The sequence below is a fragment of the Rousettus aegyptiacus genome, unplaced genomic scaffold (genome assembly GCF_014176215.1).
Source record: "Rousettus aegyptiacus isolate mRouAeg1 unplaced genomic scaffold, mRouAeg1.p scaffold_m13_p_5, whole genome shotgun sequence".
NCBI classification, from domain to species: Eukaryota; Metazoa; Chordata; class Mammalia; order Chiroptera; family Pteropodidae; genus Rousettus; species Rousettus aegyptiacus.
In genome coordinates this window covers 11,953,932-12,023,843 of record NW_023416308.1, presented here as the reverse complement: position 1 = coordinate 12,023,843, position 69,912 = coordinate 11,953,932, and the positions used below count along the sequence as shown (strand labels likewise).

The 69,912-nt window shown below is 46.2% G+C and overlaps 4 protein-coding genes and 1 long non-coding RNA gene across 9 annotated transcripts; 4 read left to right on the top strand and 1 right to left on the bottom strand.

Moving 5' to 3' along the window:
• Positions 1-4,862: 4,862 nt before the first annotated feature.
• Positions 4,863-15,978, top strand: LOC107501264 (2'-5'-oligoadenylate synthase-like protein 2). The gene is given in 8 exon segments (XM_036221338.1): positions 4,863-5,213; positions 7,746-7,790; positions 9,236-9,248; positions 9,251-9,510; positions 10,294-10,485; positions 12,637-12,881; positions 13,364-13,505; positions 15,254-15,978. Coding segments are annotated over 8 exon segments (1,581 nt in total). The 5' UTR covers positions 4,863-5,015; the 3' UTR covers positions 15,740-15,978.
• Positions 15,979-24,041: 8,063 nt separating this feature from the next.
• On the top strand, positions 24,042-37,081 carry OASL (2'-5'-oligoadenylate synthetase like). The gene is made up of 6 exons (XM_016127222.2): positions 24,042-24,371; positions 27,475-27,757; positions 28,617-28,798; positions 31,672-31,913; positions 34,096-34,243; positions 35,863-37,081. The coding sequence occupies exons 1-6, from the start codon at positions 24,174-24,176 to the stop codon at positions 36,331-36,333; spliced, it is 1,524 nt and encodes a 507-aa protein (XP_015982708.2). The 5' UTR covers positions 24,042-24,173; the 3' UTR covers positions 36,334-37,081.
• A 1,315-nt stretch (positions 37,082-38,396) lies between these two features.
• CUNH12orf43 (chromosome unknown C12orf43 homolog) lies at positions 38,397-47,090 on the top strand. 2 transcript variants are annotated; one of them, XM_016127224.2, is made up of 6 exons: positions 38,397-38,568; positions 41,999-42,041; positions 42,224-42,322; positions 44,890-44,963; positions 45,545-45,635; positions 46,131-47,090. In XM_016127224.2, the coding sequence occupies exons 1-6, from the start codon at positions 38,427-38,429 to the stop codon at positions 46,477-46,479; spliced, it is 798 nt and encodes a 265-aa protein (XP_015982710.2). In that variant the 5' UTR covers positions 38,397-38,426; the 3' UTR covers positions 46,480-47,090. The 2 variants fall into 2 exon arrangements, with proteins under 2 accessions (XP_015982710.2, XP_015982709.2); XM_016127223.2 differs by having other exon boundaries at positions 38,398-38,568; positions 46,128-47,090.
• A 1,234-nt stretch (positions 47,091-48,324) lies between these two features.
• HNF1A (HNF1 homeobox A) lies at positions 48,325-63,891 on the bottom strand. 3 transcript variants are annotated; one of them, XM_016127218.2, is made up of 10 exons: positions 63,335-63,891; positions 56,419-56,618; positions 54,744-54,930; positions 54,105-54,346; positions 52,931-53,079; positions 52,607-52,808; positions 51,557-51,748; positions 50,442-50,563; positions 50,223-50,367; positions 48,703-48,891 (listed from the first exon to the last, which is right to left on the bottom strand). In XM_016127218.2, exons 1-10 carry the CDS (start codon positions 63,658-63,660, stop codon positions 48,764-48,766), a joined length of 1,893 nt encoding a protein of 630 aa, XP_015982704.1. In that variant the 5' UTR covers positions 63,661-63,891; the 3' UTR covers positions 48,703-48,763. The 3 variants fall into 3 exon arrangements, with proteins under 3 accessions (XP_036076553.1, XP_015982704.1, XP_036076554.1); XM_036220660.1 differs by having other exon boundaries at positions 48,325-48,891; positions 50,223-50,563; positions 54,117-54,346; positions 63,335-63,774; XM_036220661.1 differs by having other exon boundaries at positions 48,774-50,563.
• LOC118602820 lies at positions 60,589-68,162 on the top strand. Of its 2 annotated transcripts, none has more exons than XR_004950838.1 (2): positions 60,589-61,897; positions 63,114-68,162. It is a non-coding gene; the product is annotated as an uncharacterized LOC118602820 (long non-coding RNA). The 2 variants fall into 2 exon arrangements; XR_004950837.1 differs by having other exon boundaries at positions 60,589-62,925.
• Positions 68,163-69,912: the final 1,750 nt, after the last annotated feature.

Sequence of the window (69,912 nt, the reverse complement as noted above, 5' to 3'; positions counted from 1 at the left end):
TAGGTTCTGTTTTAGCTGGATTTTCTGACACTGCTCAAGGGGTAGGGGGTCCTGCCTCATGCTCACCAGGTGGGTGTGGACATCCAGGTTCCCCACTTGTGGCCATTAACCTCCAAGAGGTGCGGTTCTCTGTACTGCTAGAGGAGTAGTTGGTTTCCAGCTCCCCATCAAGGCTCCAGTGATACCTTGGGGTTAAGGACCGGTATGAGTGTCTCATTAGTGCTCCCATGTGACCTCCCTGACACCAAGGGTAGGGAAAGGGACTTTTTGCCACTGGGTGGTGGAGAATGTCTACCCTGACCCCCTCTCGTGGGAAGAGAGGGTTGACCTGTTCTATCCTGCTGGGTGAGGGGTGGTAGTCCAGGTTCTGCCCAAATTCTACTGTCACTGGGGAGTGGAGGACTGCCTTCCTTGGCATCCGGCAGGGATGAACATCCTGATTCCCTGCTCAGCCTTCTCTGGTATGTATCACACTACCCGCCTCACTGCCAGAAGTGGGTAGGGGTACCTCGTGACTGCCTGTAGAGGGTAGAGGTCACCTCTCTCCACTTGATCTTTGCAGGTGCGGGTAGGAGATTTATTGAAACAAATGCTCTCTGGTTTTTACTTGATGCCTAGCTCAACTACCCCGACCCTGTGATGCAGATGAGAAGCAGAGCATTCAGCTGGATTCTTTAAAATTAGACCGGACGGTGTCATTGCCTCAGTACAGCGAGAAGAATGGCCAGAAGGAAGAAAGAGGACTGGAAACCCCAAGTAAATATTCTATTAGTCCCTGTTACGGATGGAACTAAATATCATGCGCTATGAACATAAACTTTGGAATAAGATAGCGCTGAATGCGTGCTCTAGCTCTACCATTAATTGGTTGGTTGACCATGAAGTTATTTCACCTCTCTGAACCTCAGATATAAAAGTGAGAATCAAATAATTGTCTGCTATTATTTTCATTACCACTTAGATACTACTTAGTCACTTCTCCTTTGTTCTTACCAATTTCTCTGTAGGGGATACTGCGGCAGAATGCGAAAGATGGCCACAAACTATTCTCTTCCATCTAGCCATGCCCTATATTGTTGCCCTTTCATATTGACTCCAGCCTTGATCATGTGCCTTACCATGGACAAAGGGGCATTGACAAAAGTGACACATGCAGAGGATTAAAAAGTGCTCATATGTAGAGGTTGCTCTCTCTTGCTGCACTTGGAACCCAGCCACCATGTGAAGATGCCCAGGAAGAAGCTCGTCTGCTGGATGATGAGAGTCCTGTGACCCAGTAGTACCTCTTCACCTCAGCCAGCAGCTTCCAGCTACCAGACACGTGAGTGAGGATATCCTAGCCCACCCATCCATAAGCTGGCCTTCCAGCTGACCACAGATGCAGAGCAAACCCACAAACAAGTCAGCCCCCAAAGAGGCGAGCTAAATAATGTATGTTGTTTTAAGCCACAAACACCTTGGGCTGGTTTGTTACACCAGTAGGAAAATAATATACAGCCCTTGTCCTCCCCTTTTACAGACAAGGAAATTGAAGCTTGGAGAAGCTTGCCGGAAGCCATGGAGCCAAGGCTCAGTCTCCTTCCCCTACACCGGGTAGTGAGGCCCCCTCTGCCATTCCCAGTCCCCTGAAGCACGGCCATTTATTGATAGGACAGTTGGCAGGATGAAGGCTGTGTTCACTGCTTCAGCTCAGTGACTCTCTGGGAGACCTGGGCCATGCCTTTAACCTCTTTAGCCTGGTAGACCTGAAGTCTGCTACTCAAGATAGTTGTAGAACTATATCGAGCATGGAGCATGGGATGGAGACCCACACAGTGAGCCAGAGGACACAGGCTCTTTGAGAACTCCCCATTCACTGGAGGATCCTCAAATGTTCATCGGTCCCATTTTCCCTCTGTGACCTGGCCACCTGCTCTTTGTATGTGATGGCTAACACGGAGGGCCATGGACCTATGAAGTTTCTAAAATTTTTATGAATGAAAAACTACTTTCCTTGGACAAGATGGAGTAAGAATGGCAAAAAATAATCCACTCTATGCCTGACAGAGCACACGCACACTGTGTTGCAGACTCTGGGTTTGGCACTGTACTCACTTTACCTGATTTTATTCCTCCACAAAACCTAGCTTGGCCGTCACAGTCAGCCATCAGCTTATCCTACTCTGTCACCTCACCTTATCCATCCACATTTCCAAAAATGCAATCTCCTTCTCCCCATAGTCACAGGTTCCCCAAATGTGCTCAGTACATATCATCCCAATGAATGGCAAAATCTATTTCTGCCATTAACCAAGAGAAGAGGAAAATCTACCATTTTGTTGAGGGGGTCGGGATGAGAGCGGCTTTGAACTTGTAGCACTGAGTGCAGCTGTATTTTGTACGTCCTAGGGATGGGAGATGGAAACAGAAATTCTAAAGGATGTGGCTGCATATCAAAGGTGATTCAGGATTATCCATGCTTCCCTTGCATAAACCTGTACAAGACTCTAAAATAGGAGCCAGGAGGGAGAAAATGTTTCAGGCATTGGGGAGATGTGAACCACCCCAGTCCCCATCAGCAAGTGTGGTCAGAGAGCCAAGAAGTGCATGAGGCTTCCTGCTGCCCAAGAGCTCCTCCCTGAATTTTCCCAGTCCCCACAGTTATTCCCTGTAGAATCCCCAGCATCCAGTAGAATGCATGGCACATAGTAGGAATTGAATAAAATGTGTTTGTTGAACAAGACAATTTCACCATTTCAAATGTGATTCTGGTTTACAATGTCTTTTGGTCCTTAAGAGTTTTTACAGCAGAGATTATTAACTTGGGGTCCAGGAAACCCCTAAGATTGTATGTAATATAAAGGCATATATATGCTTTTCTGGGGAAGGAAGGGCCCATAGCGAATAGTCATCATATTTTCTAGAGTGTACAAGATTCCGAAAAATTGAAAAACACAGAGTAAATCAAAAAGCGAGCATGCTTAAAAAAAATAATCCTAAACCACCACCATTCCATCAGAATGACATCATTGCACAACCAGAGAGACATTTGGGATGGCCCAAAGATAGGAATCCTTGATGGATGTCTTGATAGAACAAGTAGGAGATCACAGGACAGCCCCTGTCCTCCACCTTTGGTCCCATTTATAGACTAAAAAGTAGCCACAAGACGAAAGTGCTTATTCTTGCTGTACAATCTGGTACGGTTCTCTTGTTTATTCAGCCAGCATTAACTTGGGCCCCACTGTGTGCCGCGCTCTGTGCTAGATGCTGTGTGCTCAGGGTTCCCAGTGGAGAGGACACATGACAGAGCACCCACTGAATGGGTCTATCTTACTCATCTCTGTATTCCTCAAGCCTCATCCAGTGCCCCGCACATAGTAGGAGCTCAATAATTAGCAACTGCTCTGGCCAGCAGTATAGCATGGTGGTCACATCTCTAGCAATTGGGATCCAGGAAACCTGAGTTGGAGTCACACAGCCTGTCTAGTTATGAGCTATGTGACTCTGGACAGGTCACGTCATCTCGCTGAGACTCAGTTTCCTCGTGTGTAGGATGGGACTTACATCACAGGGTCCTGTGTGGGTTTTAAGGTGTTAGTCTGCGAAAAGAGCCCGGCAGGCACTGAGTGCTCAATGGCTTATAGCTGTTGGGGTTAATATTGTCACCCTAACGTCAGCAAGGCCTGGTAAACACCCAGGTCTCCATTTACCTTCTGGAATAGGAGAGATTGACCATACAACTAACAGTTTTAGGTGAGAGTAGATCACCACCTAGTGAGGAGAAAGGGAAATTAGTCAAAATGTCGCAGTGACACTCAAACTGCTCAGTACAAGGTGACTTCCAATCTAAGTCAATTTTCTCCAATGGGCTAATAATAAATATCTCCCAGTGACAAATGGAGATCTGTTGGGGTTTTCCTACTTATATACACTTTGGGAAAATAAAATATGTGCTTATAATATGTATTCGTTTAGATACAACCATGTATTTTGAAATGTTGTACTGAGTAGTAGATAAGTATTACTCTTTTCCACTTTTACATTTCAAAAACTATTTTCTACTCCAACTATTCACAGGTATCTCCAGCATCAGTATTTTCCTCATCTCTGAGGCAGCTTTTGATTCTTCTAAGCCAGTTTTCCAGGACCCAGTATCTTCTCTTCCATCAAGCAGAATGGGAGACGGGCCTGTCTGATTATTGACGTTTTTGACAAACCACAGTGATACGCTCAGGTGGTGTCATGATATTTTTCCAATGCCTCCCGTAGGTGGATATTTGTGACCTTCACCATACTGACGGGCGATTCCACCCCAAAGAGCAAATGTCAGGTCCTCTTTCAGGAGTAAGTGCTCAGTTTGAGTTTAATTATCTGCCACTCGTTTTACCAATTTCATAGGGATGCCTTCTTAGGCCTCCAAACCTTGCCTTTCTTGAGATCTTTTAAGGCCATTACAGATTTCCCAAACGGTCCTTTGCTGTTCAAAATCAAGTATTTGAGAGAACCACCGGTGGAAACTTCTTAAAGACTTCCTCTTTCCCATAGGTTATTGGGGGTGAGGCAGAAGTTCAGCTGGGTAGAAGGAACAAGAGGGTGTGTTTGATTTTGCTCTTAGAGCTCAGTCCATCCCAGTTCCAGGACCCCTGAGGCTCCGCTCAAGCCTCCACCCCAGCAGTCAGGCAACAGCACCTCCTGGCCCAAGGGGCAAACACAATCGAGTTCCAAAGGAGGGTGGCCTCTTCTCTCAGTGCTGCATGAAATGGGACCTGTGGGGAGACTTGCTCCAGGACAGTCTGGGAAATGCTCAGACTGAGAGCCTGAAGGCAGGCGCGAGGGGGCGCTCATTCCCCTCTCCCAGCCATTTTTCCTGGCAGCTTTCAACAGAAAAGGAAAATCAGCTCTGCAAACTCAGTCTCAGATTCTAAACATTACGTGAGCAGGGAGGACCTATTCAGGAGAACTGGCTTCACAGCCTTGAAAGGGTTGGGCAGAAGTGGAGATTTATTCCAAGGGGGAGCCTAGTCCGCACCGAGATGGAGCCCTCCTGGGACCCGAATGAGACCCCTGCAGACAGGCTGGACACCTTTGTGTGTCAGAGCCTGCAGCCCCAGAAAGGATGGAAGGAGGAAGTGCAGGATGCCTGGGAGAGAACCTGGCGGGTTTTGAAGGATCAATGCTTCCGTGATGAGCTGATTGCGGACCAAGAAATCAGGGTGCTGAAGGTGGTGAAGGTGAGCGCACGGGGGCCCTGGGGGTTTGATTCCTAGCTCTGCTGCTTTGGGGCTGTGTGACCTTAGGAGAGGGATCACCTCTCCCAGGCTCAGTCTGCTCCTCTTTAACCCAAATTTGTTGTTATCAGGAATAAATGTGATAAAGTGTAGGAAAGTGTCTTCAAACAGTAAGGAATCCTACAAATCTGAAGGATGATGATGATAAACATAATTGAGCAGAGAAACATTCTGAGGTGTTCTAAATTAATTACAGAAGCTGAAGAGTAAGAAAAAGAGACAGGAAGAGTTAACCAGTTAATAGCTGTGGACCAATAACAAAAGACTGCTCACAATTCCTAAATGTATATCGAAGCTTTGAATCAACCTCCAAGTGTCTGTTAGCTGCCCACTAGACACTACACCTTGCATATGCAAGAACTTGCAGGACTGTTGCCTGTAACCATTCAAAAGTAATAAATATTTCTTCCTTAGACTGTGCTCATATCATATAAATGCCCCCTGCTTCACCTTTACCCTCTCCCGTTATCTGTAGCCAATTTAGATGCTTTCAAAACAAGTGACCTCTTTCTTCCCCAAGAGATAATGTATAAAAATGCTGGTTAACTCCAGAACTGGGAGCATGCTTCTTTTCTACCTGGCATTGCTGCTGGTGGTCTAGTCTTCGTGCCCTGGGACCTGGTCCTTTTCTGGCTAGCATATGACTCAAAAACTCTTTCTTTTACAAAGGCTTTCAGCCACGGGAGTTAAATTTTTTGTTTAATATAATCATTTTATTTTTATTTTATTGTTATTATTGCTACTACATCCGGCTCTCTGAGTGCCAGGGAGGCAGATGGAATATGGGCAACAGGTCTTTATAAAATTTATGCTTTTTTTTCTTATTTAGGAAAACCTACTTTACCCCCAAGACATAATCTCCTATATTTTTCTTCTAAAATAGCATTATATTATGTAGTTATATTAGAAACTACCTAGCAATTATGTAATGCCAGAGCGTACTTCTAGGAATTTTGGGGGGCTGACCATGAAATCTAACAACAATTTATAGCAAGGTTCCTCCTGAAAAGTACTAACTTGTAATTGAATTTCTAACTTATCACCCTAAATCAAAAGTGTCTTGAGCATAAGACTAAATTGTTCTCATTGTGCTAGCATGAAAGACATCTGACATTAACTTAAGTAAAGCAATCTCTACCCTTCCCCATATCTGAACTTCCAGGAGGAATCCTAACCTCTGCTTTCTGCTCTAGAGTTCCATCAGCATCTTTGCTTTCAGGAGGACCCAAAACCGAAACAAGGAAATACCCATCAGAATCAGACATGAGACGCATATTCTCCGAAGAATAGGTTTGAAAGGATTCAAATATTTTAACATATGTTCTAAAGAAAGCTCTTCTATGTGATTCAGGATGGAGTGAATACCCCGTCCCCATATCCCCCAGTGCAGACTGAAGTCCTACACCAAGAGAGGGAGGGTCTTTGGCTCTTTTCAGGAAAGAATTCAAGTGCACGCCAGTTCGAGACAAAGAAAAGTTCATTAGAGAAGAATAACACACCACAGACAGAGCACGCTCTCCTCTCAGAGTCAGAGAATGAGACTCCAAGTGTTTGAGGAATTCAGTTTACATCTGATTCTTAGTTACTATAACAATTCAAGCTTAAAGTCTGTTTTTCTGTGTTCCTTTCAAGGTATGGATATGCAGAGTTAAAGGTATGGCTACACAGTTGTTAGTAATCTCAACAGGAATCTTCCTTTGTTCTGTACTTTCTCTCAGGCTCTGGCCCTAGGAATGATCACACTGGTTCCCCTGTCTAGCAGCACATGAAGGCTCTGAATAAAACCTGGTTTAGTATTTAGTCAATTTATAGAGTTCTCATGTCTTTTCCCCATATCATGTGGATTCGAATATACTGTTTCCAGTAGAGACATGCCATATATGTTATTCCAAGGACTCACGTGTTGAAGCTCCCATTCTCACCTTTACAGGTAGAGACCGTTTGTGTAGACAAAAATTATTGTCCCTTTTCTCTTGTTCTCTCAGTGATCTCAGTTTCCAGAAGTTTAAACACCTCTGGAATAACTATCTCCAGCGATTTTGAGCGACATGGAAAATGCCTAGAGCAAAGTATTTATGGAGTTAAACACTCTATTTTGATAAGCAAACGCCCTATTTTGATAAGCGCTGCTAAGCAAGCAACAGCAAAAAGGGAATGTGTCTATTACATTTCTATTTCTGTAGTAGGAAGAAGGAAGGGGGTAATTGCACATGGCATACATTTCACATTGTCTCTCTGCCTTTCTCGACCTTGTTAAGCACTAGATTCTGACTTGCATCTTGTCTTCTTCGTTTCACCATCTAGGTGGTGGTGATAATGGTGTATTTTTCTAGAGTTAAATACTGACTTAATATGATTTCCTATGAAGAGTCCTCTGGGACCAGTAGTAGCTTTTTGAAAGTCATCTCTTGCTGCGCTTAATCGTTGCCACTCTGTGATACTCGTATTTGTCCTTTTTCTATTCTGTTTCCTCAGGTCAAGAGACCCAGTGCCAAAATTAAGGTTGCCTGGGAACCCGAGGTCAAAACTTCTTCATGATATTTTAAATTACATGAGTAATACATTTAATGACAAAAGTATTGGAAAATATGAAAAAATTATAAAATAAATAACCGACCGTACCATGTATAGATAACCACTACTGACATTTAGTATAATGATCATATTGTATGTGTTTACAAAAAACCAGAAAACATTTTATTTCATATGAATTTCTAAATATTATTTAAGAGATTGTAAACTTCTGGTGCTAGCCCAGGTAGAATAAGGCTCTTACAAACCTGTCACAAATTATGACTAAAATTCTGGAGAGACGGAAAAGAGAAAGTAGTTGAGAACTCCAAAAGTAAAAAAAGCAAGAGGATTAAGGACTGAAGTTAAAACTTCAAAGGCAACCTCTGACAACGGTTTTTATGGTGGGACAAACTATTCATACATGCAACAACATGGATGGTTATCAAAAGCATTGTGCTGAGTCAGAAAAAAAGAGCTAGTGTCAAAAAGTCACGTACCATATTGGTTCCATTGATACAATGCTCAAAATGACAATGTTGTAGAGATGGAAAACAGATAAATAGTTTCCAGGTTTTAGGGATGGTGAAAGGGAGGGAGGTAGCTGTGACTCTAAGAAGTAGAATGAGGAAGTAGAATGGAATAGTTCTTGGTTTCAGTGGTGATGACTGGAATCTACACATATGATAAAATGTCATTGAACTAAGCAGAAACATTGTCTCCATGTCCATTTCCTGGGTTTGGTAGTCTACTAATTTATGTAAGGTGTGGCCTTGGGGGTAGAAGTAGGTAAGGGATACTTAGAACTCTCGATATCATCTTTACAGCTTCTTGTGAATCTATTTCTTCAAAATAAAAGCTAAAAACATATATCTGTGTATACACAAACCCAAAATCTGTGTACAAAATATATACACAAAAATATGTTTGTCTATGCCAGAGCTGTCTAATAGAACTTTCTCCAATGATAGAAATGGTACATATATGCACTGTCCAATAGAGTTGGGTGGCTTCATTTCAAGTACTTGAAATGAAGCCAGTGTAACAGAAGAACTGAATTTTTTATTTCATTTCAACTAATTGAGATTTAAATAGCTACATGAGAGTCTTGGCTACCATGTTAAATAGCATAGGTTGGGGGATCAAACATTTATGAAATGGTATACAAAAAGCTGGTAACTGTGGTTGGCTTTGGAGAAAGAATTTAGGGTCTAGGCTGCAATGGAGTTTTATATTTCACTTATATCCTTTGAACTGTGTACCATGTACATAATTTTTCTAATCAATGAAAAGATGTGGTAATACCCACCAAGAAGGCCCCCATGTATGATGGAGACGAAGTGTTCCTTTTCGGACCAGTGTAAACAGCCCAACATGGGTGTCTCTGGATTCACCCCCACCTCAAAGCAACGGGGCTCAGAGGAGGTGAAACTCAACATTGATGTCCTCCCCAGGACGGCTCCTCTGGGAGGGGACAACGCTCAACCACAGCTCTGACGTGGATTTGGTGCTGTTCTTAAGCTGCTTCTCTGGCTTCCAAGACCAGGCATGTCTCCGTGAGGCCATCATCAGCATCATCGAGGAGAAACTGGATCACTGTAGCAGGAGCCTAGCCTTCAACATCACTGTAGCCCAGCACAGAGAAAGAAGCAGGGTCCCCTGCTCCCTTACCTTTGAGGTCCAGACCAGAAAGAACAGTGACGTCATTAGAGTGGACGTGCCCCCCGGCATTCAATGCTATGAGGAAAGACAGTGATGGGTTGAGTCCAGAGAAAGTAGTCAGGGGCCCTTCTCCACCAACCTGATCTTACAAGGGGGTCTGTAAAAGTGGAAAGCGATAGGGTGAGAGTGGAGTTTGCTCTTTTTCAGGCAGATGAACCTGGAGCTATACTTTGAAGATTAAGTCTTCCCTTAAATGCATGTGTTGTCATGTGCTGTTGGGGGGACGTCTCCCAAATAATGGATTCCTACCCACCCCAAGGAAGAGGTTCTTCTCTGACCCTCTGGGAGGCCCTGGAGCAAGCAAACACTTCAAGGTCTTTGGAACAATGTCTTCAAATTTTGGCTCCAAGACTTACTAATTGTGTGACTTTGGGCAAGCTATTTAAAACCTCCAAGAGTCAATGTACTAACCTGTGAAATGGGATCAAATATCAGGTTGAACCATAGGAAATAAACAATATTTGACCATTTTTGACCCCCACACACACACAAAAATAGCATGTGCTATGGTTCCACTTAATATTACCTACTTCGTGGAGCTGTTCTCAGGATTCCTTGAGCTTAGCCTAGTGCCTGACACAAGGTAAGTCTTTGGTCAGTGTCAGTTATTTAAAACTTACGTGACTTTTGGGTAGGCTACCAAACCCTCTAGGTCTCCACTTAGGAGTTGTGAAATGAGAAAAATAATGCTCTAGTGAAGATTGCATGAGAGAATGTCTGCATGCTCTATATGCTGTAGTTCTTTTTCCATCTTCCTCACCTTGAAGAATAGATTTTCCTGACCAGGTACATTTCTCTCCCAGGAAATTTTCCCCCAAACTCTAAACTACCACCAGAAATCTATGAAACGTTAAGAACTAGTGGCGGCTGCCCTGGGGAGTTCACCCCAAGCTTCACAGAGTTGCAGAGGCACTTTGTGAAAAGTCGCCCTGCTAAGCTAAAGAATCTCCTGAGGCTGGTGAAGCAGCACTGGCACCTGCAGGTGAGGAGCTGGGTCTCTGGTGGGAGGCTCAGGGGCAAGAGGGAGGGCAGGTGCATCCTAACATTGTTTTTTTTTGTTTGTTTGTTTTAATGAAAAGAAAAGCAAACTAACTATCTCAGAATAAGGAGCAGGTTAAATAGCATTCTGAAATAGTATAATTGGAAACTATTTTCAAGGTATAGAATGCTGAACAAAGTTTTGCATTATTGTTGTATGTGTTTGCTCTTGTTGCCACAGTCTTCTGAAGTGTGTCCTGGTGATTGCCTCCTGGTCCAGTGACCCATTCTTCAAGAGCTATTAAATGGTTTCTGATGTGCATAAACATGATTTTCAGTAGGCTTCACACCTCAGGCATTTCAGATAACCATAACAAAAACAACGATCATAAAGCTCTCATTTATTGAGCATTAATTATGTTCCGTGATCTATACTAAGTGCTCAGCAAATGTTTTCTCGTTTAATCTTTCCAACAGCTCTTCCATGTACTATTTATTAGCCCCATTTTGGAGATAAGAAAAACGAAGTTCAAACGCTGAAGTTGGGCTGAATTTGAACCCAAAAGTGTCTGACTCTAGAACCTGTGCTCTTAATCAACAACTCTAAATATTTTTCATAATATTAATTATTTTTATGACTATGTGAAAAATACATTGGGCTCATTATTAAAAAATCAAGTACTACAAAAAAAAAAGCAAAAAAAGAACATAAAAATTCACATGAAATCCCTGAGATAATACCAATAACTTTTTTTTTTATGGTGACATTGGTTAATGAAATCCACTAAGTTTCTGGTATATAATTCAATGGTATGATACTTTATTTAAAAAATTAAGTTTATTGAGGTAACATTGGTCAATACAATTATATAATTGTATATAATTGTAACATGTATACATTTTTGGTGACTATTTTTTCATACCTTTCTTTTTATCTGTATTCACGACAGTCATGCACAGATCTTACATAAGTGGAATCATATTATGCGAACTCTTTTCGTATTCTACCTTTAAAAAATATATTTGCTTACTGATTTTTAGACTTGAACTTTTGGGAGTTATCTATTAATGCATTTTGTACATTTTTCAATGGGGGTTTTTGTCTTTTATCAGTTGTAAGACCTCTGTAAATCGTAGATTTTTATCATTATTTTTCATGTGTTGCAGATATTTTTACAAATATATCACTTATCTAATCACGTTAATTATAGCATCTTTCACAACATAATTATTTCTAATTTTTATTATATACAAATGTCTCATATATACGTTTCTCATTTAACCTACAGTATATATGTAAATCCCTTATTTTTGCTTTTCAAATATTTAATATATACTTTAACTCCAGCTGTAATGTATTCTGATATTTGATGTGATAGTCTTTGTTTTCTTATGAATGGTTCACAAGTCGTGTCACTATCTTTTACTGATTATGCATCTTTTTTTCATTAAACTGAAGTTGTGTATTCTTTGAAACACTTTGTAGATTATTGATAGTCTAATCCATTATGAAATTATTACATCTACTGGAACTGAATTCTGGCCTACCTATTCTGTTACCCTTGTCTGCTGTTTATTCTAATGCCAAAAGCATACCATTTTGTTAAAACTACCTCTTATGCTATAGCTGAGAAGAAAAACATCAACCTTTCTATTTTTTTCTTTCATAACTTTCTTGGATTTCCAAGGCATTTATTCCTCCATCTGACTCTTAAGATCATTTTATCTAATTAAAAACATCACTGGGAATCTAAAATTGCAATAAATTTCTAAATTAATTTTTGAAGATTTAAAATTTCACACTATTCTTTCTCCATCTCTCACTTCATTCTGTTTTAGTTTTCTTCTGTTATATCCTATATTCACTCTATTACGTTGCCTTACCCATTCTTACTGAATAACAGGTTGATAAGGCCCAGAAGATGCCCAAGAAACCCCAACTTCCTTTTACTGAAATCTTGATGCCCATAGGACATAGTTCATCGAGAACCCAAGCTGCTGGGCTCATGGCAAATTTTATAGATGTGGTACATAATCTAGATATAAAATGAAGTTGAAGAAGTATTACTGGGAACTAGAAACAGAGTGACCTGGGAAGTCCAAAGTCCCAGGGTAACAAGCTCTCCTTCTCTCCCTCCCCGCTCTCCCACTCCAGTACTTGAAACATAAATATCAAAGGGTAGCATTGCCCCAGGAACATGCACTGGAGCTACTGACTGTCTATGCCTGGGATATCGGTACAGATGAAAGGGAGAACTCCAGCCTGGATGAAGGGTTTACAGCTGTGATGAAGCTCCTCACAGATCATAAAGACATCCACATATACTGCACCAAGTACTATGATTTCCAAAATGAGGATGTCAGAACCTCTATCAAATTACAGTTAAAGGAACCAGGTGAGTGTGTAGGTTGCATTACTTTCAGCTACAAGGAACAGAAAACCCAACTTAAAGAGTTTTTAAAATAAAGGTGATGTCTTCGCATTTGTACCTGAGAAATCCAAAGACAAAGGAAGCTTCAGGTATGGTGTGATCCAGAGGTTTGCTATGTAATCAGGGTCCCATCCATTAACTGCTCACTCTGCCCTTCCCAGGGTTCTACCTTTGAATTCAGGCTAATTCCTTCATGGCTACATCAGTTCCGGCCTTCTCATCTGGACTCATAACTTCTGGTACAAGAGAGAATGCTCCTTTGGCCTGGCGTTCGAAGCAGAATCCCCAAGATTCATTCTGATTGGGCCACCTTAGATTATACCTACCATCTTGAACCGAGAGTTTCAGCTTGCAGGAAAGTCTCTCCAGAGGCATGCACAATCCCACAGACTTGAGTGACAGAGGACAGTCCTGAGCATGATGGGAAATCACTCCCCTTCTCTCTCCCAGGCCTGTTATCCTGGACCCAGCTGATCCCACCAACAACCTGGGAAGGGAAAAGAGATGGGACCTGGTGGCCAAAGAGGCTGCTCATTGCCTGAGGCAGGCCTGCTGCAGGACCGAAGACCCCCACCAAGGCTGGCACGTACAGGTACCACCCTCATCCTCACCCCAGAGTCATGACTCAGTGATGACCTCACTGCAACCCCCTTTCAATCTATCTCCCCAACTCCTGCCACAGCACCTATAAGTCCCAGGACAGGCAATATCTCCCATGGTGCTGCCTCTGGGCTTCAGTTCTTTCGTCTATAAACTGTGCAAGCAATTTCTGCCTTGCTGTATGGCTATTTGATGGAGATGGTCCAAGCATTTACTCCATACATGCATCCTGTGGGGTAATAGTTCCCTCATTATGGGTTTTCAAAACCTCCACTTCTTACTATTAGAACAAGAGATTTAATAGAGATATATCCCAAAACCCTAACTGAGGAACATAGGAGTCCACTGCAGACAGCAAGCCAGCTGTGTGGCCCACCTGTGCATGGCTTGGAATCACAGCAGTCCTGGGTCTGAACACTGCATAGGAATCCAGGACTCAAAGACCAGAGCTCTTCTATGAGCTTAACTGAGAGATATAATTTCATCAACCTGACATTTCCAGAGAAATCTCATTGCCAGTCCTACATTTCATATCCTGTAGGTGAATTCTGAGCTTGGCCTCAAAGGCAAACCTGCAGCAACTGAAGCAAGGCAGATAACTAACGCATCGGAGGGACCCGCCACCCAGCCATGTCCCATTGCCTGGAATGTCCAACAGACCAGGGGACTCCTGGAAGAAAAGATTCATGGAATAGTCTTCCAAATCTTGCTAAGAATCCTCCCCATAATTATTATTTTTTTGTCGGGACGGTGGGAGGAGAAAGGAAAAGAGGTGATACATATTCATAGCAAAGAAAAGAAAAAGAAAAGCAAACTGTTTCAAAGGACACACAATTAAAGTAAGTCTGCCTCGCATCCTGATCCCCAGTCTCTCAATTCTGCCCTCTTCCCAACACGCACTTATCAATTTCTCGCATTTCTTCCATGTATGTGCCACCCACACACAAGCACATGCCTGTATCTAACTGTACATCCTATTTTGTGTGTGTGTTTTTACTTTTATTTACTTAAATTATTAGGTAATTTAGTTATTCTATTAAATTATCTAAGAGACAATTCTCTTAGATACAGATAGACCTAAAAAGTGTAACCACATTACAAATTCCAAACCAGGATACTTTTAAGCATGAAATGGGATGCAATTAATTGTGCAGGACAAGGAACATACACTAAGACTGCCCTAGACAAGTGGGGATATCAAGTCCTCCTGGGTCAACAGCTATATCATAATCTAATAAATGAAAGTATCTTAACTTACATAACCAGTGCCTTACTCTCAAATTTTTAGGATGCTATTCGACTTTTGCTATTACAATGAATATCCTTTAACATACATCCCAGCGCCTGCCATATGTTAAATTATTTAACCTACAGTAGCCTTATGTTTACATATGGAGTAGATTCTAATGTTATCTGCATGTGACAGGCGGAGACTCTGAATAGGTCAACATAGACAAAATGATTGTTTGGAGAACTGCTGCCAGTTGTCACTCTGCTTGGAGTGAGTCAGAGGATAGAGGATGACCCAGCAGTCCTGTAAGCCTAGGATGACCAAATGTTCTGCTTTGCCTGGGATAATCTTGCTTTATGCCTATTAGCTGAGACCATTATTGATAGCACCTCCTTTTATTAATAGTATCTTAGTAGGCAATAAATTATGTCATCAGTAGCCAGAAGGCAGAGGATTTGAAGACAACAAGTCAGAAATACCAGATACCCTTATCTGTTCCTCCCTTCCAGGGAGCAAGGAATGTGCAGGTTATGGTGAAACAATCAGGAAAAGAAGCCTGGAAATTCTGGGTGGACCCCTACAGTCCCATATGGAAGATGAAAGTGGAGATCAGGAAGACATTTGGCCTCAACTGTCAGCTGTGTCTCTCCTTCCAGGAGCTGGGAAGGGAGCGGCAGCTACTCAGCAGCCAACGAACCCTGGCATATTACGGGATCTTCTCTAAGGTCACTGTCTCAGTGCTGGAGACCTCCCCTCCTGAGATCCAGGTCTTCGTGAAGGACTCTAGTGGCCAGAGCAAGGCTTACGCCATCCACCCAGATAACTCCATCTATGACTTGAAAAAAGAGATTAAAGAGGCTGGAGGACCTGATGTGGCAGATCGAATACTAAAGTTCGAGGGTCAGAAACTGTGGAATCATCGCAGCCTCTCAGACTTGCAGAGCGAGGACTGTGACACCATCACACTCATTAGGAGAGGCCACAGTTCCCCATGAGTGCCCACGATCAGGCTGCTTATGAGGTAGACTTCGATGGTCCTGTCCGCCTATCTCATCCTTTCTACCCAGACTGCTGTTTTCTTCTGAAGCATGAACATGAATGTATGCCTTCCCTGCTTAAAATCCTCCAATGACCCCTATTACTTACAGAATAAAGTTCAAGTACCTTTGCTTGGCATTTAGAATCCTTGACAATTTAATCCTTACTTACCCCTTTAATCTCTTCTCACCACTCTCAAAACACACCAGATGTGCCCAAACACATGTAACTCCAGAATACTGAATGCTGGGTCATAATTCCATGACTTTGAGTCAGCTCTCAAAGTTGGACTCCAGACCAGCAAAACCAGCATCACCTGGGAACTTCTTAGAAATGAAAATTCTCAGCAACTATCGCAGACTTACCTGAGTCTGGTTCTCTGGTTGTGGGACTCAGCAATATGTGTCTTAACAAGCATTCCAAGTAATTCTGATGCACACTCGAGTCTGAGAACCACTGCTATAAGCCCCATACAGCTCACCTAGTCATATTCTGACCTTATTCCATTCTATATCCAGGTCAGACTTCTGTGAAAGCACTTAGGACCTTCATTGGAGTCTTTTGTTGAATCATCCACCTCTTCTCATGAGACTTGACAAGAACTGTGTCTTATTCCTGTGTCCCCATAGTCAAGAATGGTGCCTGCCTGTCACAAATGCTTAGCATGTGCTTGTTGAATAAACAAATAAACTAAAGAATGGCTTCAAATGTTTCTCTATTACCTTCATGAGAGTCTCAGCCCAGTGCCACTTTGGAGACCATCTTGTTTGAGATGCCTCCCCAAAGCTGTCTCATTCTTTGAAAGTGCCCACACTCATCAACACAAGCCCCGTGCTTGTATAGGGGCAGACCTATTCCATGCCCATACCCAATACCTTCACCTCTCTGTCCATGTATGACTGGATCAAAATTGATCAGCTGACCCAAGATAACATCCATCCATTGGTTGTACTTAGCCAATCAGATTTAGAGTCTTGGGTTTGGGGAGGTGAGACTAGCTATGGGGAAGTCCTGGTACAGTTAAGTGAGGCTAACTAAGCAGAAATGCAGTCAGAACTGAGCGGCCTAAACCAGAGCCCCACCCAAGTCCACGTATTAGTAAAGAGAGAGCCATCTATGCAGAGAATAGAGACACACATAGCAAAGACAGAATCGGATGCCCCTCATATAGCCCCAGGGAGAGAGGGTAGTCCTGCCTTTTTTTCTAGTAAATTCCCCCTTATTCTTTCATCAACCTAAATTGAATGAGCAGCCTCTCGTTGAGTGAATCCGAAATGAGTTGGATGTCTTTCCTGCCCCAAGAGGCTTAACTAAGATCTGCTTCAGCAGCTCAGTAAAATTCTTTTTTCTAGTCCTCAGTAAATTAATAAATTTGCACGTCTATATAGCATTTGCACCAAAAGTCTTCATAGACATGATGTTATTTGATTCTTATCCTCACAGCTGCTCTGGAAGTTAGATGGATAATCAAATTAATACTGCCTCCCCGCTTTTTACAGATGAGAATATTGAGCCTTAGAGGATAGGGACTGATGTTCAGAGGGCAACTTCTGTGGAAGAGGAGCCAGACCAACCTCAGCAGGGACAGCCTGGAGGTCTCGGAGATCATCTAGAAGGAATGCCTTTCTCACCTTCTCTGGGCCTCACCCACAGGCATACTGCCTGAACTCCAGCCTTGTCACTCTGCTAGCCTTCTCCAATCCCTTCAATAATAATGTCCACAACAACCACAGCTGATGGACCAGGGATGACCACATAACCCAGCTGATTGGACCACTATGCTTCAGGTCTGTGCGCTTTATTTTGTGTAAGTTATATCTCAATAGAATAATCAAGGAAAAAGAGTGATGCTCAGATTTCCAGCTACTTCTTGTGGGTGGCATACCCTGCACTTCTTGCTATTCACACGCATTAGCAATTATAATTTGAGATTCGTCTCCCCTGTTATAATAACGGCTCACATTTATTGAGCACCAACTATGTACTAGACACTGAGCTGAGTGTTTTTCATTCATCATTTCACTGGAGCATCATACTAACCCTAGGATGAAGATACTGTTATTATCCACATTTTGCAGATGGGGATACCGAGACACAGATAATTTAAGTTCCTTACACATTCTCGTGACTAATAAGTTAGGATTTGAACCCAACACTCTGGCTCCAAAGCTTCTGCTGGCAACCACTTTGTTACATTGTGAACTCAGCAAGAATGGAAGACTCTGTCTTATTTACCACTTTCCCCACTGCCTACCATAGGAGCTGACACATAATAGGTGCTCAGTAAATGTGTGTTGAATGAGCGGATGAATCTAGTGGATTAAGTAAAGTCTTGTACAAGGACTAGCAGGACATAATGTGTGTGAAACTCTTCACCTAGTATGCAGCACACCATAAGTGCTCAATAAATGTAGCAGCTACTAGCTGTTAATAGCTCCTTCCCCTGCCCCCTCCATGTTCTTTCATATCCCAGGGCAGGGATAGGGGGATTTCTAAAGAGCTGTATCCTCTTTGGTGCCGCTAATTCCCCCACTCCTTGTTCCATGCTGGGGCCAAGCAAAAAAAGAGAATGGTTGTTGTAGCAGCAATTGGTATTCACTCCCCTACTCCATGTCCTTTCTCCTTTTCTTCTATAAAAATAGAATTTTTAGCTAAGCGCATCACCAGAGTCTGAAGACTACATTTCCCAGTCTCCCCTGCAGCTGGGTGTGGCCATGTGATTAAGTTATAATCAATAGAGTTCATTTGTATTTTATGCATGAACTTGCACATTCATCCCTGATGACCTTAATTTGTCAATTAGGTCTGGAATATCTAGAATCTGTCTCTTTCCTACTTCATATCCAGGAAAGAGGGTGGAGAAAATATTGTGATATTAGGCATTTGACAATATGTTTTTGAAAGTTTCTGTCCTTTGAGTAGCTTAAAACTGGATGCAGCTTTCTTCCATGGTACCCAGATATCACAAGGAGAAAGCTCTTAAGATCCACAAATCCAAGTGGGCTCTGTCTTGCTTAAACACAAAATGGATTATGATGATGATCAAGGAAGGGGTTTCTCAGACTGCTTACCTTTAAATAGGGCAATGTTCACAGCTCTGTGGACTTCTGGGTGCCTGTGGAAAACAAGCTGAGGTAATGAGTTCAGCATTGCTAAGGGAGATCGGGGGGAAACCGGTGAATCTGACCCAGTTTCAAGAACGGATTCAGAGAAGGAAACCCTGGGGTTTCGAGGAGAAGTGACCTTGAACAACTGACCCTTCCCTTTCCTCTCCACCCTGGATTTATTTCCTTTTCTATCCAGCGTAGACCCCCTACCAGTCACTCACTAGTCAATGCCTTCATCTTTCCTACCCATTTGTTTGTACGGTCCATTCATTATTGGATCATCAAGGACCCTTTTTGTTGCAAGTGACAGAGACCCAATTCAAATTAGTTTAAGCAAAAATACGTAGCATGTCATGGCCCATAAGAGTCCAGGGGTAGTTAACATCAGGCACAGATGAATCCAGGAATTCGCATAATACCAGAAGTTGTGTCAGCTTATGCCACCCAAAACACCCATTTATTTACTTCTGTTTCTGAGAATCAGTTGAGCAGGTTTTCTGGTCTGAGCTGGCTCGCTTGAAGCTGGGGGTCTACAACATCCTCGCTCACATGTCTGGTAAATGGCTCAATATCAGTTGGAAAATCAAATTCCTTAACCACGTGTTTCTCGCTATCCAACAGTCTGGTCTGGGCTTGCTCACATGGTTGCTGGGTTCGAAAAGCAGCAAGAGAAAAGACAAGTCTCAATACATACACTTTTTAAGACTTTGCTCACATCGTGTTTGCTAACATCTCCTTGGTCAAAATAAGTCACATGCCCCACTTCAAGAGTTGGAGAAATAGGCTCCAACTCCGGATAGAAAGAACTGCAAAGTCAGCATTACAGAGGGGTGTGCATACAGGGATGAGAAAAAATCGAGAGCGTTGCTTTAGATTTTCTTGGATACATTTCTTTCTTCACATGGCAGAAAAATAGCCCTGCTATCTACTAGGGCATTCTCTGTTTCCCCATAAGAAATATCTGTGGGCACCTCTTCAGCCATTATGATGTAGAAGCAAACATGGAAGTTCAAGGGAGTTAACACCCCCTGAAGCAACCCTTGACCAATGGAAAAACAGGCACCAATGAAAGCGTATGCCCCTCTTCCTCCTCTCGGGGGAGGCTCATTCTACACTGCTCCTCAGAGGATGCCCAGTGGAATCAAATCCCAGATCCCCACAGTAGAGATCAATTTAATAATATTCCTTGGGATGGTTTTTCTCCTTCTCAAACCCCCTTATCTGTCCCTTGGGATCATTTGCCAAAACAAGTCACCCTCATGCAAAGCCCTCATCTAATGCTTTGCTTTTGGGGGAACTCAAGCTAAGCAACACCCAATTTTATGTATTTTCTTCCTGCCCCAAACTTTGCTTGCCCCCTTTCTATCCACTGGCTCTTTTCCCTCCCTGTAGAAACATTCAAGACTGGGTGGCATTTTGACAAACCATAAAGCCAGTACATTCCCGACTCCATGTTCCCTTTTCAAATCTTCAAGTGCTGTCCACTGTATTAGTAATCAAATATAGCTTCTCAACTCTCATAGATTTCATGAAGCCGAATAAAAACCAGTAAGTAAAGCCTGAATGTTTATTGTTTAAATAACTTTTCTATTGCCTTTAAGTTCATCGTTTGTCATCATAAACACGTGGCAAACATTGGGAGCCTTAATTTAATGTTAACTGAAATTTGTGAAACTGCCATTGCTCTATAACCTCTTATGATATGGCACTATTTAAGGACCAGGCACTACTTCCAGACACTAGCAACATGGGGACTTTTCAAAATTATGTAAGAAAAAAACATGGTGCTTTCCGCTTGGGGCTAGCCAGTTTGAGAGTTTAAATTAAACTGAAATGCGACATGATTTAGGGGTTTTTTTTTTTCCAAAGTGATATTAGAAACAATAAACACTCTCCACCCTACCACCTCCTCTAGCGCACACCCTGTTTTTCATGACAAACTTCTTGCAAGGGTTAGCTACACTCCCGGTCTCCATTCAGCTCACTCCACCTACTCCTCAACCGACCCTAATCTGGCTTCTGCTCCCGGCTCTCCCGTAAAACTTCACCCACCATAGTCACCCAGTGTCTTCCTGGGTACTTCTCAGATCTATATTTCTCAGCTTATCAGAAGTATTAAGCAATTAGATACCATTTTTAAGCCCTCTGGCTTTGTCCCATCTCTTTGGCCACTCCATCTGGTACTCTGAGTTTCACTTTCTTTGCCCATCATTTAATTTTGGTATCGGTCATCCTTTCCTAAGGCACCAATGAGCCATCTGTGTGTGGGGAAACCAAATTTGTCTTCACCTGGATCTCCTTACTTCCTTTATCACCCATGGGTACCTCCAAGTCATCATTTGAAAATACACCTCTAGATTTACTCTTATTTCTCTTTCCATCTTCCTCTCTTTGTTAAGAGTGCCCTCCACCAGTTACTCAAGGACCCAGGCCTGAGAGCTGATAGCCATCCCTGTCTTCTCCCTGTCCCTCATCTCCTATCTGTAGTCACCAAGTCCTGTCTCTACCCTTCCTCCAACATAGACCTAGAATACAGCCCTTTCTCTCTCCATCCACCGCTTCCAGCCAAGTCCAGCGTACCATAGCACAGCGGTCTCACCTGGATCACTGCACAGTGTCCTGACATGTCTCCCTTCATCTATTATTGCTTCCTGCAATCCATCCTCCCCACAAAAGCAGCCAGACCAATCTTTCCAGAATGCTAACTTCACCACTGGTCACTCCTCCTGATTTGCCACTGGCCTCAGGACAAAGTCAGAGCAGATTCAGCCATCATTAGACTCAAAAACATCACTCCTGATTTTTCATTAGACTCAAAAACATCGCTCCTGATTTTTCTTCTACCCCCCAGGCTACTCCTTCCCATTCTTCTTTGCTGAATTCTTGCAATTCCCAAACCTCTTTATACTATTAAGTGCTTCAGAGCTCAATCTTTTGTCCTTTCCTCTTCTTGCTCTATACTCACTCATCCAGTCTTGTGGCTTTAAATATCTTTATGCTGGTGATTCTTGAATTTATATTGCAAGCCCAGACTTCTTCCCTGAAATCCAGACTCATATATCCAACTCCTTACTCTGTGTGAATCTCTAATAGACACTTCAATTTTTGTGTTGTTGGCTGTACTGCGCCCTTTGCCAGTGTGTCCCACCTCAGTTAAGGACAATTGCATCCTTCCGGTTGCTAAGGCCTTAAGTCTGCTCTTTCTATCATATGCTCCATCCGTTAGCAAGACCTGTCAGCTTTATAGTCAAAATACACCCAGGGAAATGCTATAATGTCTCGGATTCACTTCCGAGTAACACAGGAGACGAGACATGGATGGGGGTATAATTTCAACAAGATTTTCTACAGATTGATAACTGTTAAATCTGAGTGATGGTATATGGAGGCTCATGTTATTGTTCCAGTTTATTTAGGTTTGACATTTTCCACAATAAAATAGTGGAATCATACTGCTTCTCCTCACCTTCACGATCACCACCCTGATCCAAGCTGCCACATCTCTTGTCTGAATTGTTGCAGCAGCTTCGTACCTGAACTCCTGCTTCCCCTCTCGCCTCCACATCTACCCCCTGCTTTTGATCTAATCTTCCCCCAGTAGCCAGTACGATCTCGTTAAAATGAAAGTCAGACCAAGTCCCTCTCCAACGGCTCCCTATTTCATTCAGAGTAAAAGTCAAGGTCTTAGTAGTCTTCAAGATCCTACACCATTTGCCCTCCACCCCTTACCACTCACACCTCATCCTGTCCCACTCTCCCCCCTCAATCTTCCCATTCCAGTCACACTGCGATTCCTCAGACCCGCCAGGCACACTGCCACAATGGGACTGCTGCACTACTGGCTCTTCCTTCTGCTGTGGAGGACCCTCGTCCCTCTGACATACCCGTGGCCCTCTTTGCCTCCTTCATGTCTTTGTACGAATGTCTCCTTTTCAGGCTTGCCGTAACCATCTTACTGAAGACTGAATACCTAAAAAAAAACAGACATAAACACACACACACACACACACACACACACACACACTACCTGTTTCCCTGCTTTATTTTTCTACTTAGCACTTACCACCATTTTATTTGCTGTAATTTTATTTATTTATCTTGTTTATTATCTGTCTCCACCATCAGAATACTCTGCAGGCAGGGAATTGTGCCTGTTCACTGCCATATCCCCAACTCCTGACTGGCACAAAGTAGATATCTCCCAAAACGTTGAATGAATGAATAAATCAGTGAAAGATACGCCAAGATTCAACTCCTGCCCACCTATCCAGCCACATCTGTCACCTCTCCCCTCCTTACCCTCCGTGCCTAGGCATAGTTAACATGAGTCCCTGACACACACCTACCTGGCTGGGTCACACTTCTCAGCTTTTATTCGTGTTGTGCCCTGTTCCTCATCTCGAACAGGTGTCCACTGACTCCACAGATAGCCCAGAAGAAACTCTCTTCTGCCTGGCTTTCACCAGGTTTTCATGGCACTCTGAGTCTTTTGTCTGTCTCCCTTAGGACGCCCTTGGGGCAGGAACCCTGTCTTATTTTGTCTTCTTAGCACAATGTCTGGCACCTAGAAGACACTGGATAGATGTTTAGTAAATGAATAATACTTGCATTTATTGAGTGTTTTCTCTGCTCACTATCTTCTTGCTTAATCTGCTTGACAACTTATAGGGTAGGGTGTCATTATTAACCAATTTTATAGAAAAATTACAGGAAGGTCAGAGAGATTAAAAGTCCGCTAAAGAGTCAACTGGAACTTAAATTCTGCTCTGGCTGACTCTAGAGTTCCTGCTGGTCATCCCAACCATGAATATGTCCCTTCTCTTTCTGAACCTCAGTTTCGTAAGTAACGAGGTGGGGTGACTGGATCTACGGATACCATCCAACTTCGACCGCTGGGAGAGTTGCCTCCTCTAGGGTTAAACTCAGGCCAATTTCAGTTTCCAAACGTCATATAAGGGAAACTTAAAAAGTTGAGAATCGAAACCCGTAGCAGAAAGATTGGCCGAAAGCCAATCCTGTTAAGGTGGCCCCAGAACGTCCAGCCTCGGCTCAGTGTCCCTCGGTGCCACTGTCGTAGCAAGGAGTCTCCCAGAGGGGAGCCACAGATCAGCCCAGTCACCCCTGATATCCTCTTCTCTATTGTCCTTTATCCTACGGGGTGCTGGAGGTCAGCTGAGAAGGAGCCACCTTAAAGAGGGGGGCGCGCGCGCGCGCAAGCGCGCGCGAGGAGCTTGAGTATTTGTGTGGCCGTATATCTATCTAGCAGTGGTCTCTCAGGACAGAGATGGCACAGACTTCAGAGCTGTATGGCACCGCTGCCTCCAGGCTGGACTCCTTCGTGGCTCAGTGGCTGCAGCCCAGCCGGGAGTGGAAAGATGAGGTGTTGGAGGCTGTGCGGACGGTGGAGCAGTTCCTGAGGGAAGAGCCCTTCCAGAGGGAACACGGGCTGGACCAGGAAGTGCGAGTGCTAAAGGTAGTCAAGGTGAGACTGATCCCCTTCATCTCTGGGCAGGGCTAAGGCAACCCAGCATGAGGGTCCTCATCCCTGATAATGCTGGAGACCTCTTGCTTCATTATCTGTAGCCTTAGCTGCCTGCACCCCACCACATTGCTGCCTTGAGCAGAACAATTCAGTAAGGAAGCTAATAACAGTTCACTTTTGGGGTCCACTAGCCTAACCCCTTAACATATATCGTCTCTAATTTGTGCAGTCTATGAGACTGGTACTATTCCTATTTTACAGATGAGCAAAATGGAGACTCAAGATTTATAATAACCAAATGTAAGGCAAGGTCTTTGACTGGATCCTGGTTTGAATAGATCATCCAAAAATATAGTTTAGAAACAATTTGGGAAAATTTAATACGACTCAGATATTGATTTTGTTAGCGTTGTACATATGGGGGAAATGTCCTCTTTTTGTTGGACACAAATGCTAAAGTATTTAGGGACAAAGTTTCTTGGTGTCTGTAATTTATTTTAATGTGGTTCAGATGAAATAAATGCAGCAAGGAGTTTAGACTTGTTAAATCTAATTGGCTAGATATGAGTATTCATTCTTTTTTCTTTCTCATTTTCTATATTTAACATTTTTGATGATAAAAAGATATTTTTTCATGACAGCTCAGAAAGGTGAGGTGATTTGCCCAAGGTCACACAGCTAGTGGTAGAGGCACAGATTTGAACCAGGGTCTATCTGACTACAGCCAGGGATCCAGGCCGCCCCAGTGAGCTTTTTCCTCTAAGCCCTTCCTCTAGCTACCTCATGTCACCTCCTATCCTAGCTAGGATCAAGAGAGTCAAAACTAAAAAGGCCAGGGAGAATTCAACAGTCTCAGTTAGTCCTCTGTTTAAACATTAAAACCGAGACACAGAAAGGGTGAAAGATATCCCACATTCACACAGTGATCTGGTGGAAAAGGCAAGACTAGAACTAGGACCCCCTAATTCTGACTCTCAGCTCAGTGCTCTAGTTCTCTCTCCGGGGCAGCTAGTCCTCCTCAGGGAAGGATTTCGAAACCTCAGGCCCGCATCCTTTCTTTATACCCATCCCCAGCATTGGGAGCCGGAGGCCATATAATTTCAAAATGAGAAACCACACATTTTGACCTCAGACAGACCCAGGTTTGGTCCTTGACTTCTTCCTTTACTAGCCGACTGTATGACTGTAGATTTACCATCTTATTTCTCAAACCTCCAGTCTTCCCATCTGTAAATGGGGCATCATCATCATTATCATCAACATCTTCTTTCCCTCATCCTCCCTCCCCCATCAAGCAAATGGGGAAGCAGGCTTAATGATTAACATATATTAATTTTTAAAAACAACAACAGAAAACAAAAGCATCGTTATACATTTTTGCCCACATTATCTTCATGGTCTGGGGTGCCAGTCTGAGTCAAGCAGACCCTCCCAGACCACCCACCCTGATGACCCTGAGAATGAAGCAGATGGAATGGAGGAAGTCCAAAGACAGAACGGTGCTGCAAACTGAATGAGTTTTGACAGCAGGAAATAACATTTGCCCAACCCTGAAATTCTGCCCGCAGACCATATCCACTTCCGCCCTTGAAACCACAAAATAATCCCCGAAAGAGAAATGGCTAATGAGAAATAATACTTTATTCAGCCTCTAACTCACATACCTCCACACCCCCACCCCTGCCAAAAATCTGGTAAGCTGGACTGAGCAAATACTTGTTCTTGAATGAGTTGAGTTTAAATAGATTTGAGCCGAAGCAAGTCATGAAACCTATTCTAGAATGTTCTTTCCTCCCTGCCTGGGTCTTACCACTAGGAAAGGTGGGAAGGACAGTCTAGGCACAGCCTTCAGGGAAATGTGCTCTTCATCCACACGCAGGGAGCCATCCCCAGCCGTCTCACACAGGGCAGAAACACATGTCTGAATGCAGGTGGAGAAAGAGAACAGAAAAGGTATTGGGGACAGAGATGGCAGACCCCTCCTCAGAAGCAGGACCTGGCTCATAATCTTGAGTCATAGGAAAGAACCATACTCTGTGTTCTGACTCTTTCATTGACTGTGACTATGATTCCTGGATAGGAGCCCATGGCGGGTTAATTAACCTCAATTTTCTCACCTGTACATTGGGGATAATTATACTAGTGCCCACCTCAGTCAGTGGGTGTGAGGATGAGAAGGCCTTGTTTGCATAAGAGGCTTTCAGGGGTGCCAGACACAGCGTGTGCTCAAACTGTAACAGCTGGATTATAGTCAGTGTTCAGTGATTTCACCCACCAGGAGAGGTCTGTTCATCCCTAGCAATTCCACCTCTCAAACTGGAGTAAGAAAGAAGGCCAGAGAGCTGTAGGGTGCTCATATATCAGAGACAACAGAGGTTGGACAGTAAGCCCAGAATCTTGGAACATCAAAAAGATCCCTCAGAATCATCCAACTCAGGCTCCTTACATTCAGATGGGGAAACCGAATCTCAGGCAGCAGAAGGAATGATGTGAGCCAACCAGATAAAGAAGAGAAAGGGAAATATATTGCTGACTTCCTGTGTGCCGGGCACCAGGGCAAACCTTTGGCACACATTCTCTCATCTAATCCTCCTAGGAACCCAATGCCTCATGTGCCATCATTTCCCTCATTTTCCGGACTTAAGGTTCAGAATGATCACACAGCTGAACAGGGCAAGAGTCGAGGTCAGAGTCAGGCTGCCGCATTCCACAGCCCATGGCTTTTATCCACCAGGCAATCCTGTGCCTACCTCCTTTTTAATATCATGAAATTACTCAGACCAAGAGTCCTCAAACAACCCTGTGGAGTAGGCATTCATATTCCATTAGAACAGATAGGAATCTGTGAATGAGAAGAGTCTTGGGGTGATGCAGTGTGGCAAATAAGAAGCTTGGGCTCTGGGGTCAGGCTGCATACTGTGTGACCATGGGTAAGTGGCTCATCCTCTTGACATCTCAGTTCTCCGGCCTGTAAAGATGGGGTACTGGTACTGCCCACCCATCTGTCAGGGTTATGGTGAGAATTAAATATGTAAAGACCCTCAGGGATTGCCTGGCACAGGCAGTGGCCTCAGGGCGACAGGGCTCTCTCTGTGTTCTGCAGGTGGGCTCCTTCGGGAATGGCACAGCGCTCAGGAGCAGCACGGAGGTGGAGCTGGTGGTGTTCCTGAGTTGTTTCCGCAGCTTCCAGGAGGAGGCCGAGCACCACCACGCTGTTCTGAGACTGATATGGAAAAAGCTGTGGCATTGCCAGGACCTGCTGGCCCTTGGGCTCGAGGTGATAGGAGTGGTCCAGGGAGTGCCTGATGCTCTTGTCTTCACCATTCAGACCATGGAGACCACAGAGCCCATCACTGTCACCATTGTGCCTGCCTATAGGGCCATGGGTAAGGGGAGAGGAAGCCCACCCGACTCACACACCTGCCCTTCCCAAGAGACTTGTAACTGCCTCCCTTCTCATGCATGGCTGCATGCAGACAGCTGCCTCCATCCATTCAGCCCATGTCCTGTGCCGTGGGCTGGGTGGCTGCAGTGCATAGGACTGACTGGACTCTGGCTGTCTCACGGCTCACACTGGAAAACGGATTTCTCAAAGAGTCACAGATAAATAAATAAATATATGATTGCAAGAGAAGGCAAGACCCATGGATGGGATTTAGAAGAGTAACCTCGGTGCTTCTGTAGTACTTACTAAAGGTGCAGGGGGCCCGTCATTGTTTGGACTTTTCCAGAAGCAGACCCTGAGACAAAGGTTTGAGGACAAGCAGCCCCAAGAAACACGGGTAGGGAATAGGGGAGTGAGACAGAAAAAGGAAGAAGCATTACAAATTACCGCGCAGAACAACTGGACCAATGCATTTGTGATGCTCACCAGAGCAGTACACCCTTCAGCAAGTGTGTTCTCAGAGCCCAGCTCTCTTATCTGGAGCTGGGTGTTCCCTACGGTGATGGGAGGTTTAAATAAATGGCTGAGAGAGAGATCTAAAACAGACATTAGAAGAAAGTGTTGGGGACATCAAGGAAAGACAACAGTCCTTGAGTGGCCTGAGGATGAGAAAACCCATTTTTGTTTCTCCAGAAGGATAATCAAGCAAGGCAAACCTTTATTTTCTTAGGCTACGAGGTCTCAGGTTTCCCTGGAGAGATACTCCAGTGAATTAGTAAACTATCCTGCACAGACCACTCAGCTAGCTAGCTACCTGGGGAGTCCTAAATCTCTGCTCTCTCTGTTTCCTCTAACCCCAGGACATTCAGTTCCCACTTCCCAACCACACCCTGTGGTCTATGAGAGTCTGATCAAGGCCTGCAGCAGTTACCCTGGAAATAATTTCTCCGCATCCTTCTGCGAGCTGCAGAGAAACTTCGTGAAACATCAGCCAACCAAGCTGAAAAGCCTCCTGCGGCTGGTAAAACACTGGTACCTAAAGGTAAGGGGGCTGCCAGTTTGGGGGAGGAAGGGGAGATGGAGGAGAGAGGGGAAGAAAAGGCAGGGACTGGATTCGTTAACTCAGGAAACTGACTCAAGGAAAAATGGAAGTTGGGGGTGAGAGAATGCTAATCTTTTGAACTATCAACTGAAACACTGAAGAAGATGAAGAAAGGTGAGGGAGTGGGGAGAAGGAAAACACACAGAGCTTCAGTATACAAGAGCTTGTAATGTTCCAGTTACGGTCCAGTACCGGCTGATGTCAACTTCACTGGGATCTCCGGATGTTAATCTCAGCTGTCTAAAGCCTAAAAAGAGGAAAGATCATTCCATCCTGCACCAATTCCCCCTCCAAAAGATCCAGTTCCTAAGTATCATGGTCCTTACTGAGTGAATACAACCATAGCAGCCACTTTTTAGAGCTCACATGTGATGTTTGCGTGGTACTGTGTGTATTTCAAAATATCCAAATGACACCTGAAACTAGTACAATATTGAACATCAACTGTAATTGAAAAAACAGGAATGCTAAGGGAAATTCGTATTTCTCTTTAAGATATAGGTCAAGATGTTATATTTATTCCTGGAGAGATTTTTCAGAATGAAGTTTATATTCTGTATTACTTACTTTGTAGTTTTTAAATAAAAATTTATATAACGTTTATATTTTCAAAATCCAGATGAATAGCTATCTAAATTTATGAAAGGAAGACTCAGAAACAAACACAAAATTAGAACAATTAAAACATACTTTCTTATTTTAAAAGATGGTAACAGAGTTGGATTTCAGAAGGACTCAGTTAAAAAATAAATGTATCGAAAGATAAAAATCAGGAAATCACCAAGGTTAGCAAATTTACAGTTAGTTTATGCTGAGAAAACAGCAGTTTATTTAAATGATTACTCACGTCAACCAAGGTTGTGATGTATCTTCAGATATTAGCATTTCCAAAGTCAAGAATAAAATTGTTTTTATCGATAAGACAATCACTTACAGGAAATGATCCACGATTTTGTGGGTTTCACTAGAACTCAACAGAATGTTCCATTTGCTTTGTTTGTTCATTCGTTTGTTTGTTTGTTTTAGGGAGCAAAATGTTTTCTTCCTGCATATAATATGCATGTTCATTTGTAATGTCCATAGGACAATGTGTCAACTTTACTTCTGTAGCCCTCCCTTTGTTCAAGCTTCTGCCCCTAAGACAAAGATTTGACCACATATGAAACCATAAAACCATTTTTTGATTCAGTATTATCAATTTGATGTTTTATCAGACAAGCTTTATTTAGCTAAGTGTCACAAAATGTTTTGATGGATCCATAAGGACAGAAAGAGCTCATGTTTATGGTAAACAAAACTAGAGCCCCCAGATGGTAAAAAGGTTAATTGTTTTTGTCTGGAGGTTTTATCAAGTCTCAGGTGTCATCATTGACTTTCAAGGTTCAGTAGTATTTTATTGTTTTTATCAGCTCATGTACTGTAGTCAGGGACCAAAGGACTACGTTGAGAAGCCAGAACTGGCATATTGGATTAAAAATGTGCCGAGTATGACCTGCTGAATGAGGAAGCACAGCTACCACAAGGGGGAGTGGCTCTCTCAGCATCAGAACTCCCACTGCAGGGAAGTGAAACTCACTGGGTCACGTTCACTGAAGGCACAGTTTCGATAGAAAAGAAAGTAGTCACAGGATTTATTACCTTCAGATCCCAGAAGCAAGGGGGTGCAGTGAGCCAAGGGGAAGGGCTGTCCTCTACCCCACTCGGGCCAGGAGCTAACAGGGTAGCAAGTACTTACTACTTATAAGATGATTGGGGTTGAGGTCACTAACATCCCAAGCTTAACTTATTTCAAAAGGAGCCTGTGGCGGGAGGGGGGTGGGAGGAAGCAAAACAGGACCTTATGGCAGGAATCCTCAACTCAAATTCTCTCTAAAAGTCCAGACTCTGGACGTGAGCAGGGTTATCATACTGTAAAATGCCAAGGCAGCAACTCAGAAAAACAGTTATTTTTCACAGGTTTCAAAAACTGAGAAAAGCAAAAGTTGTTTTTCTCATCACAGGAACATATAATTTAGCTTCTCTAGATTTCATCTGTCCAATCGTAACTGTGAGGATGTCACTGATCTCAGAGATGTCCGAAATTGTTAATGCTCACTCATGGCCTACCCAAAAAGTGTTATTTTTACTATCTGTAATGCTGGCTTTCACAAACCCTACAACAGTATCAGATCAGTATCAGGAGGGACTTTATAAGCATCATTTCCACATGTGAAGGGTTGTCTTTGATTTTTTTTTTTATTTACCAATAAACTGATGTTTATTTTTTTATATTTTGAAGTATTTCATTCAATATCATTCTGAGAACAAGATGGGACATTCCCCAGTGTTTTGGTTGAGCTTTTGATATAAGTTTTTTGTTTATTTACTTGGGGGGATTTTTGTTGTTGTTGCCATTTTAAGCGTACAATTTAGTGGCATTTACATTCACAATGTTATGTAAACACCATCACTATCTATTTCCTTCTTTAAAGGAAACCTTTCAGAAGCCCAATACATTAAATTGGATTAAAATGGAGCTGCTTTGGCTGGGATCCTGGTGGCAGAGCCCAAGCTGCTCACTCTTTGAGACACCTCTTCGTAACTCTGTGCTAGAAGTTATGTCCAGCACAGTTTGAAACCCACTGTACTAACCCAGCCCCTTAATTCTAAAATGGGGAAACGCATTGAGGGCCAGAGAAGGAAAGCGATTTGGCCAACATTACAGAGCCAGTAGGTAACAGAGCTGAGACAAGAATTTGGATTTTCAAGTTTCTGGTCCAATGTCATCCTGACACAGAATCTTGGGGTCTCTCTCTTCCCATCTTTTTCAACAGTATGTGAAAGCCAAGTGCCCCAGGGCCATGCTGCCCCCTCTCTATGCCCTCGAGCTACTGACCATTTATGCCTGGGAAATGGGCACACAGGAGGATAAGAATTTCAGGTTGGAGGAAGGCCTCACCACCGTGATGGAACTGCTCCAGGAGTATGACTTACTCTGTATCTACTGGACGAAGCATTACACATTCCAGAACCCAGTCATCGAGAACTTTGTCAGGAAACAACTAAAAAGAGAAAGGTACTGGGTCCCTGCTTAACAACCACATCTGAGAGAGAAAAGAAAGATTTGAGGAAAATGTGGTATTGAGTTTTCGAGGTGGGCTTTATTAAGTAGTAAGGTCGCACTGAAATCTCATACAGCCTTTCAAAATTGCCAGGGGCCTTAGCAGCTCTAAGCCTTTCTTGTTCCTCAAGCCTCTATTCCACACACTACCCTAGCTCTGTTGCCTGCAGTAGACCACTTCAGTGCTTTTTAGGAACAGCCTAGGAAAGTGGAAAGAATTATAGAGATCCAAGTTTAACCCCGGCTCTGCCTTTTTCTCACTTCTGTGAGCCTCAGTTCCTTCTTTGTAAAACAGGAGTTACTGGCACCAACAATGCAGGACTGATGTGAGGGTCAGTGAAAATATATGCAAAGGGCCTCTAGTATCTAGCTCCGGGTAGATGCTGAATAAATGCTCACTATTGTAGCACATGCTGCTGGTGCCCATTTGCATCCCCGGGGCTTTATCATTTCCATGAAGCCTGGCTCAGCCTCCACTGTCAGCACCTGTGTCCTTTTGCCTGTTAGAAGCTGCTGGATAAACACCCGAGCTCTCTCTCATCTCAGATGGAAGGACTCCCTCTGGGTCATGTGTACAGCACTATTTCCCTGCGTCCCTCCTGTGGACTAACCTCCAATTGCCTCAGTGGTAATCACCTTGATATGCGCCCTTTGTTGCCATCTTTCTCCTTTCCCTTCTTACTTTCTCACTTCATTGTTGGTGCTTTTTGAAATCTTTCGAATAAAACACTTGCACTCAAATCCTTATCTTAGGATCTGCTTCTAGGAGAACCCAGCCTGAGACAACTTGCTATATCAAAAGCTCTAAGTCAGTGTAAGCACTATCATGAGACTGTTTACTGCTGTCTTTTGTGAGCAGTGGGTCCTTTTTTTTTTTCACAAGGAAGACAATTCTGGTCTCCTTATGAAAAGAGGATAGATTACAAGGATGCCCAAAAATTAAGGTTGGAAACCATTGAGGCAAACCTTTGAGGCAAACCTACAGACTCCCTCTTTCTCTGTCACTCTCACTGCCCATCTTCCTCTTCTTCCTCTCTGCCTCTGCATCTCTCTCTACATCTGCCCTGCCTCCCTCTCACTCCCAGTTGGTGAAGGACTTCCATCATCCCTGGTCCAAAGTCCAGAGAGAACCAGTCTGATTACTGGACACAGGCCCTGTGTGTCAGGTCCCCTGATGGGTCACTTTGGGTCATACGACCCCACTCCATAAGAGAGCCTAGCTCTGCTACCTGACAGGATGATTTCGGGGAGCCAGGGATGTTGGGAGTAGACAACATGGAGCCTAAAATGTTCAGTTCACTCCAACAGCCCACCATTGCATTCTGTCACATAAAGTCACAACTCTCTGCCAAGTAAGTCAAAAGCCCCTGGAGCACAAGGGCCAGCTCTTATCATGGGCTTGGCATCCAACACATGTGGTCATACCAAGCAACCCAAGGAGGCTCTTAGACCCCCTTCAAGCCAATATTCTTTAAAATATTTATTCAACATTTATATAGGGGAGAGACATTTGGAGACAGCTCAGCCTCTCCTCTGTTGAGGCAGTGGAGATGGGTAAGAATCCCTTGAACTGGTTTTGAGAACTTAGGGAGGTCTGTGCCTCAGTTTCCTCATCTGTAAAATGAGGACAACAACAACAATAATAACACTAGCCTCTACCTTATGGAATTGTTGTCAGGATTAAAACAAGTTAATTCACATAGGATTTGGCCCAGTGCCTCAGTAAATATCAGTTGTTGGAGGTGTTGTTCTTACCATTATTCAAAGCAGTTCCGCTGCTCTAGTCCCAAACTGTGAGCAAAATTAAGTGTCTGGATTTAAGAAGCCCATCTGCCTGAGTGAGCATCTGTTATTACTTCAGCATGCCTTTTGACGTCTCAGCCCTCCCCATACACTCATTGCCAAAATTCCTTACAAACATCTAGAAAACTCTTCCCAAGAGGAACTCTTGGGCATCTAATGGTCTCTATCCTGCTACTCTTCAGCAGTGTTTCTGGGCCCTCCTGGACTGACAGCCCAGGGCCCTGGGCCTAACAGATGCGCAGGGGCTTGAAGAGATGATGGCCAAGAAGGCTTCTTTCTGACTTGCAGGCCTCCAAACCAGAAAGAGTCTGGGCATCCTCTCTCTGTGTTACAGGCCCATCATCCTGGATCCGGCTGACCCCACCCACAACGTGGCGAAAGGATACAGATGGGACATAGTCGCACAGAGAGCCAGTCAGTGCCTGAAACAGGACTGTTGCTATGACGACAAGGAGAACCCAATCCCCGGCTGGAAAGTAAAGGTTAATGGCTCCTCTCCGAGCTGGCTGCCAGGGGCTTGAAGCCCAGAATGAGATAACTGCATAGTGTTTACTTATTTATTTCTGAATCGATGGTGCCAACAGGGCATTAGAGTCAGACAGTTTGAGGCCTGGATCCACCACTCACAAGTTCTGTGAACTTGGAAAATTATTCAACTGCCTGAGCCTGACTCCTTATTTTCAAATACTTGTTCTCCTTTTCTTTCTTCTTTCCATAACCTACCAGAGAATCAGTTGCATGCTCCCAATCATTCTTTGCATGAGCTGAGCCATGGTAAGTCAATTCAATCAGCTCTTTTGTGTCAGCACTAAGCTTGGGAGGTGGGAGGCAGGGCAAGGGGCAACAGTGGCTCAGAAATAAGATATGGCCCCTGTCCTCAAGAAACTCACTGTATTTTGTTAGGAAGCAAGTTTCTGAAACAAACTTGCACACAACTGCTAGAAAGAATTACCAGAGGAGATATTCAGGAAATGAAAAATGCTAAATAATGGTATAATGTGATGCCAAATCTACAGTACAAGCAAAGGTCATAATAATCTATTTTATTCATCGTACTTTACAATTTGCAAAGCACTTGTCCAGGGACTATTCTGTAAAGTAGAAAAGTCAAGTATTAATAATAATAATAATAATAACATTATTATTATTACTACTACTGCTATATCTTTATCATTATCATCATTTTATAGATTAGGAAATTGAGGCTCAGAATGGTTAAGGTAATTAACCAAGGTCACGCTGCTAAGAGGCATCAGGATTCACACCTAGGTCTTTGTGTGGCTTTGGAAATGGACGTAAATGTTATTTCCAAAGTCACCAGACAAAATTTCTTGAAAAAAATAGGACTCGAGGTGGGCCTTAAAAGCCAGGGAGGGATATAGGCACTCAGAACAGAGGGCACTCTGTTTGCATAGAATGTTGAGGTTGGGGGCGAGGTGTGTGCCAGAACAAAAGATGGACCCGCTCAGAGCAGGGGCAGAAGAGGAAGCAGAGGGTCTCTAATAAGGTGCAGATATTACATACTGGGAGCCCACCAGTCAAATGAGCCCCAAAGATGGGCTGAAAAGTCTATGCCTCTGGATTTTTCCTGAATGTAAAACCATCGATTTTTTTCTGGAAAAATCAGAAGACTTGACAATGCTGGGACTCTATCCTTTCTTGAAAGGATCAGCTAGAGGGTGGGCCTTCTCCATCACCCTCCAGGTGTGTTCTTCAGCCACCTGGGATTCTTGGTCCCTTGAATGTGGCCTCTGATTGTAAAGAACACACTCTGGAGTGCCAATGACCTTGGTTCAAATACCTGCTCTGCTCCTTACTACCTCTGCAAAGTTCAGTGACTCACTTAACCCTGCTCAACCACAAGTTCCTCATCTGTAAAATAGGGTAATAGGAGAACCAACCTCGTAGGGCTACTGTGAGAATAAGATGCAGTGAGAATATAAAAGACACACAGCACAGGGCCTAGAAGGTTGTCAGCTCTCCCTAAATGTTCGCTGCTGCTTCTGCTCCTGCTGCTCCTGTTGAAAGATGAGGTGAAGGGAACTTTTGCATATGAGAAGAGGAGTGCCGACTTAACCCCTCTCTCTCCTCTCCTTTACAGAGGGCACGAGACATCCAGGTGACAGTGGAGCAGTGGGGTTACCCAGATTTGATCCTCAGGGTGAACCCTTATGAGCCCATAAAGAAGGTTAAAGAGAAGATTCGACAGAGCCGCGGCTTCATGGGTCTGCAGCGTCTGTCCTTCCAGATGCCTGGTGGTGAGCGGCAGCTCCTCAGCAGCCGCAGCTCCCTGGCCGATTTCGGAATCTTCTTGAACACCCCCATCTATCTGCTGGAGACTGTCTCCCCTGAGATCCAGGTCTTCGTGAAGAATCTGCATGGTGAGAGTCACGCATATGCCATTGACTCCAAAAGTTTCATCTTGAGCCTGAAGCAGCAGATACAAGACAGGCAGGGGCTTCTCAGAAAGCAGCAACTGCTGAAGTTCCAAGGTCACGTCCTGCAGGATTGGTCAACTTTTGGGAGCTATGGTATCGAGGACAGCGACACCCTCATCCTCTCCAGGAAATAAGCCTGAGAGGCTCTGTTTCCACACAACTAATTTATTCTGGGAAACTTCCTGTAGCCTTGCCATCTAATCCAGGACTCATCCTATCAACCACTCCTCCCAGCTCTCTGCTGGGGAGGTCCCATGTCTTCACCAGTTTTGTAAATAGGTATCATAGCTCTCTCTGCCAGTGGAGGAATGAGGAGGAGTGTGAGAGAGACTAGATACGCATGTGGACAATGGCCAGACCATAAACAACAATAGAATTCTGACCCATAGCCTCTGCAGCCACCAGCCTGGGAAACCAAACCACAACCTGTGCAGTAATTGACCCCAAAGTGTCAGGGTTTATTCAATAACTGGCAGCTTTCCTAATTCTCCCCTGCCCCCTTGCAATTCAGGACCAACCAGAGAAAGCCAAACAAGCTCTCTAAGCAATCACATAGGATGTCTTATTTCTAGATAACCCGCCTCCAGCTTCCCCAAGCCACCAACCTCTCAGTCAGGGCATACCTGAAGCCTTCTCTTCTTTCCATTATAAAGCTTTCCCATTGCTTGTCTTTGCGTCTCTGCCAAATGCAAGGGATGATGGCTGACTCCCTTGCTATAGCAAGTTGGGAATAAATAACCTTTGTTCATTCTCTTTTAGATGGTCTTCATTTCTTTGAGCCTCTCAACTCTGAGAAGTGAAAATTGTAGGGAAACTGAGACAAAAAGAGGCAAAGTCTGGGAGAGTGGGGATGACACAGTGTAAAAAAAACAAAAAAACAAAAAAACTCTTCGACTCTTGAAGCACACACACAAACAGTATCTAATGTTTCGAAGACTTCAGGAAAATAACAGCATCAGGACATCATGTGATTGAGTTCACTCCAGTCAAACAATAAAAAGATTCCTTGTTCCCCTCCCCTTTTGCGCTGCTTTCTGATGGACTACTCACCATAGAATATAAAATGTATTTTATGATTGGTTCTCAACAGGCTCTGGATAATTTATCCATAGTAGTCTGTTGATTCTCATCTCTTTATGTCTTCAGGGGTCAAAAATAATGCCTCCTTTCCATAGGGTAAACAGGCAAGACCACCCCACATCTCTGTATCCTTTATAATTCTCAGAACAGCCCACATTGTAGGTAATGGGCATATTCTTTTTTTTTTTTTTAAAGAAATTAAAAGTCACCTTCTTTTCTTTTGTAATATAAAAGCCCAAGGCCAGAAATTTTCCTTTAAAAATGTTTGACACACTCAGCTTCAAAGATAAAACATGAAAAAAAAAAGCATTTCAAAGACAAAAATGATTTTGTTCAGCCTTCACAGTGTAATATTCTGTGTAACTACAGAGATGCTAATGTGTCGATCTTGAGTGGGTCCTGGGAGTCAGTATTTAGAAGTGTCCAATATACAAGCAGAATGAAAAAGTCCTGAGCTAAGAAACTTCCCAATGTTTTTCAAACCCAACTGTGCATCGGAATCACCTAGAATAGTGCTTCTCAAGCTGTACTGTGCACTCCATCAGCTGGAGATATTATTTAAATACAAGTTGTGATTCAGTAAGTCTAAATTGAAGCCAAGATTGCATTTCTAATAAGTTCCTGAGTGTTTTCAATGCTGCTGGTTCACAGGTTATACTCAGAGTAGAGGCAAAGCCCTAGTATATTGGAAGAAATACAGATTCCTGAGTCCCACCTTTCGAGAGATTCTGATTCGGTTGGTTTTGGTTTGGCCCAACAATCTGCTTTTAATAAGCTTCCCAAATTGTTTCTGTTGCCCAAATGGATTTCAGAATTCATGGAATAAATGGATGATACTAAAACTACATTGAATCAAACCCTGGGAACTAATCCTGGTTCTATCATTAACCTCTGTATGACCTTAGGCAATTCCTTCCCCTCTGTACGTCTCACTTTCCTCATCAAAAAAAGGATGGAGACGTTGATTTCTTAAGCACTTCCAAATTCGTAATTTTGAGGAAACTCCCAGGACAATGAAATGGCCAAGAGGGGCCTTAGTCTGAGAACTACGATTCCCACAATGCCCTGCGCCTCTCCGCTCTCACGTGGGGTCGTGGAGGGTGTTGCTAGTGAAAGCGTTCCCCACAATCCTTTGCGGTGGTTCAAGATGACGGCGCCCAGAGGTTCCGTGAGTGATTTGGAGAGCAGCAGCAGCAGTGATGCGGAGGAACTGGCGCGGTGCCGCGAAGCGGCAATGCCGGCCTGGGGCTTGGAGCAGCGCTCGAGGGGGCTGGAGAAGCCAAGAGCCGGTAGGGGACTGTGTTCAGGCAGTCTGGCCGAAGGGCGTAGGTTCTTCCCCGAGGCCTTAGAGAATGGTTGGTGAGGAAGGAGTCACCTGGACTCGATTTCTTTTCCCGAGAGAGCTCCAGAGACTGGATGGGGTTCAGAGTGAAAGCGCGGGCTGGTGCAGCAGTGTGGATTGTTCCATTATCTCAGTCAGGGGATTTGAGGCACCTGATTGGCTCTTGACTGCTCTCTTTAGCCCATCTTCACAGCCGCACACTGGGCAGCCCGCCACTTCTCCGAAATGACTGCTACAGCTCCCTTTCTGAAATCTTGCATCCAGCCTTTCCTAGCCTGCAACCCATTTTCACGCTCTGGGGCTGCCAATGTCCAACATAACTGACCGCGACTTCTTAGTTCCCTGGGAATAAGTCCAAAACTCCTTATCATAGGAGTACCTAGACATAATCCAGAGGGTATATAAATTTGGAATGGGAAAGATATTTCATCTTTACTTTCATTAACTTCTATCTGAAATTTAGCATCCTTTTTCATCTTTCATGCGAGCAACAAGCCACAAATAACTTTGGCGATGCCCGTTACTTTGGGCTAACAAAAGTCACAGATTTTCATATCCTATTATGGCCTTTGCAGATATATCAGAATATTATTTTATTGACAATAAAATGGAAAAAGTCACTTACAGTCATCCCTACTTTAAAATTACAATAACTTTTAGCCCCATCTCCAGATTTTGTTTAATGCAATAAAAAAGAAACACATATATTAACATATCAAATTTGTTTTTTTACTATTATGGTAACTGAATTTCGGTATCATTGGTTTTCTTTGTAATCCTATGTGTTGTATTTTATGCATTTAAAACATTCTGAGAAGGGATCCAGGCTTTACCAGACTGCCAGAACAGACCATGGCAAAGCGTGGTTAAAACCCCCTACTTTTGTTTAAAAGGACTTACAAACCCTTTGGCAATCTAGTCCCTGCTGCCTCTTCTTTCTTGCCATCCTGCCACACGGCATTTCCCATAGGTAGGCTTCAGATCATACTATACCCTGTCATCTCTGGGCACCATAACTGAAGTTTTCTCTTCATGTTTAATACACAGATCTGCCTTTTCATCTCCATCACTTGATAGTGGTGAGAATTTAGACAAGGTACTTAAATCTCACTGCACCCAAATTTCCTCAATTGTAAAGTTGGGATAAGGGTAGTATCCACCCCATCAGGTTGAGAAGTTAATGAGATGATGCATCTTTAGTGCTTGGCACATATTAAAGGCCCAGTAAATGACAGCAGTTATGTGGTTGGTCTGTACATGCACTGCTTCCCCCTCCTGCCTAACTCCTACTCATCCTTTAATAAAGCTGAGATACCACCTCTTCAGGAAAGATGGGTTATATGCCTTCTGTCTGTCACCATCATACTTTGTGTGATTCCCTTCGTAGGCAGTGGTTTCCTGTCTTCCTATAATTGTCTCTACTTGTTTTTTTTCACCTTTATTCCTGCATCCCCAGCACTTTGTGTCAACCCTGGCCCATACTTGCTCAACACATACTTAGCGGAAGTTAAGTGATGTGAACTTCATGAAGGCTGGGATCTGGCCTGTTCCCACATCCCAGCCTTCATTTTTTTTTAATTAAAAAAATTAATTTTAGGATAACATGCACTTCGATAAAGGTATGCAACCTTTCATGTCAATACATCTTGCCAAGAACTGGGTATATAAAGCTAAAAAGAGGCAAACCATGTACTCCAGTAGCTCACAAATCCGGGAAGGGGCTGGACATGCAAACAAAGTGTCTGAAACAATGCAAAACTTTACTATGTCCTCACACAAACTCTGGAAGGTTGTTGATTTTATTCTCATTTTACAGATGAGGAAAATAAAGGCTTGAGGAGGTAAAGTGACTTGCCCAGGGTCACCCAGTTTGTCAGTGGAGGAGCCAGGGCTCAACTGAATTCTATCTTCTGGGAGCTGGGGTCTAATACTGTTTCTGTACCATGACAGTACCTCACATCCATTGCTCGTTGGTCATGATGAAAGAAATACTCCTCTCCCTTGTGATTGTAAGTTCAAAGAAAAGGAGCAGGTCTTTAAAGATTGTCCATCCCAGCGTTCCACATTACCCAACTCCAGGACCATTAGGCAGTTTACATTCTGGGTTGTGTTCCAGAGCACATGGACATAGATCACATTGTAAACTCTGTTTTCTGGAATTGTTGTCTGTCATGGCCCTGCATTGGGCCCAGTTACCAAATATCTATTTTATTCATTTAGCCCCTTAAATCCACATCATACTTTGTCCCATTACTCAAGTCAAACCCTCATAGAGCCATCTTTCATTCATTTCTCACACCATCTAACCCATCAGCAAAGTCCTGCTGATTCTATCTTCAAAATACACATATCCAGAGTGCTGCCACTTCTCACCATCTCAGTTATTGCAGTAACGTTCCTTTCTCTGGCCTTGCCCCACTATAGTCTCTCTCTGTAGCCAGCGAAATTTTGTAAAATCCTAAGTTCGTTTATGTCCCTCCATGCAGAATCCTCCAGTGGCTTCTCCCCTCCTTCAAGCCCCAGGCCTTCACATTGGCGCACCAGGCCCTTTGTGATCTGGTCCCCACAAGTTCCCCATTTCTGCTGCTCCCCCAGCCACATTGGCTCCTTACCGGCTCTGAAACACATCAGACAGGCTTCTGCCTCAGAGCCTTTACAGATGTTCTTTCCTCCACTTGACTCTTCCTATATATCCACTTAGCTTGTTCCCTTACGTCTCTCAAATCTCTGTTCAGATGTCACCTATCGGTGATGCCCTCCTCAGCCATCTTTGTAAAATGATCGCCCACCCAGCACTCCCTGCCTCCCTTTCTGCTTTGTTTTTCTCTGTATTTACCATTGTCTAATTTTATATTTCAGTTGTGTGTTTCTTTTGTCATCTGTCTCCACCAACTAGAGTGTAAGCTCCACGAGGGCCAGGATCTTTGTCTAAGTTGTTTGGCCACTAGACCACCACCTGGGTAATGTCAGACCTTCAGTATTTGGTTGAGTGAATGACCAAGCCAGGCATCCTCAATGCCTTGACTTTAAAAATGTGATCAATGTAACTGAGCCATCTTCTTCTCTGTCTTTCACAGCACTTAGCACACAGCGAGGCACCTAGCAGGCACTTAGTAAATACTATAATCAAATTACACTTAAACTTGCCCGTTCACCATGGTGGTTAAGAGAGGGGCTGTGGAGCCAGTCGACCTTGCGTCCTTATCCTAACTGTTACTTATTAGCCATTTGACTATGGCTAAGTTATATTACATTTCCTTGCCTCAGTTTCCTCATCTGCAAAATGGGGATAATGGTAACCCCTCTTAATGGGGTTGTTGGGAAGATTCAGTGAGTTATTTCCTCTATAAATGCCTCAATTTTGATTATTTCCACAGATCCTGCAGATAATCAGTTGCCAACCACCCAGCCGAGCCTCAGGTACTGTGTACTTTGGGTTCTAGTTCCTTCCACTCATTTAACAAATATTGAACTCCCTTCTGTGTGCTAATACTAAGTTAGACCCTGGGACATCAGGGTGAATGAGGCACACGTAGTTCCTGTCCTCATAGGGTGGCTTCTGAGCTAGTAGGAAGCAAGGTCCTTCTGTGTGTGTGTTGTAGGCGTAAGGTGGATGAGCATGAACAAGATGGCAACGAGCTTCAGACTACCCCCGAATTCCGAGCCTACGTAGCCAAGAAGCTGGGAGCCCTACTGGACAGGTAACCAAAGTTTACCTTCTCTTCTGCCCTCATCAGTCTGAATAATAATGGCTCACATTGATTGAGAGCTCACAGTGTAGGCATCCTGGAAAGCTTATTGCATTCATAAGCACCCTACCACGTAGGTCCTTTCTACCACCTTATTCTCTAGATGAGGAAACAGAGGCTCTTCACAAGAAAAAACATTTGCATAAAGTCACATGGAGTAAGGAGCAGAGCTGGGACTTGAACCCAAATGTGTTTGCCTCTGAAGGCCATGCTCTCGACCACAGTATTATCCTGCTACCGTGAGAATAAGAAAACCCTAGAGTAAGAGCTCATTCCCACCACAGGAGGGCAAGGGACAGGCAGAATTACTGTTTTGGGGTGCTTTTCATGTGCCAGGCATGGCGCCAGTTCTCTTTCTCACATTTGAGAATACAAACTATACAGATCCAGGTCAGGGTTTTTAAAGTAGGCGCCAAAGAATACAAGTCTAGAGTGTGGCTCTAGAATAAAGAGCTCTAACAGCAAGGACATTGAGAAACACTTAAGTCTACATACCCCCATTTGCCTTTGGAGATTCAGCTTCATAATGCTATATTTAAGGCTCTGAGAAATCCTGTACTAAAGAGACCTTTATTCCTTTGTTCAGCCCAGCAGTTTCCAGGACCATTCGGCTCAGTCCCTTTGTTTCATGGAATACCAATAACATAGCATGGAACACATTTCGGGATATGCTATTCTAGATCCATTCCTGATTGTCAGAGCAGGTTTTGAAAGAGAGGTGAGGATGTTCAGGCCCAAGTCCTTAAATTCAAAGTAGGCATCAAAAAGGACAAATGAGCCCTCCCAGAACATAAACCAGCTGCTCTTCTGAGACAGAACATGGGGCCAGATCTCAGTAGCCTGAACCACCACAGTATAGTGCCAGTCTCCCAACTTGAGAATGTGGGAAATGTTTTTAGGAATGTCAGTTGGCATTTCAGCCTGTGAAAGCAGTTTTCTTTCTTGACCGTTCTGCTCAGGGTAAGCAGAGCCCACCTGGTACTGCAGTGATCCACACCAGATGTCTCCCCATGTGGAAATCCAACAAGATGCTAGTCAACCATGGATGGTCAGGCTATTCCCTGCAGTGCTTTGTGTTTCTCTCCAAAGTATCTTAAATGGTACTCCAGTTAGTCCCTTTGTGAGATCAGGGTTTCTTGGCCTTCGCACTATTGACATATTGGACTGGATCATTCTTGGTTGTGGGGGGCCATGCTGTGCTGTGAAGGGTGGTCAGCGGCATCCCTAGTCTCCACCCACGAGGTCCTAGTCGCACTCCTGCAACCAGTTGTGACAGCTAAAAATGTCTCCAGACATTGCCTGACGTTCCCTACGGATTGACATCTAACCACTGTGATAGATACTTGAGTCAAGGTCAGGCGGCTGGGGGGCATCATCTCTACTCCTTCCCAGACTGATTTCCTGTACAGGACTTTGGGAGATGCCTTTGGCACATGCAGAAGGCTGTTGGGAGAAAGCATTGCTGTATCTACTGCGAGGACATTGTTGAGAGCATCGTTCTCCCTGCCAGCATTCACCAGAGACATGCTTCCTGGTCTCAGGAGTTCTCCCTGCTCTCTGCTTCTGGCGAGAGGGTTTATTTTTTTGTTGGGGGTCCCGTGAAACTTACTGCTTTAAGGATGAGAGTAATCATCTTCCTCATCACTATAGCTACCATTTAGTGAGTAACTGCTTGTGTCATACTCTGCTAAGTGCTTGATATCCACTATCTCATTTCATGCTGTCACAGCCCTAAAAGGTAAGGACCATTATTGTTCTCAGTGTACAGGTGGGTAACAGGCTAAGAGAGATGAAGTCACTTGCCAAAGGGAACACAGCTAGTAAGTGAAAAAGGCAGGATTCAAAACCCCGGTCTCTGAAGTCTGGATAAGGTCAGTAGATAGTATCAGTGTCAGTTTTCTCGTTGCAATATTGTGCTACAGTTATGCACAGTGTTACCATAGGGAGAAGCTGGGCAACGCGTGTGTAGAATCTCCGTATTATTTCTTAGAACTGCATGTCAATCTACAGTTATCTCAAAATTTTTAAAAATTTAAAAGTTTAAAAGAAAAATAGGTCTGCCCAAATCTGTAAACTGACCTCCGAACTCTTTATACTGGTCGTGCCTCTTTTTTCATGCTTGCTGCCAGGAAGCTCAGAGCAAAATGTGCGCCTTCTTCCTTGCAAGTATGTAAGACTATCTGATCATACTTTTGACTCTTTCTGTCCCTCCTGCATTTATTTTCTCTTTGCCCTATTTGAAATTGTATTCATTTTGCTGTACTATGAGTCTATTTAAAATTTCTTTAACATTTTCCGGAATAAAGTGGGGTTTAAACAAATGAAGCGCTGCACTCTGAGCTGATAGTCACTTTTAAGCAGTTTCTGGCTGTAGGTGTTAGCGTGCTTATCAGGCCAGTGTGATGTCTGCTTTTTCACATGTTTCTCTCCCCTCCACTTAAAAAAATTATTTTAACTAAAAAAAATTTTTTTTTATTACCCAAAATCTTATTCTAAATCAACCATATTCTCTTCCTTAGTTCCATTACCATCTCAGAAGTCATGAAGGAGCCAACAAAGGCTGAGATACAGAAAGTCACCCCAGAGGATGATGGTGAGTAGTTATACTGTTAATATCAGCTATCATTTAGTAAGCACCTACTGTATATCTGGGTATATTATCTATTATCCGCGCAGCCCACTGTTGAGGCATACCCCCGTTTATTGGGGGAACTGTAAGGGAAGCTGAGGCGCCTGAGAAATAAAGTCACTTGCCCAAGGTGACCTCAGCTCTCTAACCCTGAGCAGGAGCTCCTTACCACCGCCCTCCACAGCCTCTTCTAAGTCTTTCTGCCCCATGTCAAACTCATTTGCCACTTTGGAAGCTGCCTCAGGCAGGAGGCTCAGCTAATGACTTCCGGAAGCTGCTGAAGGTTTGCCGACTTGATTTGGTAGCTGGCGTCCCCCCCCCCCCCCCCCCCCCCCCCCCCCCCCCCCGTATCCCGTCCTCTGGCTCCAGGCAGCATCAGGCGTGGCCCCCATCACATGGGGCATCATTTGGTGGTTAGATAAGAGCGATTCCTGGGACTTCACCTCCGGACCAGGAGCTCCTTGAGCACAGAGTCAGCGGAGCCTTCGCAGCTGGGAGGGGGGATCAGCACCTGGCAGCGCTGACTCCGCCCCTTTGGATTTTAGGCTTCCGCCTTTTCTTCACGTCCATCCCTGAAGGCCCTGCGAAGAAAGCTTCCCCTCAGCCCCGCCGAAAGCGATTGCCTTCCAGCTCCAGGTGAGATCGCACACTCTCTCTTCAAGTTACCTCCTTTTTTCTCATTTTTTGTATTGGACAGTGTCCCAGCCAAGCAGATTCCAGTGAGGTCAGGCCAAGAAGGAGCCCTGCCAGGTAGCTCAAGTAGTACCCCCAGTGGGAGGGGGAAAAGGTCCTACTTGTGGTTGGCTTGGAATGTTTACTGCTTTTTGAGCACCCATCTCGTGCCAGACGCCTCAGTTCTCGGATGTTCCTATGAGGCCTGGGGTTGAGGAAGATCCCATCTGATAGATGAAGACACTGAGGGTCAGAGATGTTAAGTTGCTTAATGAAGTCACATAGCTAGGAAGCAGAAAAGCCAATATTGGAACCCAGGTCTGCTTCACGGCCAAGTCTGAGCTCTCTACCTGCCTCTTCCTGCAGTCTCTTTCTGGTGGCGTAGACTGAGGCAGTGAGAGGCAGCTTTGGGGCCTGTCCTGACTCCAGCTGACCCAAACTGCCTTCCCTTTGCAGCAGCGAGGAGAGTGACGAGGAGTGGCAGCGGTGCCGGGAGGCAGCTGTGTCAGCCTCTGACATTCTCCAGGAGTCTGCCATCCACAGCCCCGTCAGCGTGGAGAAGGAGGCAGAGAAGAAGAAAAAGAAGTCAAAAAAGAAAGCCAAGAAGGAGGCCAACATGGACTTGGCCGCAGCCATCACCACGAGCAAGGCCACAGTCAGGAAGCAGGAAAAGGAGTTGGCCAAGCTCAATGGAGAACAAGCATCACTTGGGACCAAAAAGAAGAAAAGGAAGAAAAAGGCAAAGAAGGCCAGTGAGACCTCCCTGTTCCCACCAGAAAAGAGTGCAGCAGCCGTGCCCACAAACTGACCCCAGCCAGCGGTCACAGGGCACAATAGCCCCAGTGAAGAGGCGCCCACTGAGACGAGGCATTTCCAGCACCTGCCTCCCTCTCCAAGTTCAAGGACTTGGCCGGCAAGTTCAGACTCTGCCAAAGGGTCTGATAGGGGTTTGCCCAAGGGTTAGGGCAAAGCCTTGGTTGTAGGGTGAGAAGCCCAAGCAAGGCCTGCCCTCCTGTGCTCCCACTGGGGGCTGGGGCAGACCTGTGGTACCAGAACATTCCATGGCCTCAGGAAGAAGGGACCTTCCAGTTATTCAACACTGATGGCCAAGTGGTAAAGCTTCCGTCACCCGATTTTACTGTCTGAAGAGGGTGAGTGAAGGGAGACCTTTTCCTTCTCCACATCCTCAGCCTGTTGTGGGAGATAATCTTAAGAAAATGGAGGAAGGCATCCCCAAGTGCCAAGGCCCAAAGAGCTTGTACTTCCCCCTTCATACCACACAGACTGGATATAACATTGAGAAAGAAAGAGATGTTTTTCTCTTGTCTTTCTTGCTCTACATTCGTAAACATTCCACACAGGATCATCTCTCTGAGCCAACCAGATTATCAAAAATAAATTGTCGGACCCAACGTGTAACAAAGTGTTTTGGGTGCTGCCTCCTGGTCCATGCTGAATCTCGATGAGACATTTTAAAGCTTCACACAGGAGGGGTCCTGCCTATACCTCAAGATGGGTTCCTGCCCTCCAGCTTCATGACTTCGGAAAGTGTTACAGCACTGTGGGCCAAGTTTCATGCACGGGGGCTATTTTGAAAAAAGGAGCAGAAGCTTTAGATTAAGGTAAAATTCTGGCTTCATGGCTTTACCTCAGAGATTTGGCACAGCAAGGGGAACAGAAGTAGGGGATGAGGGTGTGTGTGCTGGACCCAACTCTCAGGCCCCTGATGCCCCTCCGCCTGCCCAGCCCCATCTAGATGACATGTGGACAAGCAAGAAGTTTCTGATGACATTTCTTGTTTACTAAAAGTTAAATAAGGGTACAGGCTTGCCCTTAGTTGGCCGCGTGCTGCAGAGGATGCGGGTTCTCCCGGGCTCTTCCTCAGTAATGGGGTGGAGGCGGTCTATGAGGGCCAGGTTGTCTGTAGCAGCCTCAGGGAGATGAGGTTACAGGAGCCCCGGGTTTGCACAGCTGCCTTGCCCCTCCTGGCAGTGTTCAGGGGCTCAGACTCCTCAGGGGGCTGCATCTGCCGGGACCTCTCCCCATCCCTCAGCCAGCCGGGCCTCCAGGCTCCCAGGAATGTGTCCTGTCCACACAGGTGGCTCCTTTCTGCTGGTCTCGCCTCTCTTCTGCATCAGGGCACCTCCACTCTGCCTGCCGCTCAGACCTTGCTGCATTCTGAACTCAGCCACTTCTATAAACCAGGGATGGGTCTGCAGGGCCCTACAGGCCAGAGGAGCTGCTTTTCTAGGACTTGGCACCAGGTGCAGAGTCGCAGGGCTCCCACAGGAGCAAGGTTGACTTCCTAAACTTGAGTGGGGCTTTTCAGAAGAGCAAGATGCCAGGGTGGCATCAGAAGGCATGATTTTCAGGGGAGCAAATGTTCCAGAAAACTGGAGGTCTCGGGGTTAGGGGAAAAGGATGGCTCAGGATGAGAAGCTGAAGAGCCCTGATGCCCTTGCTGTTAGCTTGAGCTCCCCCAGGGTTGAGCATCTGAACCTCAGGCCTTGGAATAAAGTAGCCTCTCAGAGAGTGCCTGTGTGAGTGGGGAACAAGGGTGGATACAAATGGGCATATGGGCCAATAGCAGGAAGGGCAACAGGATGGAGTGGCCAGGGCAGGGCATAGGTGACAGAATGGGGCCACATTGATCTAGGTTCTCTCTTGGAGCTCAGTGCATCACAGCTACACCAGCTCGTGTCCTGAGAAGTGTGGCTGCCAGCGTTCTCTTTGGGTTCTCCACAAGCCCAGGCCATGGGTACCAGAGTTCACAGCCTTCCCCCTTCTGTTTTAAGTAACAGGATTTACCCTGAGCAGCAGGGGTAGTCCCTCCCGTGTCCTGCCAGGAACAGGCTCTGCTTCCCAGCTCTTAAGGTCCCCTGCTTGTGTGCTAAAGCAGCTCCGCCCAGGTTGGGGCACCTCAGAAGCCCCGCTCTCTGGCACTGGCAGAGCAGGACGGGAACCGAAGCAGTTTTCCAGAGGAGCAGCAGCTCCTTGGCACCAAAAGTTTTGCAGGCTCAGATATTTTTGGTCACTCCCCAAGCAGGCCATGAAGGCTTCAGGTCCCAGCCAATGGGAGGCAGTCGCCATGGTTACTGGGAGGAGGAGGCCATCTGCGTAGAGATGAAGGTCTCAATGACGCTGTGGTTGGATGGCAGCAAGTGGCCGTGGCCATTGGTGGATTCGGAGCTCTGATACAACACCAGGCTGCTGGAGGACACTGCAGAGACACAGGAAGCTGCTGGCCGCTCACCGAGCCCATCCTGACCCCTCCCTCCCTACCCCTGGGGGTGCTCAGGACAGGGGAGGCGAGGCCTCGATTTATTAACCCACGGCCAGACTCTGGGGTCGCCCAGGGAGTAGCCTCCTCAGGATGTTTTAACGGGAACATTAGAGAAGCCCTGGCAAGGTGGTGAGGTGGCTGGTTTTATCTGTCATCTTGGCTAGGCTGCAGCACCCAGTCATTGAAACAAACACTAATCAGAGTGTTGCTGTGAAAGTATCTGGTGGATGTGGTTAACACCTCCAATCAATTGACTTTAAGTAAAGGAGATTTCCCTCGATAATATAGATGGGCCTCATCTAATCAGTTGAAGGCCTTAAGAGCAAAAGCTGAGATTTCCTAAAGAAAAAGGAATTCTGCAGCATTAACTCCTGCCTGCCCTGCTGGCCTGCACTGCAGCTTTCGGATTTGCTGGCCCCTACCATCATTCAAGTCAATTTCTTTTAATATGTACATATTCCTATTAGTTAAGTGTCTCTGGAGAAGCCTGATTGATTCAAATGGTTAAGAGAATGGGCTTTGATTTTGCACCTGAGTTCCAGTCCTGGCCCTGCCACCTAGTAGCTGTTGGAGGCAAGGCCAAATCCCTCACTTCCTTGAGTGTCCACTTTCTCATCTGTAAAATGGGGATGATGACATGTGCCTCACAGGTACAGTGCGGAGCCCTCAGTAACAGGGCTAGGCTGGATGGAGGAACCTGAGGTTCACGGAGTGGGAGCAACTTGCCCAAAGTTGTGCACTAAGCAAGTGGCCACCCCAGGCCGCAGAGCCCAACAGCCTAACTCCAAAGTGCCTGCCCTTCACCATGACCTTGCAGGTTGCACACGTGGGTCATGGGATGGAAGTGAATGGGTCGAGTGGGACATGGTGGCCTGAAGAGCTTACTCTCTGTCGTTGCTACATGAAAACATGAGTTTTTCCAATTTTCCAAGCCAGAATTCTGGATCTTTGTGAAAGCTCCTGATTTTTATATGTTGGCAATGATTCAAAGAGCGCTAAGCCCAGAGCCAAACCAACACATCCATGAGCCACTTCTGGCCCACAACCAGCCCAGGTTACTTCTCAGTATCACCCACTGCCACCTCCTCCCATGACTTAATCTTTTCCTCAACCAAGTCAATGAGATGTTCCTGTAAGAAGTGCCCATTTTCCTGTGGTTTCACACTTCTCTTAGCTCACTTCAGGGGAACACCGGCCTCATGCTCCCTCCTGTTTGCCCACTGCCCGCTGCACACACAAGAAAGAGGTGGCAGGGAAAGGCCTCTCACCTGTGGGGCTGGCACTGAGCCGATGGGAAGGCTGCAGGTGCTGAATGCCAGCAGGGTCCTGGCTGGGGATGTGGATGGTGGTGGCCTGAGATGCCGGCGTGTGAAGCCCGGACTCACTGGAAGCCTCGTTGTCCGAGGTGAAAACCTGGGGGAACAGAGCAGCCTCCTGAGCCCCCAGGGTGTGCTCTGGGGAGGGGCCAGGGCAGGCCAGGGCCTTACCTGCTTGGTGGGCGTGAGGCTGGCAAGGGCGCTTAGGTTGGTGGTGTCGGTGATGAGCATGGTCTGTGGAAGCAGGCCCGTGTGGGTGTACTGGGCCACCTCAGGCTTGTGGCTATAGAGGGCTGGACAGGAGGGAAGAGACAGAGGTGGACACAGACGTGGCACCCTGGGCCAGGCTGGACCCCTCCCAGGAGGGCCTCAAAGCTAGGTGCTCTGGGGGAAGTGGCGTGTGAGACCCTCTCCTTAACTACAGGGGCCTGCTCCGCTTGGCTTGGTAGGGAGAAGCCTGGGGGAGGCCAGGAACCCAAACCCAGCTCCCATCACCTGGACACAACAGGTGTGAAAGGGAACACGAGGCACAGGTGCTCCTGTACTAAGCACAGACTTTGGAAGCCAACATGTCTCCACCTCTGGGATGCCTCTCTGAAATGTAACCTCAAGGTTCAGCCGCCCCCACAAAAAATGCAGGTACCAGCAGAAAAACACCTCCTTACATTGACTCAGATAAACCATAACCAGCCATATACACAAACACACTCGACCAAATACACACACATATATATATATACACGTCTACTATCCCCTATCCCCAATTCCAAATTCCAGAAAGGTCTCAAAACCAGTAGGTTTTTGTAAGGTTGGCACTAGAGCTCATTTGGTGGTAAAATCTGACTTGAGCCTGATTGAGGTTAAATCTTTATTAACCTACTTGGCGGAATTCTACCTTTTGCTGCAGAAATTGTAATGCTTGGTGACAGAGTTGCCCCAAACCCTGCTGGGAGTGTTATGTAATCTATGGTATGTCCACCATATTACCTTTGAAAAATCTGAGAATAGTCCATTCTGAAGTACACATGGGCCCAAGAGTTCAGAGAAAGACAAACCTGTATTCCCACACGCTGGCCTGTGCACGCAGACACTCAGATGCGTATCCACTCAAATTCAAACCTGTGCACACACTCACAGCCACATGTATTCACACTCTGAAACACATTCTGGCTATAGACACCCATCCGAGCACCCACGGTTCCCCCCTTCATCACAGAAACACTTATACCAGACACACATACGGAGACCACAGTACCTCCTAGGCCACCCTGTCTCCCTGTGCTCACCATGGGGGCTCTGCAGCTGGGCCATGGTGGCCATGAAGGGGTTCTGGGCCATGTGACTCTGCACGGGGGGCATGAGTGGCTGCTGGTAGGAAGGGTGCAGTGGCTGGGAGAACTGGACCGGCTGCAAGGTGGTCAGGCTGCTGCCCATGCTGTTGATGACGGGCACGCTCTGTGCCTGTGTGGAAGCCAGGCCTGGAGTAGGAGGGGCAGCAGTGAGCCAGGCTTCCTACCACCTCCACTACCTCCCAGGCCCCCTGGGGACACCGTTCCTCCCTCCCAGAGCCAGTGGGTTGGGGGAGGAGACAAGGCAGACAGGAAACACCTTTGCTCTTGGACCTGTCACGAACTCATCTGGTGCTGGCAAGTCACTCTCCCTCTCTGAGTCTCTAGCTTGTTATATGGGTGGGTTGGAGTGTATGTGTGTGTGTGTCAGTCTAGTTCCCTAGAGCCCTGGGGTTCCATAGCAATGCAGAGGCCCTGGGGCTTAACTCCCTCAGCAGCTCCCTATCTTATATATTGAGCTTCTGTGTAACAGTTCCTAAAATAAAGTCTTTCTAGGCTTTAAAAAAAGCCTAGGAGGGGAGAGGTAGGTTGATGGAGTGAAAGGGGTCAAATATGTGGTGGCAGACAGGAATCTAACTGTGAGAGGCGGACACACAATGTAAATATATATATATATGCCTTACTATTAAAATGCTCCACTGAAACTTACTGGATTTCGTTAACCAATGCCACCATAAAAAAAAAAAACAAAAAAAACTAAAACCTAGAAAACTTTGGTCCCCTTTCTGCTATTTTACCCACAAATGTTTTACCTTCTAAGGCACCGTATAATTTCTGTATTATGTTTATTGTCTGCTTTTCCACTTAAATCACTCAGACTTTGTTCTGTTTGGTTTACTTATATGTCACTGATGTAGCAGAAAACCTGGCACAGAGTAAGCACTCAATAAATACATGAATGAATGAGTCCCAGTGGCTCTTCCAGCTCCTGGCGGAGCCCCATGAGACCCCAACTCACCTGCCCCCACCCCAGTCCCACCAGCTTACCAATGACCAGGGTAGAGGCGCCCGTGTTGGTGAATGTGGAGCCCAGAGAGGCAGGCTCGCCAGGCCCGATGGCCATGACCCCGGGAAGCGAGGCCATAATGAGGTTCTGGGGCTGCTGGTTGAGGCCTGGGGAAGTCTGCTCCAAGCTGTGCAGTGCTGTCAGGGTGCTGACAGGAGGCAGGGGGCCCCCAGTTGCTGAGACCTTGGAAGGGAATCCAAGCTGAGTGAGGGCAGAGCCCCACGCTGCCTTCCTGGGGACCATTTCTCCCCACCAGGGGAAGATAGATGGGGTTGGAATGGTTTCTACCTGGGGCGAACACTCACCAGCTTGGCTTCAGTGCTCAGCAGGCTGTGGCTGGGCTCCAGGCCTGTGGGAGACACTTGGTGCAAGGGTGCAGAGACTGTCACCAAGGAATTGCTGCTTGAGGGAACTTCCGCCTCCTCACTGGTTGCGGGCTGTCCATAGCGCACACCTGGAGTGGGAGCAGCGTCCGGTCTCAGCACCCCGCTTTTCTGCCTCCCAAGGCCCTCATCACTCCAAACTACGTCTGTTGGCTTGGACCACTCGCCCCAACGTTCTTTGTGCAGCCAGCAAACCTTGCTGTCCACCTCCTGCCATGCCCTGCGCCGGCTGCTTCCAACTCCTGAACACAAGGCTGCATTTTTTTTTTTTTTTAGCTCCATGTCCCCCCACCGCCTAGTGCTATACCTGACATGCAGTAGATGCTCAATCAAAGACAGTTGAACCAAACTGAACTGAGGCTAGTGAAATTAAACTGCAGCAAACTGAGTTGAATAGAATGAACCGAAATATTGAATGAAACAGAATCTAATTGTACCTGAAATGAATTGAGCTTGTGTTGAATTGAATTGAATTGAATGAAATCGAATTGGATTGAATTGAACTAAGCTATACAAAGTTAACTTAATTTCCTTGAATTATATTTAGTAAGCTGGATCCATTGGGAATTGCATTGAGTTAAACTGTACCAAATTTAAATGAACTAAATTGGATTATAATGAGTTGAACAGAAATGAATTGAGCTGATTTGATTTGAAATGAATGAACTGAAGTGACCCAAATCGGAGTGAATGGAATGGAGCGAAGTGGATGACATGGAGTGGAGCAGGGGTCCCCAGCCCGCGGACCACAGACCGGTACCGGTCCGCACAGCGGGAGGTGAGCGGCGGGCGAGGGAGCAAAGCTTCATCTGTATTTGTAGTCACATCACCGCCTCAGCTCCACCTCAGGTCCATCAGGCATTAGATTCTCATAGGAGCACCGGTCCCTGGTGCCGAAAAGAGGGGGGGGGGGCTGCTGGAGCAGAGAGGACTGGGGTGAATAGAGCAGAGTAAATAGAATGGAGTGGAACCAAACTGAAGTGCTAAGAGGTTTGGGTGACAGCTGCCACTTGGGGGGGTACTTCCCAACTTTCCCACCTTACCCCCATGTTCCCTCCATCCATTGCCCCAAGTCCGCTACCCTCAGAGCACTCACTGTGGACCTTACTGGGGGAGAGAGCAGGTGGGGGCAGGCCAGGCGAGCTGTGGGCGGGCAGCGCAGGGCCTGGGCCTGGCCCTGGTGGTGGCCCACTGTACGTGTCCATGGCCAGCTTGTGCCGAAAGGCTTCCTCCTTGCGCCGATTGGCAAACCAGTTGTAGACGCGCACCTCTGTGACAAGGTTGGAACCCAGCCCTTGTGCCTGTGATGGTGACACCCCCCTCTGGATGCACTCGGCCCTACAGAAATAGCCATTTGTGAGCCTCCAAACCAGAAACAGAGGAACCCTCTCCTGGGGCTGTGGGGAGGGCACTGAGAAGGAGGGCTCTGCCTGAGTGAGTGAGGCTGGCAGACCTGAGTTTCAATCCCAGTTCTGCAGTGTGACCTCGAGTAAGTGTCTCCAATCATAAAGTGAGCCAAATAACCATGGGATTGTAGTGAGGATGAATAAAACGAGCAGCCACACAAGGGTTGCCTGGGTTGGCGGGGGGTGGTGCCAGAAATGGAGCTACGTTTCAGACACTGAGCACGAGTTGAGACTGGGGAGCCTCCCTCAGGACCCAGGGCTGCCCTCCCCTTCCCCAGCCTTGCCCCTGCCCAGACCAAACCAGCCCTGCTAACCACCAGCCAATCTACCTGTTGCATTCTTCCACTAATGCCTCTCGCTCCTCCTTGCTGGGGTTCTTCTGCCTCTCATAGGCCTGGAACAGGATCTGCTGGGATGCTGGGCCCCATTTAAAACGGTTCCTTCTCCCCTTCTTGGTTGGCAGCTCGTCGCCCGTGGGCTCCTCAATCAGCCCACCTTGCCCAGCATGAGTGAACTCTGGAGGCACAGAGAGCCGTGAGCAGGGTTCCAGCCACCCCCACCTTCCCACATCAGTTCATGATCACACTCATGATTCATTCTGATTCCCAGGGCGCTGAGCCAGAGGGGTTTACAGCTAGAACTTCGAAATCATCTAATCCAGTGACGACAAACACAGCACATGTGCCACCACTTCCTTAACTTGTGTCCAAGGCAGACATAACTAATCAACCCCTGCACACTTTTCTACTGAGCCAAGATTTAATCTCACGAGCCTCCAAGTAAGCATCAGCACTGGGTCACATTTGACATATATGTCATCCCATTTTACAGGTAAGGTTCGGGGTTGGGAGAGGTTCCATATTTTTCCAGGGACACACAGTAGAGCAGAAAATTGAATTATACCTCCTGAGTAGATTCAGAGCTGTGTTTGACATTGCAGACTTGGAAATCAAACTTAAAGTGCGGTATTAGCCAGGAGAGAAGAGACCCAGCAGCCCTTGTCAGTAGGTCCCACTTTAGTGGAAAGTGGTCTATCAGATTATCCCTGAGTGGGTCACCAAGAGTATGGGACAGACAAATGCCAGGACATTTTTATGAAAGGGAAGAAGGAAGATTCTGAGTCAAGGATACACACACACACACACACACACACACACACACACACACTGCTAGTAAATTCATAAAATATCTTCGGAAGGACATATGCAAGACTGGGAATGCCGGGGGCTGCTTTAGAGAAAGGACATCTAATTTTTATTATGAAATCTTTATTTTCTTCTATTTTTAATCAAGTGTATATTGCTTTTTTAAAGCCTGAATAATTAATGAAAGAAATATTAGAAATTTTTTATATGTAGGCTCAAAAGTGTGACAGTGCACTTGGGGTTCGATGGGGTATGAGGCCTGAGTGAGGAAGCCCAGTGTTCCCCACATGATAGTGGCTGCAAGTCTTCCTGGGTTTGCAGTGGAGGATTCCCAGAATGTACACCTCGCCTCAGCCTTGACACACACTGTTCCTTCTGCCCGAAACACCCTTCCTTCCATCCCCATGGGTCAAAATTCGAAACAGTTTAAGACTTAGTCTAAAGGTCATACTTCTGGTATGAACCTTTCTGATGCCCCTGCCTCCCTGAGGAAGAATAGATTACTCTCTCCTCTGCCTCCAGCTTAACACTTCGAAATGTACTTTGCGTAGCACTCTGCACTGGGCCAGGCACACTGCGCTTACTCTGTAAACACTGGCTGTTGCTGCTGCTGTTATTATATCTCACTGTATCACAATGATCTCTTCTCCTTCCACACCACACGGCTCTTAAAAGACAGGGACCCAGTTCATCCAGGACCAACTCAACTCCCCTCCCCTCGAGTGCCTGCGAGCTGCTGGTTGAGTCCCCCTGACTTCCTCTGAGTTAAGGGGTGCCGAAACTTCCAGCCCCCACCCTTGATCTGCAGAGCGTCCCGGGCCCGCCAGGGAAGACGGGACTGCGGTCAGTCGTTACTTACGCTGGGCCACCTCTCGCTGCTTGCGGACGTACCAGGTGTACAGGGCGGCTCGCTTCTGCGTCTTCATGGGGGTGCCTTTGTTGAGGTGCTGGGACAGGTGCGACTGGTTGAGGCCAGTGGTGTCAACCACCTCCCGTTGTGGGATGTTGTGCTGCTGCAGGTAGGACTTGACCATCTTTGCCACGCGCCATGGGTCCTCCCTGCAAGGAGAGCAGGGACAGGGCCCACTCAGTGGGGGTGACCTGCAGGCAAGGCTGGGGGTCCTGGGTGCTAGGAGCCCCATCCGTCCTGGAGGTGGGGACCAGGATGAAAGCAGGTGTGGAGCCTGGGGCTTGCACCTTGACTCAGGGACAGGAAGGTATGGGCGCCCATGCCAGGACACAGGCACACTGACACATGAACATGGGGACAGAGACATGCGGACACGTACATGTCGTTGCAGGGCCCAACCAGTCCCACAGAGTCATGGGAACAGATAAAAGTTTAGAAACATGGACACAGATATAGACACGCACAGACTCCGCCTGAAGCTACACAATCCCGATGGGGAGGGTCCTCACCTTTGTGCCTCCTTGAAACATCTCCCCTCATCCTACTTGGAAATGTTATTTGTGGCTGTGTCTTATCCATGGAAAGAGAGACCGTAAACATCTTGAGGGTAGGAACTCTCTGGTTTTCAGCACCCAAAGTGGGCCTGACATATATTATGCCCTTGGTGAATGCATGAATGAATGAGTTGATGGTGGGTAAATGGGTGGATGGATAGGTGGGTAGGTAGATGGATGGATAGACAGATGGATAGATGGTAGATGGCGGATGGGTAGATGAATGGATGGATAGATTGCTTAAGGAAACCTAGTAGGAAAAAAACTGAGTCCGAAAACAAGGAAAGAAACAAGATTCTCTCACTTTACAGTCAGGGCCACAGAGGCTACTCACTTACCCAAGGTCACAGGGCTAGCCTCGCAGAGTCCCATCCCACCTGAAGGGACTCAGTTTGAAGTCAGCCCATCAGGTAAAAAACACATAAGGTCGAAACGCCTCCTGACAATTTTCACTAAACCCCAGGCAATGGCCTGGCCAGGCTCCCCACAGCACTGGGGCAGGTGTCTGGGTTTCAGTAGACTCACAGGTGAAGGGGTTATGGACCAGCATTGAGGAGCCTTGTTGTAAGAAAAATGAGTGTGTCTGAGCACCAGAATCCCACTCTGTGGGCTGAGGTTCACTCACTAGAGAAACTCAAAGGATCTGAAGCCATCTGTGGTTCATATTTCTATCCGTTGGTCACTGTGGGGAATGGAAGGGGTCAGATTGCCTGAAATATATAAATTCTCTCTCCTTTTCCAGCTCTGTCTCAACCTTCCCCCTCCCCTTCCCCCTCATCCTGTCCTGAGCATCTGTTACAAACATGTGTCAATAAATAAAAGCAGCTCTCTACACCAGGGCTGAAATGGACAGAACTGGGAATTGAACCCAGGTCTGTCAGATCACAGAACCTGTGTTCTCACCCCCTTGACTCAGCAATTTGTTCTAGAACCTCTGGACTTCTGATATTTGCGTGTGTGGCACGTGGCCTGGGTAAGAGGTGCGTCATCGCCGTGTGGCTTGCCACCATGAAAGATGGGAAACCACGTAAGAATCCAGCGAAGGAACACTGATTAACTACATTGTGGTGGCTCCGGCCCACGCAGCTGTAAAAACCCACTGAGGAAGCGCCGTGCGGAACAGGGTTTGTCTGGTGGGTTTGCTGCGCTGCTGTTTGTGTAAAAGTTAAAGTGGGATAAAAGATTTCTATATCTTGGCTCCTGTTTGCATGAAATACTGGAAGGACACACAAGGAATTGGTGAGACTGATGGTCTCAGGAGGGGGCTGGGGGTGCTGGGTGTAATAAATTATATAATAGACAATATATGCATATATAATATTTAAAACTGAATTATAAAAACTAAACACAAACAAAACCCCCAGGACTCCGAAGCCCACCTGCACTGTCTTCTCCCCAGCCCACCTCTCCCTCCTTAGAGAACTGGCCTTGCCTGTCCCCTTGGCCGTGCCCTTCCCAGACATGAGGGTGCAGGGCCTTGCATCAGCTTTGGTCCTCCAGCTTCCTCCATTTTTATCAGCAGTTCCCATACCGGTAGGGAGGAAATGGAAGGTGGGGACGGATCAATTTAAATTGTTCAGCAGTCAGTACAGCAAAGTTCCATTTGTGTAAAAATGATACACGCGAGAATGAATGTTTCTCGAGTATGTACTGTGAGCCAGGCACTGTGCCAAGAGCCAGTCATTTAAATCTTACAATAACCTTAGCATGTAGGTACTACTTGTGTGCCCATTTCACAGTTAAGAAAACTGAGGCTCAGATAGGTGAGCCTCACTTGTCCAAGGTGACCTAGCTGGGACTCGAGAATATTTCACTTTGCCCAGACTCTCAGACCTCTCCTGGAGCTCCTCTCTCCCCCTGCTTTCAGGAGCTCCTAGGAACCTCTCTTTTCTACCTCCCCTGCTCACCGGGTGCCAGTCAGAGCAGGCAGGGAAGGGCAGTACAAAGTCCAGCCTTGCGCACCCCGACAAACACTTTTATCTGATTCTGGAGCCAGGCTGCCTAATGGCCTCTCTCCTCCCCCAACTGTAATCATCACCCTCCTTCCCATCTCTGTTCTCCGGGGAATGAACTCACCCTCCCTCTCCACAGGGCCTCTCCTGGCTCAAACTATAGATTTACTGTCACTGTCTATCTGACTCCATGTCCCTGTCTGTCTGCCTGCTTTTCTGTCATCTCTCTCCTGTGTGTGTCTCTCTGTTGTTTGCTCCGTTTCTTTCTCCCACCCCAAAACACACACACACACACACACACACACACACACACACACACACACACACACTCAGTCTTAAAGGTCCTGACTCTTCAGGACTGTTTCCCCAACTCAGAACTAAGAGGCCAAGTCTCCAGGTATCCCCAGCTTTTGTGGGCTCGAAAGTCAAGCCAACCTGGGTTCGAGTCCCACCGCTGTACCCTAGCACCTGATGTGCGCATACTCCATGGTGGTAAATCCACACCTGCCTCACAGTGCTACTGGGAGAGCTGAGTTTCAAAGAGGAGTGACATGTTTACAGGGCCTGGCGCATAGTCAGTGCTCAATAAGTGGAACAACGTTGATATCATCATCATCGTCGTCGTCATCATCATCATCATCATCATCATCATCATCATCATCATCAATGATGTCCTGGGACCCCAGCTCCACAGCAGAGGGAAGAGGACCCGGGAGAGGGGAAGATCTGCTCACATCTCCCTCCTCCTGCCTCCTACCCATTCTGGGTCCAATCATGTTCAAGGCTTTGGGCTTTTTGCTTGCTGGGCCCTGGGGTATCAGCACCTCCAAGGCTGTGGAGCTGGGAGACCACCCTGAAAGGCCACTCACATGGAAAGTAGCAGAGTTTTCAGTGCAGGGCCTTTCAGTCTCTGTTCGAACCCCAGCTCTCCCACTCACTCTCCAGGTGGCCTGGGGAAGTTGCTTAATCTCTGGGTGCCTCAGTTTCCTTAACTGTGATATGGGGCTAATGATGAATATTTCGGAGGTTGTCAGCAGGAGAAAACAAGTTTAATGCATTTGTAAGCCCTTTGTGAACTCTGAGCACTGCATGGAAGTGAGTTAATGGTGAAGCTGAACAGGAAGAACAACTGGGGAGGGTAAGAAGAAAAAGAACTTATCAAGGACAAGCATACAACATCAAAGATGCTGTGCAGAGTATGGGGTTGGGAGGACTTAGGTCTAAGTCCTGCCCTGACTGCTTTGTAAGAGTTACCTCGGGGAAGTGGCTTTGCATGCCTGAACATTCTTTTGCTCACCTATTAAATAGGACCACTCGTAACAGCCACCATTGAGTGCACTTACTACATGTGCACGCTACATGTTATCATGCTACTTAAGTCTGTGAGTTGGTGTTATTATCTCTGCCTTGCAGAGGAAACTGGGGACAAGAAAAGCGAGATCACCTGTGCATGCTAGAGGCGGGGAGCTGAGATTTGAACCCAGGCAGGCTGGCCTCAGTCAGGGATGTCAAATTGTCCCACCTTGGGCACTACCTCCCTGGATCCCAGTACCTTGGCACTGCCCAATGGAGAGGATCAGAGACCTTCAAGGTTGAGGTTTGAGCTAATCAGGAACAGGGAGGACCTAGGAGGACACCCAGGAAGGAGCCCCATGTACAGCTTCCTGCCTTGGACATAGCAACAGATGTCCCCCGGAGCCTTAGAGCATCCTAGTCATTCATTCATTCATGTTGTGTGTCGGCCACTGGGCTGGATATCAGGAATAAGAGTAGTGAACTAGGCCACATGGACCCTGTCTTAGAAAAGCTTCTATTTTCATGGCAGGAAATAGAAAACAGAAAGTAATCATAAAAAATAAAAAATAAACAGGAGAAAGTAAAAGAAGGTAGTGGAAGGGTGGAGCCTACCTTCAGATGAGACAGGCAGGTAAGGCTTCCCTGAGGAGGTGACATTTGAGCAAAAGGAGGAAAAGGAATTGGCCATGGGAAGATCAGAAGAGAAGGTTCCAGGCAGAAGGAACAGCACGTGCAAAGGCTCTGACGTGGGAATCAGCAAAGTCAGTATAACTGGAGGAAACTGAGGAAGAGAGGGAGGTTCCTCAGGAAGAGGTCAGGGAAACAGGGCGAGGAGTTCGAATGTTATTCGTTGTCCAGGTAGAGAAATGGAGGCGGGAGGCAGAGAAGAGACTTGCCCAAGGTCACACAGTGAATTAAAAGAGGAGCTTATGTCCTGCTTTGGCCTCAGGCATGGGCACCTGGGGGAACCTGGGACCTGGACCCATCCTGCCTCTTCCCAGACACTGTCTTCTCCAGAGAAATGGCCTCCACGGGAAGCCCTGCCTGTGCATCATCCTTTCCTGCTTCTGCACCCCCACTGCCCAGGCCTCCATCGGGGTCCTCCACTGCTCTCCTTCTTGAGACTACAGGCCCCACTTTTTTCCCTCAGGGCGGTTTCAGATCCCTTTTGTTACCTGAACAATAAGTAACCCAGGTAGTTAGTTATAAACTCTGCAGGAACAAGGAGCTGGTTGATAATTTATAGCAACATCTCAAATTTAAATGGAAAGTAAATAGCATGCTGTTAGCATTAAAGAAAACCCAATAGGGGCAGGCTGGAGCACTCCAGCCTTCTCTCAGCTTGGGGTGCCTCACTCTCTCCCCAGCCCCTTCTCCCAGCTGGATGTGAGCCCCTCTTTCTTCCCACTCCTCTGCTTAACTCTGCTTCTCCAGGCCTCTCTCCATCTGCCCCGACGTCTTCTCTTCTCCTGCATGTCTCCCCTCTCTGCCTCAGCTTCTTGGCCCCTGCTGTTCCCCGGGGAGCACTTTGACCTCTGCTCCCCCTTCAAGCGCTGTGGATCAAGCCTCCCCATCACCCACCATCCCACCAAAGTTCCTGCTGATCAAGAGGCCCCACCCAGCCAGGTAAGAAAGGCCCTTGGCACCCTCAGCCCCCACTCCCACCTGAAAACCCCCATTTTCATGTGGGGTCCTGAGCAGATCTGGCCTCGCCCCACCCTATCCCAGTTGCTCTTTGCCTGGGTCTGCCATACCTGACTCTTTGCCCCTCCCCTGCAGCCCAGCAGGGCCCTTTGCCCTCCTCTTCCTGCCAAGTCAGGGGGCCTCTCTGCTCCCCTGCCGCCTGCCCCCTGCCTGGGCCCTCACAAGGCCTGGCAGACCCTGAGGCTCTGTCTCCCTGAGGCGGGGATTCAGCCCTCCCCCACCCCAAGCTGGAATCAGGACCTTGGACAGAAAAGAGACACCCCCCCCCCCCCCCGGAGAACTCCTCTGGGGCTCTTCCTCTGACACCCCAGTCACCTCCAGCTGGCTTCTGGCTCCTAGTCAAGGCGATTGAGAGCGCTAAACAGAGTGGGTGTGGAGTCCCTGCTGGGTGGCTTTAGTCAAACTATTTCCCTTCTCTGGGCCTCAGTTTCCTCATCTGTGAAGCAGAGTTATTCATAGCTTCCTCCCAGGATTTATCTGAACATCATCCAAAATTATACATGTGAAAACACGGCACAATGCCTGGCTGTTAGGGGGCTTTGGGAAGGGGCAATCCTTGCTGTACCAGGCCCTCGTTTTCTCACCCCTACCCCTGAACTCCCCATCCTCCACCCCTGCTGGGCGAGAGGTTCATTGGCTCAGGCCTCCCCAGGCCACCATCCCTACAAGTTAATGATCACAGGCCTTATCAGAGCCTTTTGCCATTTATAAATTTATAAAACAAAAGAGAAATAATAAAGCCCATGGGTAATTAGTAACCAGGTTAAGTCTTGCTGAGGAGAGGGGAGGCATCGGGCTCGACCCACCCAGTTTTCCGGGAGATGGGGAGCCAGGTAGTGGATGGATTGGGGTACACAACGGGAGCCCTCTAATGGCAACTGCTGGTGAGGTGGGGGGCCTGAGGCTACGCTGGAAAGGAGAGCAGATTCCCGAGGCTCCATTGCCTGCAGGTAAGAAAGGCCTGAGACCCTGCTTGAGACCCTGGGTGGCAAGGGGAGCCTCCAGAACCCCAGCCTTGGTCCCCACTCTCTCCAGTGGTGCTTCCTGGCTCCAGAGCCTGCAGTCTGGGGAAGTTAGGGTTTGGGGCATAGAAACGGTCAAGATGGCTAAAAATTTCCACGACCCTCTGCTTCTCCAGGCACTTGAATTGTAAAGTCTTCTGCTTTTTCCCATCTTGGAGCTCCCCTGGGACATATGGCCACTTCCCAAGCACTGGGCTGGAAGCCTTGGCTCACGGAGACTCGGAACTCCGCAGAGGGCCCCGTGGTGGGCTTGAGGCTCCAAGCAGAGATCCCCCCTAAGCTCTCATGGGCCCTGTCCCCCTTTCCTTGGAGCTAGGGACAGAGAAGGGGTCCTTACTGCAGCAGGCTCTCCACCACGGCTTTCTGGTGGGCCGCCTCCTCGGGGCTGAGGTTCTCCAGCTCCTTGAAGATGGGCGGCGTGAAGTCTTCTCCATCGTCGTCCGTCTCGTCCTCAGAGCCCCTCATCTCTCCCAGCCCATCGGGCAGCTCAGCCAGCTCCCCTCGACCGCCACCGCAGGATTCCCCCTTGTCCAGGGGGCCATCTCCAGCAAGCAGGTAGGGCCCCGGCTCACCCAACGCCTGGATCAGCGCTTCTTTGCTCAGGCCCGACTCGAGCAGGGCCGCTAGGAGCTCCATCTGCAGTGGGCTCAGTTTCGAAACCATGGCTCCACTGCCGCGGGGCCACGCGGCCCAGGGCCACTAAGCTGGCCGCCTTCCCCGCCGCGTGGGCTGTTTACTTGCCGGCCGGCCGGCAGGCAGATACAAACCAGGATCCTTGCACCCACGGCCCCCCCAAGCCCCACTAGCCAAGCCCTGTGGGCACCCCCAACCCCCAACCCTGGCCCCAGCAGCCAGTGAATCAGGGCCCCTGCCCGCTCTGTTTACATTGGAGCTGGGGAAATTCTCCAAGGTTCATATTTATCCGTGTGCTTAGCGAAGGGACTGAACTTTGGACTTCAGCCCTGCAAAGTGCAGGCCTCATGGCAGCACAGAGGGACGGCGAGCCACGGCCTTCAATGGGAGTGGGCAGAGCGGAGAGGGGGAGGTGGCATTGAGGGGCCCCGGGGCGGCTGGGATGGAAGGTGCTGGGAGCCAAGGAGGCCTTCGGGTGAGCAGCATTGTGTCCCACCCCCGAGAACCTTGTAGGGAAACAGGCTGAGGCGGGAGAGCAAAAACAGGTTTCCCTGAGGAAAAGAAGCAACAAGGGGGTGGGCCAGCTCTCCTCAAGAGCAGGGCAAAGTCACATCCATTTTAGGACCTGCCCCTCTAGGCCTAACACCAGGCCTCCCTGGAGGAAAAGCCATTGACTTTTGAGTCTACCATGTGCCAAGGGCTGTGCCAGGTCTCTAACAGGGGTCATTGCTTCACTGTCTCCTATCACCCACAAGTAGGTACAGGAATTATCCCCATTCTCCAGAGGAGGAAACTGAGGCTTGAGATTCCGAGAAGGTAAGAATTTGCCCAAAGTCACACAGCTAACAAGGGGTAAGACTTTTGTGGTGGGAACAGGGTGAGGCCGGTCAGGTACTGGACTCAGGCGCATATTTTAAGGAGGCACCAAAAAACTCAGTAGTCAAGAAAAATAATATTTTTATGCAATATCTTTAAAATTGAAATGAATGCAAAACCCAAAAGAATTAAAAACATTTGTCCAAAAAAGCCCAAAAGTGTTCACACAAAAACTTGCATGTGACTGTTCATGACAGCATTATTCACAATAGCGAAAAAGTGGAAAAAACATATCCATCAATAGATGAATGGATAAATAAAATGCGGTCTATCTATGCAATGGTATATTATTTGCCCATGAAAAAGAACAAAGTGCTGATACAACATGGATGAACCACTGAAGACATTATATGCTAAGTCAAAGAAGTCAGACAGAAAAGGTTACATATTATATGAGTTCATTCATACGAAATGTCCACAAGAGGCAAATCCACAGGAACAGAAAGTACATTCGTAGTTGCCAAGGGCAACTGGAGAATGGGGAGTGGCTGCTGAATAGAGTTGTTTTTTTTTTTTTCCGAGGATGATGAAATGTTCTAAAATTGATTGGGTGATATTATACGACTCTGAATATACCTTAAAAAAATCACTGAATTGTGTACTTTAAAAGGGTGGATTTTTTAAGGGTGAATTTTATGACATATGAATCAAAAAATATTTTTAATTAATGCAAAAAATCTGTGATGAACGAAGTAACAAAATTTTAAATAAAGATAGACTCCCACTCTCGTTCACCTCCCCCTAATCCCATCTCTGGGCGAGAACTCACACCCCTACCTTCCTTTTCCCTCCTCAAGTCACAGCCTTGACAAAATTCCTACAGTGCGTCCCCTGGGGGTGGCCCTAAGCCCCCAGAACAAGGAGTAGGTGCTGAGGGGCTGCTCCCCAGGCCGAGACATTTCCAGGGGGCCTGCATCACTCAGGAGTCTGCAGAGCCTGGGTCACGCTCGGCCCTGAAGGAAGGCCGCAAAACCCTCCCTGCAGCCAGACCAGGCCCGCAGAGAGGAAAGGGGGCTGGTTAATAATGATGATGGAGTTCTCAGCCCCTTTAGTTGGCTCAAATCCACCTTCTCAGTCTGTCCACTCCCATGTCTCATGCTCCAGTGCCCCTTATCCTGAATTAGGTCTTCATTTTTACACTTGCTTACCTTCTAACATGCTGGAAAACTGCACTGCCCAACACAGTAGCCATTAGCTCCATATGGCGACTGAGCGCTTGAAATGTAGCTAATGCCAGTGGTTGAAATGACAATAGTTTGGATATATTAGGTGAAACTTAAAAATTTTTAAACAATTTAAAAATTTTTTTAATTAAAAATTAGAAAAATTAATTTTTCCTATTTTTTTGTAATAGTATTACCAGAAAATTTCAAATTACATATGCAGCTTGTATATTTCTGTTGGATGGCACTGCTGTATAATTTACTTATATGTTATGTTCATTATTTATGGTCTGTCTTCCTCTGCTAGAATGTAAGCCCCCCGAAGTTAGGGCTTTGGTCTACCTTGTTCACTGCTGTATTCCTAATGCCTGGTATGTATATAGTAGGTGTTCAGTAAATATTTATTGAACGACTAGCTCAATTTGATTGAGTACCGATCATGTATGCCTAGCTCTGTGCTAAGCTTTAGTAATGTATTAAATTGTCAGACTGACTCTAGGAAGTAAATACTGTTATTCTCATTCTGCTGAGGAGGAACAGGCTCAGAGGGCAGTCTGACCGTGCAAGATGACGCCGCCGGCAGTTGCCCCTTGGGAAAGTGGGACCCCACCTTTCATCTAATGCCCTCTTTTCCCTCCATTGCAAATAGCGTCATGTTCAGGGTGCTCACTGCTGGGGCACAATTCTCAAGTCCAAGCTGAAGGACAGGGAGGATGCCGTGTGTGGTCCCTTGGTGGCTTCATGGGTCCCCTGCTTACTGTCTCCTGCCAGGAGGCTACTTCCTGCTGCAGCTGCCCTCTGGTGAATTTTCACTTGGAAGAACAAGAAGGGTGGGCCTGTATCCTTCACACAACTTTTGAACTCATTAATTGCTAGATCCTCCTTCAGTCAGGTGACTGAGCTGGTGATTCTGGGGAATGTAGGTGGATTTGGTAGGGAGGGGACAAGCAGTGGGTGAAGGGGACCTCCAGGGAATCTAAGTGGAGAGGCCCCTTAGGGCCCATCTTCAGCTCCCAGTACACACAGAGGCTATTGTCCTGAGCCCTTCCCATCCCCCCAGTAGGGCCCTGTAATGAATGAGACCCTAGGGCCATCAGGAACCTGACATTGTTTCTCTCAAGATGAAGCACGACAAACAAAAAGAGCTGGTTCCAGCCCCCAGCATGCCCTTCCCCGAGATCAGGGGACAGATCTGAACTGACTCGAGGTGGGGAGTAGCAGTTTGCCTTCTTGAAAATCACATGGGATGACATAGTTTGAATTTCACCGTCCCCCCCAGACCCCAACCCCGCACTGAGTGGTCTCAGGCGAATGAGTTATTCTTTCTTGACTCATCTACAAAATAGAGGTATGGATGTCCTAGATTTGCTTAAGACACTTTTTATAAAGTTATAAGGAGCTCAATGCAGAGATCCCAAGCTTTCTTGGTTCAAGTTGCCTTTAAATGTCTCAGGAATTTTTTCATGGCACCTCCTACCTTCCACAAAAAATGCTAACAGTTATATTTAATAAGTAGTGAGGTCAAAAAAACTAAGTATTTATGTCCTAACAACTTAGTGGCCACTTGAAAATGCATATAAATTGAAAGAAAAAAATAATATTCTAGTTCCGTAAATAATTGTATGTACTAACAGGATGAGTGGGCTTGCTGGGCTCTAGACAGCTGCTCAGACCTTGGAATTAGATTGCGCGTCACTACATTAATTTCCTGTTCCACAATAATTTTTACATAATATTTACTTTTTATCAGAACAACTGCCATAAAGCCAGCTTCACACAGTTACACTATCCTTTAGATTCTAAAGGAAGGGCGCTATGCCTGACAAACTGCGAACTACCTTGAGCTGGTAGTTTGCAAGGTGGCCGACAGATGTCGCTGTGTTCCTTTAAAAAGAATCTCGGGTCAGAGTTAGGGAACTGCTGACCTACCCAGTAGGTCACCTCAGATGTCGTAGGTAGGTATTCAGTTACCCATAGCTGTGAGCTTTACCACCATTCTCTCCCACTGAGCGAGCAGATGTTTGCAAAGCCAAAGTTCAGGCCAGGCATAAGGCTTCTCTTTGGCCTTAGGAGACAGCACAAGAGGAGCGCACTGTCAGCCAATCTCAGAGCTCTCTTGGAATTCAGTTACCCTCACTCTCGCCTCAGGACCCACCTGTATTTAAACTCCTACTCTTCCTTGGCCCCACTACTCTTTCTCATGATTTCCTGAAGGTGTGTTCTGAGTCCAATAAGATCGTAAACCTTTGGATAACAGGGAGAATCTTGACCTTCCTTTTACGTTCTTTGCTAGGAAGCAGGATCTCAGATATTTCCTAGAATGGCAATTAGCTTCTCTTATGCATTTTGAATTAAAGAAGATTATATGAAGGTGGGAAAAAGCAAGGTGGGGATTGGACTACAAGATAGTTAGCAAGATTATGTCCTCTCTTGAAGATGGTTCTGCTTATTTCAAAGGTGTGTTGACCTAGAAGCGCACATAAAAAAAAAAAAGGACAGGTCTTGCTTAAGGCAAAGGTAAACCTCTTACTAAAAAAGTGTATGTGCTTGGAGTGTGACTACCCATCATGACCTGCACAGTTAGAAATTTATAATCAGATCATCCTGTGAGATTACTTTCCGTAGAACTCCTTTTTCCTCCATAAATCAAGAAAAACATCTATGAAGGAGCCAGATCTGTCATCTTCATAGACAGCAGAGAGCGCTCTAATACCACACAACAAAAGTTTCCAAACTTGCTTCAACCTAAATCCCAGTTTTGGAGTAAAAAAAAAAAAAAAAAAGTCAATTCCAATGCTCCGCCCCCATTGTTCCCGGATCTGACTCTCCAGCAGAAACGCCAGAGGATCTCTTCTTTGGACAAATGCTTCAGGCAATTTTCTCAGCATCAAGCAAGTTGCAGAAACTCAAGTTCTCGCAGCCTCCTGAGTGTTCCAGATGTGGCTTCTGTACTCCAGATGTTTACAAGACAGATAACCTGGTTCGGAACAGCCAAAGCCCAAAGAGACTTAAGTGTAATACAAGGACATGAATCAAAGTGAGCAAACGAATATACTAGCCAGGACTTCAGACTTCAGTCCCAGGGCTAGGTGGTGTGGTATGACTCTGAACAAGTCCCATAATCACTTTAACCCTCAGTTTCCTCATCTAGAAAGTAGGGATAATGTGGACCTTACAGGGTGGTTGTGAGAATTCAATGAGATAAACTTCAGTTGTATCTGTACAGCAAAAGGACATTCGATTAAATGTTAGTTTTCATCCTTATAAAAAGAGCTACTATTTTGAGCACCTCCTATGTATCAAGCCCTATATTAAAATGCTTTACGCCTCTTGGCTCCTTTAATCCTCACGACAGCCCTATGAGGTATTAGTCTCCCCATTTCATGGATGAGGAAACTGAGGGACAGAGAGGTTAGGCAACTTCCCCAAAGTCTCCCAGTTAGGAATTGGCAGAACTGAGATTTGAAGCCTGGCTCCAAAGGGCGAAGTAGTTTCATGGGAACAAAACTACAATCTCTTTCAGGAATCATGAAATTGCCCCTTGGCTTATTTAGGGAAAAGTAGGCCACCAACGGAGAAAGTCCAAAAAGTAGCTGAAGGGCCAAACAGAGGTGCTACCTAGGATTCTTAACCCAGTGAGTTTTCCTGGATTGGTTACACGCATCTGAATTCGTGAGACCAGGAAGTGCTGACGCCTTGGTCTTGCTAAAGCAGACATCCATCCCACTGATGGACAAGCGGTAATTACTCACCACAGCCTCAACTTACCACATTAGCAATTCCAGAAAATCATGTTTCTGGACTCCACCCCCTGAAAACAAACCCTTTGTGAGGGTACAAAGTGGCAAGAGGAAATTCAGGCCGAACTAGGAGTTCCAGTCACTTCCATTCGCATACCTGGCTGGGAGTTCTTGATAATCCAAAACAAACAAACAAACAAACAAACAAACAAATAAAACCATGTGATTGTGTTTTTACTTGGATAGATACAAAGGAGCCCAGAACACTGGTTGTTTCTGAGCAGGGGACCCCAGAGGCTGGAGGACAGGGTGGGACGTAGCCTTCCCTTTGGTGCTGTTTCGGTTTTGCGCCAGGAGCAAATTGGTCAGGGTCCTGGCAGGACAGAGCTGGCACTCTCACTTTGGGAGACTTTCAGAAAGGGTCTCTTACCAAAGTGGGAGCAGACATAACGAAACCCGAGGGTGGGGGTTGGGGTTGGTAAGCATGGGGAGATGCTGGCAGG

Coding starts and splice junctions, on each gene's coding strand:
- OASL (XM_016127222.2), top strand. CDS start 24,174: ATGGCACAGACTTCAGAGCTGTATGGCACCGCTGCCTCCAGGCTGGAC. Junction 28,799..31,671: donor TAAAACACTGGTACCTAAAG/GTAAGGGGGCTG, acceptor CTTTTTCAACAG/TATGTGAAAGCCAAGTGCCC. Junction 31,914..34,095: donor AAACAACTAAAAAGAGAAAG/GTACTGGGTCCC, acceptor TCTGTGTTACAG/GCCCATCATCCTGGATCCGG.
- CUNH12orf43 (XM_016127223.2), top strand. CDS start 38,427: ATGACGGCGCCCAGAGGTTCCGTGAGTGATTTGGAGAGCAGCAGCAGC. Junction 38,569..41,998: donor GCTGGAGAAGCCAAGAGCCG/GTAGGGGACTGT, acceptor TTATTTCCACAG/ATCCTGCAGATAATCAGTTG. Junction 45,636..46,127: donor CGATTGCCTTCCAGCTCCAG/GTGAGATCGCAC, acceptor TTCCCTTTGCAG/CAGCGAGGAGAGTGACGAGG.
- HNF1A (XM_036220660.1), bottom strand. CDS start 63,660: ATGGTTTCGAAACTGAGCCCACTGCAGATGGAGCTCCTAGCGGCCCTG. Junction 54,347..54,743: donor TTAGTGGAAGAATGCAACAG/GTAGATTGGCTG, acceptor CTATTTCTGTAG/GGCCGAGTGCATCCAGAGGG. Junction 51,749..52,606: donor CGCCTCTACCCTGGTCATTG/GTAAGCTGGTGG, acceptor CTCCTACTCCAG/GCCTGGCTTCCACACAGGCA.